Source organism: Procambarus clarkii, unplaced genomic scaffold (genome assembly GCF_040958095.1).
Source record: "Procambarus clarkii isolate CNS0578487 unplaced genomic scaffold, FALCON_Pclarkii_2.0 HiC_scaffold_95, whole genome shotgun sequence".
Lineage (NCBI taxonomy): Eukaryota > Metazoa > Arthropoda > Malacostraca > Decapoda > Cambaridae > Procambarus > Procambarus clarkii.
The window spans coordinates 1,403,977-1,469,223 of record NW_027189128.1 but is presented as its reverse complement, the minus strand read 5'-3'; the positions used below and the strand labels follow the sequence as shown (position 1 = coordinate 1,469,223).

The 65,247-nt window shown below is 41.7% G+C and overlaps 1 long non-coding RNA gene and 1 other non-coding gene across 2 annotated transcripts; both read right to left on the bottom strand.

The window, feature by feature from the left end:
* Positions 1–46,639: 46,639 nt before the first annotated feature.
* On the bottom strand, positions 46,640–46,758 carry LOC123750655 (5S ribosomal RNA). Its single transcript, XR_006772028.1, has one exon. It is a non-coding gene; the product is annotated as a 5S ribosomal RNA (ribosomal RNA).
* Positions 46,759–48,849: 2,091 nt separating this feature from the next.
* LOC138360080 (uncharacterized) lies at positions 48,850–50,369 on the bottom strand. The gene is made up of 3 exons (XR_011226195.1): positions 49,604–50,369; positions 49,334–49,462; positions 48,850–48,954 (listed from the first exon to the last, which is right to left on the bottom strand). It is a non-coding gene; the product is annotated as an uncharacterized lncRNA (long non-coding RNA).
* Between the last annotated feature and the right edge of the window lie 14,878 nt (positions 50,370–65,247).

Below are 65,247 nucleotides of genomic sequence, written 5' to 3'. Positions count from 1 at the left end.
CTCTAAAGCGTCCCAGTATTAATGACGTATCTGATTGCAGAGTCGACCTGGGACTGCTGTGTTGGACGATGGATCAGTCTACCCAAGGCAGCCAAGGTCTCTTCACCAGTCTGCTGAAGAAGCTGTGAGCCACCCCTGGACGAACTCTGTCGAGAGTAATACCCTGCCTGAGGAGTGGCAGTGTTGGGAATCGCCTTATCCGGGGCTGGCTGGTGTAAGAGACTAGCCACTGTGGTGATTAGTGAGGAGAGTGATCAACGGGTCACACGAGGCTCCTGCCTAGGGCTCGCAACCCTAGTATCGATCGTGGAGTGGCCGGTACCTGCTGATCGGTACCTGCCAGCTACAGGCTGGATTGTGGTTGAAGGCCTCCACAACGAAGCACCCAGTGGAACTGTGATTTGAGTAGCCTGTGGCCAGGGTAGATTCGTCATAGTCATAGTGGATTCATCGTGGGCCACGGAAGAAGGAACCAGGGCTACCCAGAGTGAGCATCGTTGAGCATCAAGTGTCTTCGGAGGAAGACACAACTGTACATAAGTGTAGTAATAATCCCCGCGTGCGACTGTTATTTATTTATATATAGTGGTGGTAAATATATCAGGGAAACTGGAACATTTGTATCCCTCCCCCTTTAATTTAACTTGCGTTACGGAACACACCCCTTGAAAGCCTCTAACTTGGGGCCGGATTCCCAAACTCTACTACCATTAGAGAAGAACCCGGTTGCGTTCTAGTAGGGCCGTAACACTAACGAAAACGATAACAAATGCAATGTTCCCACAGAACTATTATGTTATGAGAAAAGAGAGAGAAGGGAGAGGCGGTGGTGGTGGAGCAGCTCTGTTGGTAAGAAAAGGCTGGGATTTTGAGGAGATGGTTATTCAGGGCTGCGAAGGTTTCAGTGACTACATAACAGGTACCATAACAACTGGAGGACAAAAATTTATAGTCATAGTCATATATAATCCACCGCCAAATGACAGAAGACCCAGACAAGAATATGATAAAAACAACATGGCCACCATTAACATAATAAAGAGAGCAGTTTCTGTTGCTAGCAGGAATGGATCTGGACTACTAATCATGAGTAACTTCAACCACGGAAAGATTGATTGGGAGAACAGAGATCCGCATGGAGGACCAGAAACATGGAGAGCTAAGCTGCTGGATGTGGCAACAAGACACTTTCTAAGCCAGCACATCACGGAATCAACAAGAATGAGAGGAGAACATGAATCAGCTATGTTCGATCTGATATTTACCCTAAATGAGTGGGATATAATGGAAGTTAAGATGGAAGCACCCTTGGGAATGAGTGACCATACTGTGTTGAACTTTGAGTACCTGGTAGAGCTAGGAATTATCTCCCCCAAAAAAGAAATAGGAAACAAAAGGCTGGCATACCGAAATGGGAACTATGAGGAAATGAGAAGTTTTCTGAGGGAAATACTATGAGACACAGATCTCAGAGCTAAGTCTGTACAACATATGATGTACTATGTCACCCAAAAGTGTCAGGAGGCAGTAAATAGGTTCATCCCAGCCCAAAGGGAAAAATCCGAGAAGCAAAAGAAGAATCCATTGAATAATAGGGCATGAATGGAAGCAAAGGGACTGAACAAAAGGGCGTGGAGGAACATCCAGAATAACAGAACACCAAAAAAGCCGAGAGAGATACCAGAGAACCAGTAATGAGCATGTTAGTGTGAGAAGAGAAACAGAAAAATTATGAAAATGATATAGCAACAAACCCACGACCAAACCAAAGATACTCCACAGTCACATCAGGAGGAAAACGACAGTGAAAGAACAGGTAATGAAACTTAGAACAGGCGAGGACAGGTATACAGAGAATAACAAAGAGGTGAGTGAAGAACTCAACAAGAGGCTCCAGGAGGGCTTCACAATAGAACAAGGTGAGGTCACTGTGCTAGGAGAAAGGGAAATAAACAAAGGCGGCCTTGGAAGGGTTCGACATTACGATATAGGAGGTCAAGAGACACCTGTTGGATCTGGATGTTAGAAAGGCTGTTGGTCCAGCTGGGATCTCACCATGGGTACTGAAAGAGTGTGCAGAGGCACTTTGCTTGCCACTCTCTATAGTGTATAGTAGGTCACTGGAGACGGGAGACCTACCTGAAACATGGAAGACAGCGAATGTGGTCGCAATATACAAAAAGGGTGACAGGCAAGAGGCACTGAACTACAGGCCAGTGTCCTTGACTTATATACCATGCAAGGTGATAGAGAAGATCATGAGAAAAAACCTAGTAACATAACTGGAGAGCAGAGACTTTGTGACAAATCACCAACATGGGGTCAGGGAAGGTAAATCTTGCTTGTCAGGCTTGATAGAATTCTACGACCAAGTGACAAACGTTAAGCAAGAAAGAGAAGGCTGGGCAGACTGCATTTTCTTGGATTGTCAGAAAGCCTTTGACACAGTATCAAGGGGAGTGAGGGTTGAGTGAGCATTTGAGTGGGGTTGGGTGAAGTGAGGGGTTATCTTGAGGTTATCTTGAGATGATTTCGGGGCTTTAGTGTCCCCGCGGCCCGGTCCTCGACCAGGCCTCCACCCCCAGGAAGCAGCCCGTGACAGCTGACTAACACCCAGGTACCTAATTTACTGCTAGGTAACAGGGGCATAGGGTGAAAGAAACTCTGCCCATTGTTTCTCGCCGGCGCCTGGGATCGAACCCAGGACCACAAGATCACAAGTCCTGCGTGCTGTCCGCTCGGCCGACCGGCTCCCCAAGGGAGGGTTTCTATGCAAAGGAAGGTGGTGGTGTTGCCCTCCCCTCTGGTGTTTCTGGGATGCTTGTTGTAGGTTCCCCTCTTGTTTCTGGGACTGTTGTGTTTGGAGCTGTGAATTCTTTGCACTTCTTCCTTGCTTCTGTCACCATGGCTCTCTCCTCCTTCATTCTGTCCCTCTGGAGAAATACAGAGGGAAATACTTTTTGGTATTCCTCCAGAGGAATTCTTCCAGAGGAATTTTGTATTGCACGCATTGTATTGAGTGTGTGTATGTATGTGTGTGTGTGCATACTCACCTAGTTGTGCTTGCAGGGATTGAGCTCTGGCTCTTTGGTCCTGCCTCTGAACCGTCAATCAACTATGTACAGATTCCTGAGCCTACTGGGCTCTATCATATCTACATTTGAATCTGTGTATGGAGTCAGCCTCCACCACATCACTGCCTAAATGTGTGTATTCACCTAGTTGTATTTGCAGGGGTTGAACACTACTCTTTCGGCCCGCCTCTCAATTGTCAATCAACCATTACAAACTACAATTCCCCCCCCCCCCCACACACACAGGAAGCAGCCCGTGACAGCTGACTAACTCCCAGGTACCTATTTACTGCTAGGTAACAGGGGCAACAGGGTGAAAGAAACTTTGCCCATTGTTTTCCTGCCGGCTGCCGGGATCGAACCCTGGTGCCTAGGTCCACAAGTCAAGAGCGCTCTCCACTGAGCCAGCCAGCCCCCCTGGCTGGCTTTGTAGTCGCTGTGTAGTAGTCACTGTGTAGTTGCTTTGTAGTTGTTGTAGTAACAAAGTTGTGTGTGTGTGTGTGTACTCACCTAATTTTGCTTGCGGGGGTTGAGCTTTGGCTCTTTGGGCCCGCCTCTCTACTGTCAATCAACTGATGTACAGATTCCTGAGCCTACTGGGCTCTATCATATCTACATTTAAAACTGTGTATGGAGTCAGCCTCCACCACATCACTGCCTAATGCATTCCACCTGTTAACTACTCTGACACTGAAGAAGTTCTTTCTAACGTCCCTGTTGCTCATTTGGGTACTCAGTTTCCACCTGTGTCCCCTTGTTTACGTACCGCCAGTGTTGAATAGTTTACCTTTGTTTACCCTATCAATTCCCCTGAGGATTTTGTAGGTAGTGATCATGTCTCCCCTCACTCTTCTGTCTCCCAGTGTCGTAAGGGGCATTTCCCGCAGTTGTTCCTCATGTCTCATGCCTCTTAGTTCAGGGACCAGTCTAATGGCATACCTCTGAAGTTTTTCCAGCTTCGTCTTGTGCTTGGCAAGGTACGGGCTCCATGCTGGGACCGCATACTCCAGGATTGGTCATATGTATGGGGTGTAAAAGATTCTAAACGATTCCTTACACAGGTTCCTGAAGGCTGTTCTGATGTTAGCCAGCCTTGAATATGCTGCAGACGTAATTATTTTTATGTGGGCTTCAGGAGACAGGTTTGGTGTGATATCAGTTCATACATCTGTCTCTTTCTCCATTTTATTAAGTACTTCATCTAATATTCTGTATCTTGTGTCTGGCCTCCTGTTTCCACCGCCTAGTTTCATTACTTTGCATTTACTCGGGTTAAACTTTAACAGCCATTTGTTTGACCATTCATTCAGTCTGTCTAGTTCGTCCTGTAGCCTCATACTATCATCCTCTGTTTCAATCCTCTTCATAATTGGTTTCAGGAAGATTGCACACGCACACAGGAGGATACACACAGCACAGGAGGACACACACACACATATTGTGTTTGAGTGTGTGTGTGTGTGTGTGTGTGTGTGTGTCTGTGTGTGTGTGTGTGTGTGTGTACTCACCTAGTTGTACTCACCTAGTTGTGCTTGCTGGGGTTGAGCTCTGGCTCTTTGGTCCCGCCTCTCAACCGTCAATCAACAGGTGTACAGATTCCTGAGCCTATTGGGCTCTATCATATCTACACTTGACACTGTGTATGGAGTCAGCCTCCACCACATCACTTCCTAATGCATTCCATTTGTCAATCACTCTGACACCAAAAAAGTTCTTTCTAATATCTCTGTGACTCATTTGGGCACTCAGTTTCCACCTGTGTCCCCTTGTGCATGTTCCCCTTGTGTTAAATAGACTGTCTTTATCTACCCTATCAATTCCCTTCAGAATCTTGAATGTGGTGATCATGTCCCCCCTTACTCTTCTGTCTTCCAGCGAAGTGAGGTTTAATTCTCGTAGTCTCTCCTCGTAGCTCATACCTCTCAGCTCGGGTACTAGTCTGGTGGCAAACCTTTGAACCTTTTCCAGTTTAGTCTTATCCTTGACTAGATTTGGACTCCATGCTGGGGCTGCATACTCCAGGATTGGCCTGACATATGTGGTATACAAAGTTCTGAATGATTCTTTACACAAGTTTCTGAATGCCGTTCGTATGTTGCCCAGCCTGGCATATGCCGCTGATGTTATCCGCTTGATATGTGCTGCAGGAGACAGGTCTGGCGTGATATCAACCCCAAGTCTTTTTCCTTCTCTGACTCCTGAAGAATTTCCTCTCCCAGATGATACCTTGTATCTGGCCTCCTGCTCCTTACACCTATCTTCATTACATTACATTTGCTTGGGTTAAACTCTAACAACCATTTGTTCGACCATTCCTGCAGCTTGTCCAGGTCTTCTTGAAGCCTCAAGCTGTCCTCCTCTGTCTTAATCATTCTCATAATTTTGGCGTCGTCAGCAAACATTGAGAGGAATGAGTGTATACCCTTTGGGAGATCATTTACGTATATCAGAAACAGGATAAGTCCGAGTACAGAGACCTGTGGGACTCCACTGGTGACTTCACGCCATTCTGAGGTCCCACCCCTCACTATAACTCTGTGCTTACTATTGCTTAGGTACTCCCTTATCCACTGGAGCGCCCTACCAGTTACTCCTACCTGTTTCTCCAGCTTATACATCAATCCTTTATGGGGTACTGTGTCAAAAGCTTTCCAACAGTCCAAAAAAATGCAGTCCGCCCATCCTTCTCTTTCTTGCTTAATCTTTGTCACTTGATTATAGAAGTCTATCAAGCCTGTAAGGCAAGATTTACCTTCCCTGAACCCTTGTTGCTGGGTTGTCACGACGTCTCTTCTCTCCTGATGTATTACTAGTTTTTTTCTCACAATCTTCTCCATCACTTTGCATGGAATACAAGTTAAAAACACTGGCCTGTAGTTCAGTGCCTCTTGTCTGTCATCCTTTTTGTTTATTGGTACTACGTTAGCAGTCTTCAATATTTCTGGTAGGTCTCCCGTTTCCAGTGACCTACTATACACTATGGAGAGTGGCAAGCAAAGTGCTCCTGCACACTCTTTCAATACCCATGGTGGGATTCCTTCCAGCCCTACAGCTTTTCTCACGTCCAGCTCCATTAGGCACTTCTTGACCTCATCTCTTGTAATTTCGAACCTTTCCAAGGTCACCTGGTTTGCTGCCACCTCTCCTAGCGCCGTGAATTCTCCCTGTTCTATTGTAAAGACCTCGTGGAACCTTTTGTTGAGTTCTTCACACACCTCTTTGTCATTCTCTGTTTACCTGTCCTCGCCAATCCTATGTTTCATCACCTGTTCCTTCACTGTTTTCTTCCTCCTGATGTGACTGTGTAGTAACTTTGGATCGGTCTTGACTTTATTAGCTATATCATTTTTATATCTTTTCTCAGCTGCTCTTCTCACACTAACATGCTCGTTCCTGGTTCTCTGGTATCTCTCTCTACTTTCTGGTGTTCTGTTATTATGGAAGTTCCTCCATGCCCTTTTGTTCAGCTCCTTTGCTTTCATACATTCTCTATTAAACCACGGATTCTTCTTTTGCTTCTCTGTTTATTCCTGTCAGGCTTTGACAAACCTGCTTACAGCCTCCTAACACTTTTAGGTGACATAGTCCATCATGACTTGTACGGACTTGGTTCTGAGTTCTGTGTCCCAATGTATTTCCCTTAGAAATATATTCATCTCCTCATAGTTTCCCTTTCGGTACGCCAGCCTTTTGTTTCCCAGTTCTTTTTTAGGGGTGATAATTCCTAGCTCAACCAGGTACTCAAAGCTCAATACACTATGATCACTCATTCCCAAGGGGGCTTGCAACTTAACTTCCCTTATACCCGACTCATTTAGGGTAAATATCAGATCGATCAAGGCTGGTTCATCCCCTCCTTTCGTTCTTGTCGGTCTCTTGACGTGTTGACTTAGAAAGTTTCTTGTTGCCACATCCAGCAGCTTTGCTCTCCATGTGTCTTGTCCTCCATGTGGGTCTCTGTTCCCCCAATCTATCTTTCCATGGTTGAAGTCTCCCATGATTAGTAGTCTGGATCCGTTCCTGCTAGCCACGGAAGCTGCTCTCTCTATTATATTGATGGTGGCCAAGTTGTTTCTATCGTATTCCTGTCTGGGTCTTCTGTCATTCGGTGGGGGATTATATATGACTACTACTATAATTTTCTGTCCTCCAGTTGCTATGGTGCCTGATATGTATTCACAGAAACCTTCACAATTCTGACTTACCATCTCATGAAAACTCCAACCTTCTCTTATTAGCAAAGCCACACCACCTCCTCCTCCTCTCCCTTCTCTCTCTTTCCTCACTACATAGTAGCCCTGTGGAAACACTGCAATTGTTATGGTTTTCGTTAGCTTTGTTTCTGTGAGTGCTATTATGTCTGGGTTTCCTTCTAGTGTCCATTCTCCGAGTTCACTTGTTTTATTTGTAATCCCATCTATGTTAGTGTACATTGCCTTGAAGCTCATTTTCTTCTGATCATTTTCTTGTCCCCTTCTTGGCGAGCATTCTGCTGATGTGAAAAGCTGTTCCGTGGGTGAGAAGATCTGTGAGGTGGTTTGCAGGGTCTCAGAGGATTTTGGGGTTGAGGGTGGTGGTATAAGGGAAGGGGGGGACAGGTAGGGTGTGGGTTAAGGAGATAGAGGGGACATGGAGGATATGGGGTGAGGGGGAGGAGGGATAGGGAGGGTATGGGATGAAGGGGGAGGGGAGACAGGGGGGAAAAGGTGGGAGGGGGGACATGACGGGAATGGGAGAGGGGTGACAGGGTCAGAATGGGGTTGGGGGGAGGGAGGGTTGGATGGGGGCAGGTACGGTGAGGGAAAGGGAGGGTTTCTATGCAGAGGGGGGGTGGTGTTTCCCTCCCCTCTGGTGTTGCTGGATGCTGGTCTTCGGTTTGCCTCTTGTCTCTGGGACTGTTGTGTTGGGGGCGGTGATTTCCTGGTTTGCTCCTCTCTCCCTGCACTTCCTCCTTGCCTCTGCTGCCCTGGCTCTCTCCTCCTTTGTCCTGTCCCTCTGCACGAATACTTGTTTGTATCCCTCCAAACTTCTCTTCCCTTCAAACTCTCTCACTTCTCTCCCAACTGAGAGAGAGGCCATGAGGTCAAACACATGATATCTGGCCGTAGGCTAGAAGGGACTACCAGCTTGTCGACGTTAGCCCAATCGTGATCTTCCTTTAACTTTCTGGGTCTGAATCTACGATAGAAGATATGATTATCTAAGAAAAGCCCAGGGATAGAATCAGATTGAGTCTGGGCCTGAAAGAATACAGGTGTTAGGGATAGATCTTTTCTCTGCAACTTACGGAACTTCACCAAGTTGAGATTCGGTGGGAGCCCCTAAGAATCTTGAGGGAAAGCTGGAGCTTCTGGCTGCGGTCGAGTGGCTTTGGCACGAGTCGTCAACATGACTGGCTGGGAATTGTCCTCTGAATCATTGGTCGATTGAACCTCCTTTGCAACGTATTTTATAACAGGGTTTTCCATGGAAGAGTCAAATACCTGTGGTTTGACACTGATGATGAGGGTCGTGGGATGTTGATCTTCTGCCAAGTCGTTGCCCAGGAGTAGTTGAATTTCTATCCTGGAGAAAGTATTCTCCCTGATGGTGACTTGGATTTCACCACGAATGAACGAGCAATCCAGGTGGACTCTAGCGAGAGGGTATGGAATGGTTGCAGTGAGGTGAGTGATGAGGACGGTTTCTCCGGTGTAGGGGACGTTGGGTGCAGCTGTTTTGAGGAGTATCGATTGTAGAGCAGCTGTGTCCCTCAAGATGTTCACTTGGATCCTTCCCTCCAAATCTCCACCGCTGGCGGAGACAGTTCCGGGGTTAGGTGTCTGTGGAAGAGAGAAAAATCAGAAGGGGCACATGAATATTCATAACTGGTTTATGAGGTTGAGGAGGAGGTGGTTGGGCTTGTGGGCCTCACTGCTGGACTTACAGTGAGGATTGGTACACATTTTTATGGAATGCCCATACACGTTGCAGTGTCCACAGTATAAGGAGTAGTCCACATCAGCAGAACTCACTATAGCAGGACTGGATCAAGATGACGTACTGGGAGATGTGTCTGATGACGATCGGTGAATTAGTCTATAGGTGTCATCCAGCTGTGCACACTTAGTAAGGTCGGTCTCTCCTTTGTCTGAAAGGTAGCGACGTATAGGAGTAGGAACACGACGAAGGAATTCTTCCATCAAGATGAGGTTGAGGAGATCTGCAAAGGTGTTGATTTGGGCTGATTCCAGCCACTTCATGAGATATCTTTTTTTATTTTAAGCAAATTCTAAATACGTAGTAGCACTAGACTTGATGTTGTTCCTAAGTCGACGTATGTAACTCTCTTGTGATAGAAGGTAGGCATCAAGCACTACCTGTTTCAACACAAGATAGTCAGTCTCTGTAGCTAGAGAGCTGAGGGTCAAGGTAGCTCTACCTGTCAAATGAGATTTGAGAAGTACAGGCCACTGATCCTGAGGTCAGCTGAGTTGATTAGCTAGAGCCTCAAATGAGGTAAATAATGCATCCACCTCAGTTTCTACAAAAGGCGGCATTAACTTAATGGCGTGAGAAACATTGAAATATACCGGGGGTTTAGCTTCGGTTTCCTGGCGCTGAGTGACGTGGGAGGTTTCAAAGACAAGCTCTTGACGTCGGAGCTCTAGTCTCTGTTGGTCACGTTCACGTTCCAATGCAACTCGTTGTTCAGCGATTTGGAGTTTAAGTTCAAGTTGTTCTTTTTGGAGAGCTGCTTCTGCTTCCCGTTCTCCTACCTGAAGAGCTTCCTTCTGTCGTTCACGTTCTATGTTGGCTAACTACATCTTCAACTTTATGGCTGTCAGGACGGCCTTATCTGCAATTAAATATTGTTCGTGCACCGTCGATGTAAATCGGTCGTTGTCTACCAGGAAATCTAGAATCATATTATGGAGGTCAGTTTTAGTGGCTCCATGAGGAGGAAAAAGGTGTTATTCAATAGTGAGAGTCAGCAGTTCCGCCTTAGTAGCACGGATCAGGGTTCCTACTTCATCTTCTGGGTTATGACGGAATGCTGCGAGTTTAAATTTTGTGAATGAATTAAAGACAAGCAAAATATAGAGAATCTCCTTCTGCAAGTGAACCAATGTACGAGTTGGTAGATTGACAAAATAACGTGGCAAGACTGTCAACTTTAACTATCCTGTGTGGAATTACAATTATAATAAGGTAAGATAAGATTATAAGAATTAAATGGAGTAATTAAATCATGAACAGTGAAACAAAATGTTTCGAGGCAGTACAAAAAGATGTAAGAATTTCTATGCCCGGTACTTTACAAATGACGAAGATAAGGGCAAGAGGTGTCCTATTAAGACTTGATAATACTTAGAGTTACAAATCTTTGTTCTTTGGAAAAGAATGGTAAACTCCCTACCTGGGTAGGTATTACGATCTCTGACCTTAAGGGAGTTAAGCGTAGGGGGTGCAGAGTGTCAGTACTGACAAGAACTACTGTACGGGACCCAAACGTACAGTGAAGTTCTAGATGCGAAAGGAACTAAACTCCGGTACATCTTCCTACATTCAGAATGTAAAGATTTGAGCGTAATAGCTCGGAGACAGACCAAATTACCAAAGTACCCGAGGGGTGATCTGTCTGAGTGAGAAACTCTTCTGTAGGGACGAGAATAAGGTGGAAAACACAGGATATAGCAAAGATTATTAGACAACAAACCATTACGAGTATGAATTTGCGCATAAAACACCTATGTAATCTAAAGTCAACCTAACAGTCATAAATTGCTACACCTGAAATGTATAAAGTATTAGGTACACAGATAGATATATTAGACGAAGAGGGGGAGTAGCCATATATGTTAGGGACAAATTGAAATGTAGTCTCAAAGAGGGAATCAAAACTGAGCCACACACAGAAACTATTTGGATAGAATTAAACGAAAAAGCAAATAATATTATAATAGGAGTTATATATAGGCCACCAAATTTAGACAGAATGGAAGCTAAGCATCTATGGGATGAAATATCTAGAGCATCTAGATCTAACAGTATTTATGTCATGGGTGACTTTAACTTTAGTGGAAGAAACTGGTTGAACAAAACAGGGAATAGTAAAGCAGAAGATTTTCTAGAATTAATTGACGATTGCTTTCTTACGCAACACATTGAGGAACCAACACGGGAAAATAATATTTTAGATTTAGTGTTAACAAACAGGGAAACACAAATTAATTACATCGAAATAGGGAATGAACTAGGGAACAGTGATCACAAAGAAATCAGATTTAGCATAGAATGGAATAGACCTGTAGGAGAAAATTCTGTTAAAGTGCCAGATTTTCGAAAAGCTGATTTTAATAGCCTAAGAAATTTTTTGGGTCAAATAGATTGGAAAGTCTTGGGTATGGGATGTGGGCCGGTCTTGGAGCGAGATATGAACCCAGCGACAGGTGACGTAAAAGGGGATTTCGATGTGGATTTAATATATAACTTATTTAAGAATATTCTAAACAAAGCATAGGAACGTAGCATACCATACAAATTGAATAGATCGAATACTAATGACCCAAAGTAGATAACAAATAATTTAAAGAACCTTATAGGTAAAAAGAGAGCTTGGTACAAAAGAATTAAGAATGGGGAAATCAGTTTAGAACAGGAATTCATACAACTGGTTAGAAATGTTAAAAAAGAGATTAGGAAAGCAAAAAGAAACTATGAAGTTCGCATAGCAGAGCAAGCAAAGTCAAATCCTAAAGGTTTTTTTCAGTTATATCGAACTAAGACTAGGGAAAGGACAGATGCATTAAAATCTGTGACAGGTCAAATAACGGATAATGACAAGGAGATGAGTAGTATTTTTAACAAATATTTTATATCTGTATTTACTAAAGAAGAACTTAACAATATGCCTTCAGCCGAACAAGTCTACGTGGGTAAGGATGAGGACAGGTTGACTAGTTTAGCAGTTACCAGGGAGGATGTAATTAAACAATTTGTAAAACTAAAACCAAACAAATCCCCAGGGCCGGAAGAAGTGTTTGCCAGGGTGCTTAAAGAATGCAAAGAGGAGCTTTCCGAGCCACTGTCTACCATATTTAATAAATCAATAGAGTTAGGCAGAGTGCCAGAGTCATGGAAGGTAGCTAATGTGGTACCAATTTTTAAGAAAGGAGATAGATCACTTGCGTCAAACTATCGCCCAATTAGCCTAACGTCTATTGTGGGAAAGTTAGTTGAATCAATAATTGCAAATACAATTCGTCTCCATCTTGAAAAACATAAATTAATAAATGAGTCGCAAGATAGTTTTACAAATGGCCGTTCATGTTTAACAAATTTGCTAACTTTTTATTCCTGCATACTTGAGGCAGTTGATAGTGGTAAGGATTGTGATGTTGTGTACCTTGACTTTAGCAAAGCTTTTGATACAGTGCCACATGAAAGACTAATTAAAAAAATAGAAGCTCATGGTATTGGGGGTCCTATATGTGGGATATCTGAGGCTTGACTCATATATTCTATTATTTACTTATTTGATTTAATAAATCGAAGGACCACCCACTTTTGAGAAAAGAGGGAAAACTAATAAAAGTGATCATTAGAATAACACTAGAGAACCAGTGTCTATGGATAATTATTAAAAGGATAATCACTTGAAAAAATGAATGGACTGTAATTAAAGTCAGAGCCTCAAAGACCTACATTGGGGGGGGGTATTTCTAGAAATTCATATACATCTAGGAACTAGTGTGGTTCGCCACCAGTTTATTGTAGAGTAAATGATATTATAAATCTAAACTATTATAGATTCAAATATGAGAACTCAAATTGTGAATATTTAAGATCATGAATTACTGAGCAACAGTCAGAGCAAACACATTAATTACCAGTCCTCATTTCTGGTAACAATCTATTCAATGCAAAGATTCTACAGGAATTATATAAGAATCAAATCATATTAAATAAATTTTTACGAAAAATGTCTTAGCTTTAAGACGATTTCTGTAACATCATTTCGTCATTTGTCCTCGTGTTCACAGGATCTCCACAAAGAAAGAACTCGAGGTGAATATCACGAATGAAGAGAAACAACTTGATGACTCCTCGCATACACGCTGAAATCAGAGAAATTTAAGTAACATTTGAATAGGCTACATTTTATTTTCAATATTCATGAAAACGGAGGAAATTGTCGAACTTTTACTAACGTTGTATATTGGATATCCTCGCTATATGACGACAAACTACTCACAAATATATAATCTAGGATGATGCATCAAACGAGAAACATATACTTATCGTGACCGTATTGAATACTGAGGTCTGCCGGAACCGCGTCAGCCAGTCCCTGACGTCCACTGCTGTGTATATGTAATTACGGGTCTTGGCTTCAATTGTTGACGCGTTATTAACTGGCTTGGCACTATAGAACACTTGGATAAGTAATTATTAACTGTTGACCGAGTATCAGCGTAATTCTTGCCGATAAATACCTCAGTCACTACCACGTGTCTTGCCACTCTTCACGCCAGGGATGCCTTCTCTCGCACAACGGCCTCGCCACCTCCCTCAAACCCGTCCCTCGCATTCACCACAGAAATTATTAATTAATCACGAATAATTCTTTTCCTCGCAATTATGGATGTAATACGTTAAAGAGAACTGGGTTGCAATTATAGGGATTTAAATATTATCATATTCTCGTTTTATGGTGTCAAACGAGAAATGGAGAAGATATTATTTTTCTCCATGACATTCGTACGTAACAGAAAGGACTGCTACTTCATAACAATTTTAGTTAATAACTCTCGGTTTGAGATTATTGGGAGTTATATTATCCGTAAGTAATTATTACACGGAATACTGATGATTTTAGAGAACCACATTCAATTCTCTAACCCAATGGTAATAAATGTGTCTAACTGGACATTATCTGACGCAATGTTGCTACTCGATTTCATGAGAATTCTAGCATTAATATGCAGATGCAATGGTTAATTTATGTTGACACTACCGTTAGTGAAATTAGTAACTACTGTAGTTAGTATATAATGATAATGATTTATTATAATACAATAGTAGTTTATTAGTGTTGGAAATTTCCAACACTATATTAAGTTGAATTAGGGCATGGCTATTCCAAAGGAAACAGAGAGCAAGTATAAATGGGGTTAAGTCAGAGTGGGATTATGTTGTTAGTGGAGTTCCTCAGGGTTCTGTCCTGGGACCTCTGTTGTTTATAATATATATAAATGATTTAGATTCAGGTTTGAGTAGCAACATCTGCAAATTTGCAGATGATACAAAAATCGGTAAAGGAAATCAACACGAAAGAAGACTCGCTATCACTTCAAGTTGATCAAAATAGGGTTTTAGAATGGTCAAAAGATTGGCAGATGCAGTTTATTGCTGATAAATGTTGAGTTTTCAGGCTGGGTAATGATGATAGTGTTACAAGATACGAGCTAGATGGTGTTGAAATTGCGAAGTCGGATTGCGAAAGGGATCTGGGAGTTATGATTAGTAAGAATTTAAAACAAAAGGATCAATGCATGAATGTTCGTAATAGAGCGAATAGGACACTGGGATTTATTAATCGAAGCATTAGTAACAAGACACCTGGTGTGGTTCTTCAGCTATATCTTGCTCTGGTTAGGCCCCATTTAGATTATGCAGTTTAGTTTTGGTCGCCGTACTATAGAATGGATATAAATTCACTTGAACGTGTCCAGCGTAGGATGACAAAGTTAATTCCCCAAATTAGAAGTCTTTCATATGAAGAAAGATTAATAAAGCTTAAATTGCATTCACTGGAAAGACGAAGAGTTAGGGGTGACATGATAGAAGTTTACAAGTGGATGAATGGACATAACAAAGGGGATATTAATAGGGTATTAAAAGTATCAACTCAAGACAGAACACGAAACAATGGGTATAAATTGGATAAGTTTAGATTTAGGAAAGACTTGGGTAAATACTGGTTCGTTAACAGAGTTGTTGATTTGTGGAACCAATTACCGCGTAACGTGGTGGAGGTGGGGTCCCTCGATTGTTTCAAGTGCGGGTTGGACATGTATATGAGTGGGATTGGGTGGTTATAGAAAGGAGCTGCCTCGTATGGACCAATAGGCCTTCTGCAGTTACCTTTGTTCTTATGTTCTTATGTACCAAAAACACTAAAAAAAAAAAAAAGAGTTCTGAAAACAAACATGTGTTAAAGTCAAGTAACACAACTTTATATAAAGGATCTAGGATCTAGGAGTCAGTCAGGTGCTGTCACCAGTCAGTCAGGTGCTGTCACCAGTCAGTCAGGTGCTGTCACAGTGAGAGGTTGTGTTAGCTGGAGCTCTGGAGTAACAATATTATTGCAATTTTGGAAGGATTAGTTAATGATTTGGTGAGTTTAGTTGGAGCTCTGAGAGCAGAGATGGATTCCCTGCGGGAGGAGGTATGAAGGCTGAGACTTCGAGAGGAAACGAAGGAGGAGACCAGTGTTGACGAGACCTCATCGTGGAGAGTAGTGAAAGACAGGGGTCTTAAGAAGACCTTGACAAGGCCGCCTACAGACGCCCTAAGGACGGCAAATTCATTTGCCGTGTTGGAGGACGAGTGCTGTAGTGCGCCTGCAGCGAGGCAATCAGCGAGGAACGGCGGAGCGCAGGCCCCTCAGGCTGCTCAGAAAGTTAGGGTGGTACCGAAGCGAACTTTGGTTGTGGGAGATTCCCAGGTGAGGAATTTAGACAGAACGTTTTGTGCCAGAGATAGGGGGAACAGATTAAGGGTTTGCTATCCGGGAGCTGGAATTGGTGATATTGTTGAAAACATAAATGATATTATGACGGGAAATGGGAACAAACCCATTATTTGTATTAGTGCAGGGGGTAATGATGTTGGGCGAGTTAGGAGTGAAGAACTAATACAGAGATTTAGGACAGCCATTGAATTAGTTAGGAACAAGGGAGGAATCTCGATCATATGTGGCATTCTTCCAAGAAAGGGGGTGGGAAATGAATGGATGTCGAGGGCACTTGGTGTCAATTGCCGGCTGGAAAGATATTGCAAATCAAATGCAATATCTTTCATAGACAACTGGGAATGCTTCTATGGAAGAAATGAAATGTATGCTCGTGATGGGGTGCATCTATCGAGGGCTGGGGTTGTTGCTGTTGCGAACTCGTTGGAACCAGTGGTTAGAGGTGTTTGTTTGGGTTTAAACCGTTAGTAGATAGTGGTATGGGAATAATTGATTTGGAGGAAGGAGGTAATCAAAGTATGTGTTCGTGGGAGAAAAGAATTGGCAAAATGATCAGGGAAAGAAAAGGGCCTCAAAATAACAATTCACTTAGGATATATTACACTAACAGTAGAAGTCTAAGAAATAAAATTAATGAATTAAATGCTCTTGTCTGCACAGAAAAAATAGATATTATTGCACTTACCGAAACGTGGATGAACGTAGAAAATAGAGAACTACTGGCTGAATATCAGATAAATGGATTTAAGCTATTTCACACAGATAGATATATTAGACGAGGAGGGGGATTAGCCATATATGTTAGGGACAATTTGAAATGTAGTCTCAAAGAGGGAATCAAAACTGAGCCACACACAGAAACTATTTGGATAGAATTAAACGAAAAAGCAAAAAATATTATAATAGGAGTTATATATACGCCACCAAATTTAGACAGAATGCAAGCAAAGCATCTATGGAATGAAATATCTAGAGCATCTAGATCTAACAGTATTTATGTCATGGGTGACTTTAATTTTAGTGGAATAAACTGGGTGAACAAAACAGGGAATAGTGTAGCAGAAGATTTTCTTGAATTAATTGACAATTGCTTTCTTACGCAACACATTAAAGAACCAACGCGGGAAAATAATATTTTAGATTTAGTGTTAACAAACAGGGAAGCACAAATTAATGCCATCGAAATAGGGAGTGAGCTAGGGAACAGTGATCACAAAGTAATCAGATTTAGCATAGAATGGAATAGACCTGTCGGAGAAAATTCTGTTAAAGTGCCAGATTTTCGAAAAGCTGATTTTAATAGCCTAAGAAATTTTTTGGGTCAAATAGATTGGAAACTCTTGGGTATGGGGTGTGGGCCGGACTTAGAGCGAGACATGAACCCAGCGATAGGTGACGTAAAAGGGGATTTCGATGTGGGTTTAATATATAACTTATTTAAGAATATTCTAAACAAAGCACAGGAACGTAGTATACCATACAAATTGAACAGATCGAATACTAATGACCCAAAGTGGATAACAAATAATTTAAAGAACCTTATAGGTAAAAAGAGAGCTTGGTACAAAATGATTAAGAATGGGGAAGTCAGGTTAGAACAGGAATTCATACAACTGGTTAGAAATGTTAAAAAAGAGATTAATAAAGCAAAAAGAAACTATGAAGTTCGCATAGCAGAGCAAGCAAAGTCAAATCCTAAAGGGTTTTTTCAGTTATATCGAACTAAGACTAGAGAAAGGATAGGTCCATTAAAATCTGAGACAGGTCAAATAACGGATAATGACAAGGAGATGAGTAGTATTTTTAAGAAATATTTTATATATGTATTTACTAAAGAAGAACTTAACAATATGCCTTCAGCCGAACAAGTCTATGTGGGTGGGGATGAGGACAGGTTGACTAGTTTAGCAGTTACCAGGGAGGATGTAATTAAACGATTAGATAAACTAGTGTAGTAGGCATCCTTCAGTCTCGGGAGACTATGGAGTTGCGCCCTAGTTGTCAATCCTGGTGCAGCGTCTGGTGTGACTGATGAGGCCAATCCGAGAGTGGCAGTCCATCCCACACCGAGCACAAACGAAGTCCGATTCTGGTCTGTCTTCCTGGTTACCGGCTTTCCTTCTCTGTCTCTTTGCCTCCGATTCCTTGGCAAGTGACTCCTCGAACTTGGAGAGACCTCGTTGAACAGACTGCCTCCAGGCTGAACGGTCTGTAGCCAGTGTCTCCCATATAGCAAGATCGACGTCCATGGCTTTCAGGTCCCTTTTGCATACGTCTTTGTACCGTAGCTGGGGCTTGCCTACTGGACGCTTTCCCTGCCTCAGCTCTCCTTGGGTCTCAGGATCCTTGGGGATCCTGCCGTCGCCCATTCGCACAACGTGCCCGAGCCAGCGCATTCGTCTCTGTTTCAGCATTGTGTACATGCTGGTGATTCTTGCTCTCCCCAAGACGTTGTTGTTTGTCACCTTGTCCTGCCAGGTGATGTCCAAGATGTGTCGAAGGCAGCGCATGTGGTAGGCATTCAGCCGTCTTTCCTGACGGGCGCGGAGTGTCCAAGACTCACTGCCATAAAGGAGAGTGCTCAGGACACAGGATCTGTAAACCTGAATCTTAGTATACTCAGTTAGCCTATTGTTGGCCCACACTCTCTTTGTCAGTTTGGACATGGTAGTAGATGCCTTACCGATGCGTTTGTTTAGCTCCGTATCAAGAGAGAGGGAGTCAGAGATTGTGGAGCCCAGGTACACGAAGTCGTGAACAACTTCCAGTTTGGAATCAGAGATGCCGATGTCAGGTGGGGAGTCCACTCCTTGTCCCATGACTTGTGTTTTCTTCAGACTGATGGTGAGTCCGAAAGCCTGAGAGGCCTCGCTGAAGCGGGTTATGAGCCGTTGGAGGTCTTCAGCTGAGTGGGCAGTGACTGCTGCGTCGTCGGCAAAGAGGAAGTCGCGCAGACACCTCAGCCGAACCTTTGTCTTGGCTCTCAGCCTGGCGAGGTTAAAGAGCTTCCCATCCGACCTGGTCCGGAGGTAAATGCCTTCCGTGACAGATCCGAAGGCGTGCCGCAGCATAACTGCGAAGAAAATCCCGAATAGGGTTGGAGCCAGTACGCAGCCCTGCTTTACTCCACTTCGGATGTCAAAGGCGCCTGATGTTAGGCCATCAAAGACCACGGTGCCCCTCATGTTCTCATGGAAAGATCTGATGATGCTGAGGAGCCTGGGTGGGCATCCGATCTTGGGGAGGATCTTGAACAGGCCATCCCTGCTGACGAGGTCGAAGGCCTTCGTCAGGTCTATGAAGGCTACAAAGAGTGGCTGCTTCTGTTCCCTGCATTTCTCCTGCAGTTGTCTGAGGGAAAAGACCATGTCGATGGTGGACCTGCCAGCTCTGAATCCACATTGTGATTCTGGATAAACTCTCTCTGCAAGTACTTGGAGCCTCTTCAATGCGACTCGAGCAAACAGCTTTCCGACAATACTGAGGAGGGAGATTCCACGGTAGTTGTTGCAGTCGCCCCTGTCACCTTTATTCTTATACAGTGTGACGATGTTGGCATCCCTCATGTCCTGTGGCACCTCTCCTTCTTCCCAGCAGAGGCAGAGAATTTCGTGCAGCTCCATGAGCAGGCTACCTCTGCAGCACTTCAAGGTCTCAGCAGGAATGCCATCTTTGCCAGGAGCTTTACCAGAAGCAAGGGAGTCTAGGGCATCGCTGAGTTCTTCCAGGGTCGGTTCACTGTCGAGCTCCATTAACACAGGCAGACACTCAATGGCGCTCAGGGCATCTTCGGTGACCACATTGTCCCTGGCGTATAGCTCAGAGTAGTGCTCGACCCAGCGCTTCAGCTGCAGTGTCTGGTCCTGAATCACCTCGCCAGTGGCAGATTTCAGAGGAGCGGTCTTCTTCTGGATTGGGCCGAGGGCCTGCTTGATGCCGTCATACATTCCCCTTACATTGCCTGTATCCGCTGCAGTCTGTATCTGGGAGCAGAGCTGGAGCCAATAGTTGTTGGCACATCGCCTGGCGCTCTGCTGCACTTTGCAGCGGACGGCCCGAAGGATCTGTAAGTTGCGCCGACTTGGGCAGGCTTTGTAGGCTGCCAAGGCGTTTCTCTTCTCTTCGATTACAGGTGTCATCTCTTCCGAGTGAGCCTCGAACCAGTCTGCCGACCTGCTGGTCTTCTTGCCAAAGGTGGAAATGGCAGCGTTGAACACAGCGTCTCTGAAGTGCTCCCATCTTTTACAGGCAGTGACCCCAGCTGGGCCAGGAAGAGCTTCCTCGAGCACGTGTGCAAAATCTTCCACCTTGTCCTGGTTGCGGGTCTTGGTGGTGTCGATGCGAGGTCTGCCCGCCTTTTTCGAGTGATGAATCTTCTTTGGTTGCATCTTGACCCTGCTACATACCAGGGAGTGGTCGGTGTCACAGACAGCACTCTGGTAGCTACGCGTAATCTTGACGCTGGGTAGACTTGCACGCCTGGTAAGAATCAGGTCAAGCTGGTGCCAGTGCTTGGATCTGGGGTGTCTCCAAGATACTCGGTGTTGAGGCTTTGTGCCGAAGAACGTGTTGGTGACACAAAGACCATGAAGGCAGCAGAGTTCTAGCAGACGTTGCCCGTTCTCATTCATCCTTCCTATGCCGAATTGACCCAGGCAAGTGGGCCAAATGTTGTGCTCGGCACCCACTCTGGCGTTGAAGTCGCCGAGGATGAACAGTGGCTCCTTTACAGGGATTCTCGCTATGACTCTGTTGAGGTCATCGTAGAATTTTTCCTTTGCCTCTGCTGGAGAAGTCAGGGTTGGTGCATATGCACTAATTACATTGACTGGTCCTGTTTGGGAGTACAGTTGCAGAGACAGAATTCGTTCGGTTTCCCCCATCGGTGGCATAATGTGTCCCAACAGTGCATTCCTGACGGCAAATCCCACACCATGTTCTCTGGTCTCATCTGGAGGTTTTCCTTGCCAGAAGAAAGAGAAGGTCCTCTCTCTCACAGATCCTGATCCTGGGAGCCTGGTCTCTTGGAGAGCAACAATATCCATCTGCAGCTTGCTCAGCTCCCTATCGATGATTGCTGTTTTTCGGGCGTCATTGATTTCTTGCAGGTCGTCAGAGAAACCTGGTGTCAGTGTCCTGACGTTCCATGTGCCCAGCTTTAGGGCAGTTGATATTTTCTTCTTTGGTTTGGTATTGCTTGGTGCAAAGTTGTCGGGCCGCTTGTCAGTTTTCACCCTAAACCCCACGCACCCAGTGAGGTTAACGGACCGTGGCGAGGCAACACCTTATTGGCTGGGGTTTGCCCAGCTTGAGGCGGGCGGTAGCTGCCCAGTGGGGCGCGATGACCCCTCCCACCCTCGGAAGCAACCCCTGGCGTCACACTCTTCGCCAATCGAGCAGAAGACTTAAAACCGGTAGACTGTCGCTTCCCGTGTTGGTTCGACGCTGTGAGGCGAAGCTGGAGTGTCCTCTCCAGGGCGCAAAGCCTGGGTAGGTAGATATGGAGGAGAAGCTGTTACCCATGCAGCAGGTCCCCCCTCTCCACGTTGCTGAAATTATCCAATAGAGAGGCAAATGCCAATACGCATGGTTCCAGCAACGTCGCAGGAGCTGCCAGAACGAGGTCGACGTCAACAACGAACTGCCTTAGGGGCTCCAACTCCGGATTTTTCCTCGAGGTTGACTCCTGAAGCCTTCCCAAAAACAAGGGTATGGCCGCAAGGCAGCGGAGGTTTAAAATCAGGGTTTTCCTTCCCCTAGATGGGCTGCCTTCCCAGGCTATCGAGTCCCATCTACCCGGAGCAGCTGGTTTTAAGGCGCCAGAGGCACGCCCTCGCCCCTTCTCCTGTCGGTAAAAGCAGTTCCGCCGGACTTAGACTAAGCCACCCGTGCAGGCCAGGAATTGGACTTGGTTGTCAGAGGCTATTTGAGACGCATGCCGTATAGGAGCATTTTATAGGTCATGGGAGCTCGTCCCCCATTACCACCCCCTGGCTATGACAACCCCTTGGAACCTTAGAAGAACCTTAGAACCTTAGAAAAACTAAAACCAAACAAATCCCCAGGGCCGGATGATGTGTTTGCCAGGGTGCTTAAAGAATGCAAAGAGGAGCTTTCCGAGCCACTGTCTACCATATTTAATAAATCAATAGAGTCAGGCAGAGTGCCAGAGTCATGGAAGGTAGCTAATGTGGTACCAATTTTTAAGAAAGGAGATAGATCACTTGCGTCAAACTATCGGCCAATTAGCCTAACGTCTATTGTGGGAAAGTTACTTGAATCAATAATTGCAAATACAATTCGTCTCCATCTTGAAAAACATAAATTAATAAATGAGTCGCAACATGGTTTTACAAACGGCCGTTCATGTTTAACAAATTTGCTAACTTTTTATTCCAGCATAGTTGAGGCAGTTGATAGTGGTAAGGTTTGTGATGTTGTGTACCTTGACTTTAGCAAAGCTTTTGATTCACTGCCACATGAAAGACTAATTAAAAAAATAGAAGCTCATGGTATTGGGGGTGCTATATTAACTTGGATTAGGGCATGGCTATTCCAAAGGAAACAGAGAGTTAGTATAAATGGGGTTAAGTCAGAGTGGGATAATGTTGTTAGTGGAGTACCTCAGGGCTCTGTCCTGGGACCTCTGTTGTTTATAATATATATAAATAATTTAGATTCAGGTTTGAGTAGCAATATTTGCAATTTTGCCGATGATACAAAAATCGGTAGGGAAATTAATTCGGAGGAGGACTCACTATCACTTCAAGTTGATCTAGATAGGGTTTTGAAATGGTCAAAGGATTGGCAAATGCAGTTTAATGCGGATAAATGTAAAGTTCTGAGGCTAGGTAATGATGATAGAGTTACAAGATACGAGCTAGATGGTGTTGAGATTGCGAAGTCGGATTGCGAAAGCGATCTGGGAGTTATGATTAGTAAGAATTTAAAACAAAAGGATCAATGCATAAATGTTCGTAATAAGGCAAATCGGACACTTGGATTTATTAATCGCAGCGTTAGTAACAAGACACCTGGTGTGGTTCTCAAGCTATATCTTGCTCTAGTTAGGCCCCATTTAGATTTTGCAGTTCAGTTTTGGTCGCCATATTATAGAATGGATATAAATTTACTTGAACGTGTCCAGCGTAGGATGAATAAGTTAATTCCCCAAATTAGAAATCTTTCAGATGAAGAAAGATTAACAAAGCTTAAGTTGCATTCACTGGAAAGGCGAAGAGTTAGGGGTGACATGATAGAGGTTTACAAGTGGGTGAATGGACATAACAAAGGGGATATTAATAGGGTATTAAAAGTATCAACACAAGACAGAACACGAAACAATGGGTATAAATTGGATAAGTTTAGATTTAGGAAAGACTTGGGTAAATACTGGTTCAGTAACAGGGTTGTTGATTTGTGGAACCAATTGCCGCGTAACATTGTGGAGGTGGGGTCCCTCGATTGTTTCAAGCATGGGTTGGACATGTATATGAGTGGGATTGGGTGGTTATAAATAGGAGCTGCCTCGTATGGGCCAACAGGCCTTCTGCAGTTGCCTTTGTTCTTATGTTCTTATGTTCTTACCAGCTCCAGTGCGCCCAGCTGCACATGTGCTCAACCACAACTGAAAAGTTTATACACTCTTCATGTTTGTGACCCTCATTTTCGATGTACGTGTTTTATTTTGGTATAACTGTGTAGCTAATGAAATGTTCTATAGGGGCATATGTATAACATTTCACCAAAGCTAACATTACGCCACCACCATAAGATTACGGAGACACCATTACGGAGGTGTCCAAAAAGAACTGCGTCCTTTGTTACGCGTTCACGCTAAACTTGGCCACCTCCGCCCATATGTTTCTACTCTGTGTTTATCAAGTCAAAACTTGTTGCATATGGTTTTGTTTTGTATCACTGTGATCGCAATCCGAAATCCGAATCCGAAAATACAGGAGAAGATGCCCTGATCGCAATAAAATTGCCTACACAGACATATCCATAAAAGTTATACTACATGGGCGCGCCACACCCCCAAACACGTCGAGGCCTCACCCGCCCGAACACCCGTTTCCACACCCGCTACACCTAATACACCCGACAAACAAAAATATTTTTCCAATAGAAGTTTTTGTGCTACATTGTTCATTTTGGTATCAAAATACTCGCAATAAGATGCACTATGTAGACATACCAATCTAAGCAATAAGAACCGGAATATATATAGAGGTACCAACAGCAAAGTAGGAAGAAGTAATAACTTCACAATGATGAATACGAAGTGTGTGAACTTACCCACGATGTGATGAAGGAAGGCCAATAAGTTGAGCATTTGGTTATCCACTCCACCTGCTTCAGGAAAATGTCCCTGAAGTTGCTCAACAGATGTTACGTTAGGTGGAGTGGATGGTTGCAGAGGCGCTATTTTCTCGCCACCCAAAATACCCTCTTGCGGTGGTATTTTGTGTAGCATGGTGTGGCACATAGAGCAACTCCACATGTCCTGCACTTATACATAGAGTCTCTCCTTATTCCTGACTTGATGCAAACACGACACCGTTTACGTTTTGCAATTTTCACTATAGCATGGGTCAACTTCTTGTTCAGCCTATCCTCTGGATCAACAATACGTGGGTTTTTCACTGATGGAGGACGAGGTTCAGGTTCAGGCGTTTCCGTTTCAGGTTCTGTGTCAGAGGAGGATGTGTCTTGTGCTTGGGGTGGAGGAGGAAATAAAGGAAGCCTCACTCCAGATGGTCCCGGTGATGCCAAATCATTTATTTATTTATTTATATATATACAAGAAGGTACATTGGGTTTGTGAGAATACATTGGATAGTACAGTATTTACATTCTTGTAAAGCCACTAGTACGCGCAGCGTTTCGGGCAGGTCCTTAATCTAGCAGATAATTTTAAGTAGGTAATTTCTATCAGAATTGATAAATGATAAAGATACATTGCAAGAGAAAAATGAGATGAGAGAGCTTAGTAAGTATATTAAAGCACATTGTTATATTAAAGCTCTGATTGATTACATTGACAGCTAAGAACATAAGAACATAAGAACAAAGGTAACTGCAGAAGGCCTATTGGCCCATACGAGGCAGCTCCTATTCTATAACCACCCAATCCCACTCATATACTTGTCCAACCCGTGCTTGAAACAATCGAGGGACCCCACCTCCACAATGTTACGCGGCAATTGGTTCCACAAATCAACAACCCTGTTACTGAACCAGTATTTACCCAAGTCTTTCCTAAATCTAAACTTATCCAATTTATATCCATTGTTTCGTGTTCTGTCCTGTGTTGATACTTTTAATACCCTATTAATATCCCCCCGGTTATGTCCATTCATCCACTTGTAAACCTCTATCATGTCACCCCTAACTCTTCGCCTTTCCAGTGAATGCAACTTAAGCTTTGTTAATCTTTCTTCATATGAAAGATTTCTAATTTGGGGAATTAACTTAGTCATCCTACGCTGGACACGTTCAAGTGAATTTATATCCATTCTATAATATGGCGACCAAAACTGAACTGCATAATCTAAATGGGGCCTAACTAGAGCAAGATATAGCTTGAGAACCACACCAGGTGTCTTGTTACTAACGCTGCGATTAATAAATCCAAGTGTCCGATTTGCCTTATTACGAACATTTATGCATTGATCCTTTTGTTTTAAATTCTTACTAATCATAACTCCCAGATCCCTTTCGCAATCCGACTTCGCAATCACAACACCATCTAGCTCGTATCTTGTAACTCTATCATCATTACCTAACCTCAGAACTTTACATTTATCAGCATTAAACTGCATTTGCCAATCCTTTGACCATTTCAAAACCCTATCTAGATCAACTTGAAGTGATAGTGAGTCCTCCTCCGAATTAATTTCCCTACCGATTTTCGTATCATCGGCAAATTTGCAAATGTTGCTACTCAAACCTGAATCTAAATCATTTATATATATTATAAACAACAGAGGTCCCAGGACAGAGCCTTGAGGCACTCCACTTACAACATTTTCCCACTCTGACTTGATTCCATTTATACTAACTCTCTGTTTCCTTTGGTATAGCCATGCCCTAATCCAGCTTAATATAGCACCCCCAATACCATGAGACTCTATTTTTTTAATCAGTCTTTCATGTGGCACTGTATCAAAAGCTTTGCTAAAGTCAAGGTATACAACATCGCAATCCTTACCACTATCAACTGCCTCAACAATGCTAGAATAAAAAGATATCAAATTTGTTAAACATGAACGGCCATTTATAAAACCATGTTGCGACTCAATTATTAATTTATGTTTTTCAAGATGAAGACGAATTTTATTTGCTATTATAGATTCGAGTAACTTTCCCACAATAGACGTTAGGCTAATTGGTCGATAGTTAGACGCAAGTGATCTATCTCCTTTCTTAAAAACTGGTATCACATTAGCAACTTTCCAAAACTCTGGCACTCTGCCTGACTCTATTGATTTATTAAATATGGTTGACAGTGGGTCACAAAGCTCCTCTTTGCATTCTTTAAGCACCCTAGCAAACACTTCATCCGGCCCTGGGGATTTGTTTGGTTTGAGTTTTACTATTTGTTTAAGAACATCCTCCCTGGTAACTGCTAAACTCGTCAACCTGTCCTCGTCCCCACCCACATAGACTTGTTCGGCTGAAGGCATATTGTTAAGTTCCTCTTTAGTAAATACAGATACAAAATATTTATTAAAAATACTACTCATCTCTTCATCACTATCTGTTATTTGACCTGTCTCAGTTTTTAATGGACCTATCCTTTCCCTAGTCTTAGTACGATATAACTGAAAAAACCCTTTAGGATTTGTCTTTGCTTGCCCTGCTATGCGAACTTCATAGTTTCTTTTTGCTTTCCTTATCTCTTTTTTAACATTTCTAACCAGTTGTACGAATTCCTGTTCTAAAGTGACCTCCCCATTTTTAATCCTTTTGTACCAAGCTCTCTTTTTACCTATAAGGTTCTTCAAATTCTTTGTTATCCACTTTGGGTCATTAGTATACGATCTATTCAATTTGTATGGTATACTACGTTCCTGTGCTTTGTTTAGAATATTCTTAAATAAGTTATATATTGAATCCACATCGAAATCCCCATTTAAGTCACCTATCGCTGGGTTCATGTCTCGCTCCAAGACCGGCCCACACCCCATACCCAAGCCTTTCCAATCAATTTGACCCAAAAAATTTCTTAGGCTATTAAAATCAGCTTTTCGAAAATCTGGCACTTTAACAGAATTTTCTCCTACTGGTCTATTCCATTCTATGCTAAATCTGATTTCTTTGTGATCACTGCTCCCTAGCTCACTCCCTATTTCGATGTCATTAATTTGCGTTTCCCTGTTAGTTAACACTAAATCTAAAATATTATTTTCCCGTGTTGGTTCCTTAATGTGTTGCGTAAGAAAGCAATCGTCAATTAATTCTAGAAAATCTTCTGCTTCACTATTCCCTGTTTTGTTCAACCAGTTTATTCCGCTAAAATTAAAGTCACCCATGACATAAATACTGTTAGATCTAGATGCTCTAGATATTTCATCCCATAGATGCTTTGCTTCCATTCTGTCTAAATTTGGTGGCCTATATATTACTCCTATTATAATATTATTAGCTTTTTCGTTTAATTCAATCCAAATAGTTTCTGTGTGTGGCTCTGTTTTGATTCCCTCTTTGAGACTACATTTCAAATTGTCCCTAACATATATGGCTACTCCACCTCCTCGTCTAATATATCTATCTGTGTGAAATAGTTTAAATCCATATATTTGATATTCAGCTAATAGTTCTCTATTTTCTACATTCATCCACGTTTCGGTAAGTGCAATAATATCTATTTTTTCTGTGCAGACAAGAGCATTTAATTCGTTAATTTTATTTCTTAGACTTCTACTGTTAGTGTAATATACCCTAAGTGAATTGTTATTTTGCGGACCTTCTCTTTCCCTGATCGTTTTGCCAATTCCTTTCTCCCACAAACACATACTTTTATTACCTCCTTCCTCCAAATCAATTCCCATACCTCTATCTACTAACAGTTTAAACCCAAACAAACACCTCTAACCACTTCTTCTAGCGAGTTCGCAACAGCAACAACCCCAGCTCTCGATAGATGCACCCCATCACGAGCATACATTTCATTTCTTCCATAGAAGTGTTCCCAGTTGTCTATGAAAGATATTGCATTTGATTTGCAATATCTTTCCAGCCGGCAATTGACACAAAGTGCCCTCGATATCCATTCATTTCCCACTCCCTTTCTTGGAAGAATGCCACATATGATCGGGATTCCTCCCTTGCTCCTAACTAACTCTATGGCTGTTTTATACCTCTGAATCAGTTCCTCACTCCTGACTCGACCAACATCATTTCCTCCCACGCTAATGCAAATAATGGGATTGTTCCCATTACCAGCCATAATATCATTCATGTTGTTTATAATATCACCAATGCCAGCTCCGGGATAGCAAACCCTTAACCTGTTCCCCCTATCTCTAGCACAAAACGTTCTATCCAAATACCTTATCTGGGAATCTCCCACAACTAATGTTTGCTTAGGTACTTCCTTTACTTTCTGAGGGGCCTGCGCTTCCTTTCTCTTCGTTGCTTTCCCTTTTGCGCGATCCACAGTCTCTCCACAGCACTCGTCCTCCAAAACGTCAAATGAATTTGAAGTTGCTATGGCGTTTGAAGGCGGCTTTATCAAAGTCTTCTTAAGGCCCCTGTCTTTCGCAACTCTCCAAGACGAGGTCCCTTTACTGCTGGTCTCCTCCTTCGTTACTTCTCGTTGTTTTTTAAGCTGACGCACCTCCTCCCGCAGAGAGTCCAACTCTGTCCTCAGGGCTCCCACTAGAGTCACCAGGTCCTTCACTACAACTTCCATATTGCTATGATAATATAACAACACTCAGGAGCTCCGGTTAACACAACCTCTCACTGTGACTTCACCTGACCGAGAAAGCTTGGGCTTGTGAAAGGGGATTAGTAATTTAGCTTGGGCTAAATGAAAGCTTGGGCTTGTGAAAGCTTGATTAGTAATTTAAACAAGATTAATAGACACCATACAGCAGATTGACAGCACATATAAGACAGCAATGATCACAATGGTAAAGATGTTCAGATTGGGTACATAAAGATTGGGAGACTGGGTAGCAAAAGATACAGAGAACAAGATTTATAAACACCATACAGCAGATTGGCAGCACATATAAGAAGACAGCAATGATCACAATGGTAAAGATGTTCAAATTGGGAACATAAAGGTTGGGAGATTGGGTAGCAATAGATACAGTGCAATTTTAAGGCAAAAAGTGAAAAACTATGAAGATGAAATTAGGTACTTTTTAGTATTGATTTTGAATGATGTAAAAGTTGGACAGCTTTTCAATTCAGTAGGGAGTGAGTTCCATAAACTGGGTCTCTTTATTTGCATAGAGTGTTTACATAGATTAAGTTTAACTCTGGGGATATCAAAGAGATATTTATTTCTGGTGTGGTGATAATGGGTCCTATTACATCTGTCCAGGAAGAGTTTCAGACAAGGATTTGCATTTAAGAACAGGGTTTTGTAAACGTAGTTGACACAAGAGAATTTGTGGAGTGAGATTATGTTTAGCATGTTTAGGGAGTTAAACAAGGGGGCTGTGTGTTGTCTGAAAGCAGAATTTGATATTATTCTGATAGCAGATTTTTGCTGGGTGATGATGGACTTGAGGTGGTTTGCAGTGGTTGAACCCCATGCACAGATACCATAGTTGAGATAGGGATAGATTAGTGCATAATATAGAGAGATGAGAGCAGAGTTAGGTACATAATATCTGATTTTGGAGAGTATACCAACTGTTTTAGAGACTTTCTTAGTTATGTGTTGTATGTGGGTACTGAAGTTGAGTCTCTTGTCTAGGAATATGCCAAGAAACTTTCCATCATTTTTATTGCTAATGTTTACATTGTCAATCTGAAGCTGAATTGCATTTGTAGATTTGCTTCCAAATAGGATGTAGTAGGTCTTTTCTATGTTAAGTGTTAATTTGTTGGTTGACATCCATAAGTGGCCTTTTTTTAGTTCATTATTAACAACATCATTTAGTGTATGTGGGTTGGGGTTGGAGTAGATGAGGGTAGTATCATCAGCAAACAAAATAGGTTTCAGAATGTTAGAGACATTAGGCAGATCATTAATGTATATAAGAAATAGAAGAGGTCCCAAGATGCTGCCCTGTGGAACTCCAACGATTATTGGTAGAATGGGAAAGATTATATTATTGATGGCTACACATTGGTGTCTATGACTAAGATAGGATTGTATATAGTCCAGTGCATGGCCTCGGATTCCATATTGATGGAGTTTACATAAGAGGTAATCGTGATTAACAGTATCAAAGGCCTTTCTCAGGTCAATGAAGAGTCCAATTGGAAACTCATTTTTGTCAAGGGCTGAGTAAATTATATCAAGGAGACTAATAATTGCATCGTTGGTACTCTTTTGAGAGCGGAAGCCAAACTGACAGGGGCTAAGAATGTCGAATTTTACGAGATAGGAGTAGAGCTGTTTGTAGATAATTTTTTCAAATATTTTTGATAGTATGGGTAGGTTCGATATTGGTCTATAGTTGTTTATGTCTGCCGGATTACCTCCTTTATGAACTGGCGTTACTCTTGCTTTTTTAAGCATATCAGGGAAGGTATGACACTCAAGGGATTTGTTGAACAGCAGAGCTATAGGTGGCGCAAGGGCATGGGAGGCGCTCTTGTATACAATGGATGGGATTTCACTGATGTTCCCAGCTTTGGTTTTTAGTGAGTGTATGATGGACACAACATCTGACGGGCTGACTGGTGAGAGGAGAAGAGAGTTTGGATAGCTGGCTGAGAGATATGTGTTGATATGTGTCTGAGTCTGTGGGATTTTACTTGCAACGTTTGCACCAATCGATGAAAAGAAGCTATTAAATTAATTCGCTATTTCTAAGTCAGATGACGGTGCAAGGCCATCCTTAGAGAGTGTTATCTGGTTGTGGGAGTGTTGTTTAGTTCCCAGGGTATTAGAGATGGTATTCCATGTGCTTTTCATATTGCCTTTTGCTCCTTTGAATCTAGTCTCATAATATGAAAGTTTTGCTTTTCTTATGATACTGGTAAGCACTGATGAGTACCTTTTAACTACTTCCTTTGAAACTAGGCCACTCCTAAATTTCTTTTCGTATTCATGTTTTTTGTTGATTGATTTAATTATGCCACTTGTGAGCCACGGGTTATTTTTTCTTTTATCAGTTACTTGTTTGGTAAGGAGGGGACAGTGAGTGTTGTTGAGGCTTAGAGTTTTGGAGAGAAAGAGGTTAGTAGATGAGTTTATATCCTGTGAATTATTAAATTCAGATTCCCAGTTAATATTGTGAAGTGCATTAGAAAGATTGCCTAAAGCTGATTCACTATGTAGCCTGAATGAAAGTTTCTTGGTTTCTGGTGGTGATGTGTCAATGTTTGATATGAGGAAAGTAGGATAGTGGTCAGTTGTTCTGTCATAAATTACCCCAGATGTAAGGGGAGCTGTTATATTAGTCCATAGGTGATCAAGGGTAGTGGCAGATGTTTGAGTGACTCCGGTGGGCTTGGTGATTGTGGGGATTAGCATACAGGAGTGCATGCTGTTACGGAAATAGTCAACTTGAGGGTTGTTTTGAAGACACAGGTCAATATTGAAATCACCTCCCAGAATGATGTGATTTTTGTTGAGATTGTTATTTATGATAAGATTCCTTACATTGTCAGAGAATAAAGCTATGTTGGTATTAGGAAATCTATAGATGGCACCGATAGTCAGGGAGGATTTAAGGGATTTACTGGAGAACTTGGCAAAGGTATATTCACAATAGTCATCTCGATCACTAATAACACTATTGCAAATGAAGGTATCTTTGTAATATATTGCTGTACCACCACCTTTTTTATTAGGCCTGCAGTTATGAATGGCTTTATAACCTGCTAAATTGTAGAATTGGGTATAGTCATTACTTAGCCAAGTTTCTGTTAAAATGATGAATGATAATTTTGTACCTAGTGCTGTAAGTAGTGCATTTATATCGTCAAAATGTTTACCAAGTGACCTAACATTTTGGTTGTAAACTGGTAAGCAGGTGCTATTTATGAGTTTGTTTTTTGCAAGATTTGCTGTGTAATACCTGCAATAATGATGATCAATGTGCTGATTTGTGTGGATATGGGATAGAAGATTTCGATCAGGATCAATATCAGTAAGCATATAGATAAGATAATGTCACGATACAAAAAGATAAGCAATTACAGGAACAGATAAATACTAAATCTGCTGTAAAATAGAAAGTAATTTTAGCAAAACACAACAATACAATAATATAACAATACAATAAGAGCTTACAAAGTATTAAGTCTGCTAAAATTAGAGAATAATTATGGCAAAACACAACAATAAATGCAAGTAAACAAAAGAATTGAAACAATTAGAGGTAGAATAAAGGTCAGTAGATAGCCATGGAGGATACACAAGTTTGGTGGAGAGAACAAAAAATCGGTAGAGACTGTCAAGATGAATATATACAAAATTTGACAAATGATAATTGTAAAGTAAAATAATCTTAAAGATAATAAATTTATTTAGCTTAGTTTTTAATCTATAATTAGTATGAACTTAATTAAAAGAACAAAATGAGATCAATAATTGATTTCAATAAATGACAAATCAGTACAATTAAATTTAAAATTTAAATGGAATAGGGTAAGATTAGATTTAAGTGTAAAATTTTACAATGAAACTGAGGTAGATGCTTGCATAAGTGCATGGAGACTTGACGGATTATTTAGGAAATTATATGAATGAGAGAACATTAGGTAAATGGTAAGGCAGAGACAGCACCTTAGACAAAGTTAGATTAAGTTAGGTTAGGCTCAGGCACTGAAAGAGTTATTTTAAGTACTGGCATTGGTCGGGTTCAGGTTTTCAGATATACCACAATCTCTAAAGAAGGCCAGTAGTTGTTGGTCACATTTTATTTCATATCTTTTTCCGGCACTTTCCTTCTTCGCAATAATCGTTCCATTCCTAGTGTAGCACTGCTTGATAGGACCAGGGTTTAGTTTGCGAATTTGACGCAGCCTGAAGAGGAGGGATCCACGCTGCTTTGTAGGACACTCATTTATATAGAGGTTGATTTTATGCTTAGCAGCTGATTGTATGAGGTCAAACTTCACAGAGGGATTTGCAAGTTTGATGAGCATTCTCCTACTACTACGGGGACTGTTTTTATCTATCCTGATAGCTGATTTGATATCATCAGAAGGATCTTGGTAATCATCAGCATGTGGGATAGGGCTTTCAGTTGCAGGCCACTCATCCTGGTCCCACCTCAACAGGGACCATATTGCTACCTCGTGAAACTGGAGTAGGGTCAATTTCTTGGCATCAGTTGTGTACATCTTGTACAACACATATGCATTGCGTATAGCCATCTGAAGGAAATAAAATGTGATCTTCTTCGTCCACTTATGTGATTTCCTGATGAACCTGTAATATTTGACCATTTGGTCGAAGTGATCAACACCTTTCATGTTGGTGTTGTAGTCGCAAATGGCAGTGGGTTTGTTCACAGTTACAATCTTTACTGATGCTGCTCCGTCACGTTTCCTCACTCTCTTCCTTCGTTGTACTTCTTGTGTGTCAGCATTATGGCAGTTTGTGATCAATGACACCACTCTCTTGTCTTTCCATAGGATAATAAAAGTGTTGTCCTTGCGCCTGAAAATGGTTTGATCAACAGCGAATTTGCCTTTTGCAAGTTGTTGCAGATCTTTGGGGGCGCCACGCTGCAATCTCAGTGTTCCACAAGTGTACACGCCATGTTCCCGTAGCAATTCTGTGAGATGGACAGAGTTATAGTAATTGTCCATATAGAGATGATAACCCTTGTGCAATAATGGCCGCATCAAGGCCATCATTGTCTCCACTGTTGTCTTACCAACTCAGGCATACACCTCAAAGTCAATAATGTAGCCAGTCCCTGCCTCAGTAAGCATGTACAACTTTACCCCATACTTATCTGGTTTATTTGGATTGTAAACTTTGAAGGATAACGACCACGCCACGACATTGTCCCTTCATCCAAACTGAGTGCTTTATTGGGAACGTAGTATGTGCCAAACTTGGTGGTAAAATAAGTAATGATTGTGCGCACTTTTATCATTCGGTCCTTATTGTTTGGGGAAATTGCAAGCTTGTTGTAACTATGGAAAAACTGGCTGATATGTTGGTATCGTTTTGCAGTCATGAAAATATTGAAGGTCCTCATATGCCACAACCGGCTTGTTTGCCAGTACATTCTCATCGTCGGGAGGGGTGCAATACCCATCAACATAGACAGACCCAAATACCTGGCCATTTCCTTCAACGATACCTCTTGCCACATCCTCATGGTGTGCCTGGAAGCATTCTGAATAAATTGTCTGGCATACCTGTTCGTTTCCACTGTGATATATTCAATGAGGGCCCGTGTCAGGAATAATTGTATGAATTGCACGGGAGTGGTTGGCACTGGGACAGTTAGGACTGGTGTGGCAGTGAAACTGTCTACAAATGGTGGTGTATTGTCACTAGACCAGGCATCATCAGGATTTGACTGGTGAAGCCGTCCTTCACGCCTCCTTATGGGTGGCTTGGGGGCGGCGCTCATCTGTCGCCTCATCCTCACTCCCCTCGCTACTCTCCTCACTCGATGATTCATCAAACTCATCAGACTTCGCGGTCCCCTCATTATCACTACTGAAATCGCTTTGACGTTCTTCCCCCTCAACATCTGCCTCGACATCAGATAAATTATCCAACAATTCAGGAATTTTACTAGGGGGTAAGCTTCACCCTGCTGAACTTTTGGTAGAGCATACTCAACCTATCCTCCTTGGTGGTTTTCGTATCTTTCTTGGGCGCCGAAGTGCTCTGTCCTTTACCACGATCCATGTTTTCAAGTAATACGGTGATTGCAAGACATAGGAACGAATAAGTACAATACAAGTACATAAGTACATAAGAATAAGTACATAAGATCGAATTTAGTACAGTCTCCATGGTGTAGTGGTAAGACACTCGCCTAGCGTTCCGCGAGCGCTATGTCATGGGTTCGTATCCTGGCCGGGGAGGATTTACTGGGCGCAATTCCTTAACTGTAGCCTCTGTTTAACGCAACAGTAAAATGTGTACTTGGATGAAAAAACGATTCTTCGCGGCAGGGGATCGTATTCCAGGGACCTGCCCGAAACGCTACGCGTACTAGTGGCTGTACAAGAATGTAACAACTCTTGTATATATCTCAAAAAAAAAAAATAAAATAAAAAAAAAAAATAAACACGCCTAAACAGGGCAGAAAGGTGCACAAGTTATGAACGCGGGCGGGCGGCATTCCGGTCACGACAGAGGTAAACAAAGGCCTAGGCCGACCGCATGGCGTGACCCAGAATCCCATGCGGCCTATGGAGGATTGTGGGAAAACAATGGCTCTCATTTTAAAAAAAATGAAGATCGGATAGTAATTTTTTTTAGCAATACCTATTAATAATCCCTAATAATCCCTATTAACCCTATTAATATCCCCTTTGTTATGTCCATTCATCCACTTGTAAACTTCTATCATGTCACCCCTAACTCTTCGCCTTTCCAGTTAATGCAACTTAAGCTTTGTTAATCTTTCTTCATATGAAAGATTTCTAATTTGGGGAATTAACTTAGTCATCCTACGCTGGACACGTTCAAGTGAATTTATATCCATTCTATAGTACGGCGACCAAAACTGAACTGCATAATCTAAATAGGGCCTAACCAGAGCTAGATAGAGCTGAAGAACCACATCAGGTGTCTTGTTACTAACGCTTCGATTAATAAATCCCAGTGTCCTATTTGCCTTATTACGAACATTCATGCATTGATCCTTTTGTTTTAAGTTCTTACTAATCATAACTCCCAGATCCCTTTCGCAATCCGACTTCGCAATCTCAACACCATCTAGCTCGTATCTTGTAACTCTATGATTATTACTTAGCCTCAGAACTCTACATTTATCAGCATTAAACTGCATCTGCTAATCCTTTGACCATTTCAAAACCCTATTTAGATCAACTTGAAGTGATAGTGAGTCTTCTTCCATATTAATTTCCCTGCCGATTTTTGTATCATCGGCAAATTTGCAAATGTTGCTACTCAAACCTGAATCTAAATCATTTATATATATTATAAACAACAAAGGGCCCAGGACAGAGCCTCGAGGCACTCCACTTACAACATTTTCCCACTCTGACTTGACTCCATTTATACTAACTCTCTGTTTCCTTTGGGATAGCCATGCCGTAATCCAGCTTAATATAGCACCCCCAATACCATGAGCCTCTATCATTTTAATCAGTCTTTCCATGTGGCACTGTATCAAAAGCTTTGCTAAAGTCAAGGTACACAACATCACAATCCTTACCACTATCAACTGCCTCAACAACCTTACCTTACCTTGAGGTTACCTTGAGGTGCTTCCGGGGCTTAGCGTCCCCGCGGCCCGGTCGTCGACCAGGCCTCCTGGTTGCCGGACTGATCAACCAGGCTGTTGGACGCGGCTGCTCGCAGCCTGACGTACGAGTCACAGCCTGGTTGATCAGGTATCCTTTGGAGGTGCTTATCCAGTTCTCTCTTGAACACTGTGAGGGGTCGGCCAGTTATGCCCCTTATGTGTAGTGGAAGCGTGATGAGCAGTCTCGGACCTCTGATGTTGATAGAGTTCTCTCTCAGACTACCAGTTGCACCTCTGTTTTTCAACGGGGGTATTCTGCACATCCTGCCATGTCTTCTGGTCTCATGTGATGGTATTTCTGTGTGCAGGTTTGGGACCAGCCCCTCTAATATTTTCCACGTGTAAATTATTATGTACCTCTCCCGCCTGCGCTCAAGGGAGTACAGTTTTAGGCTCTTTAGTCGGTCCCAATAGTTTAGATGTTTTACTGAGTGGATTCTAGCAGTAAAGGATCTCTGCACGCTCTCCAGGTCAGTAATTTCTCCAGCTTTGAAAGGTGCTGTCATTGTGCAGCAGTACTCCACTCTAGAGAGCACAAGCGTTTTGAAAAGTATCATCATCGGTATAGCATCTCTAGTGTGAAAAGTTCTTGTTATCCAACCTGTCATTTTTCTTGCAGTTGTGACGGCTACTTTATTGTGTTCTTTAAAGGTAAGGTCTTCCGACATGAATACACCCAGATTCTTTACATTGCCTTTTCGTTCTATGTTATCATTTGCCTGAGTTTTGTACGTGGTTTCCGTTTTTATATTTTCATTTTTTCCATAGCGCATGAGCTGGAACTTATCTTCGTTAAACACCATATTATTTTCTGTAGCCCATAGAAAGACCTTATCTACATCTGACTGGAGGTTCGCTGTGTCCTCTATGTTGCCTACTCTCATGAAGATCCTAGTGTCATCTGCAAAGGATGATACAGTGCTATAGGTTGTGTTCTTGTCTTTGTCCGAAATGAGGATGAGAAAAAGTACTGGAGCAAGCACAGTATCCTGGGGGACTGAGCTCTTCACGGTTGATGGGTTGGATTTTATTTTGTTGACTATTACACATTGGGTTCTGTTGGTCAGGAAATTGTAGATCCATCTGCCTATTTTTCCGGTAATTCCTTTGGAACGCATTTTATGTGCAATAACACCATGGTCACATTTATCAAAAGCTTTTGCGAAATCTGTGTAAATTACATCCGCGTTATGTTTGTCTTCCATAGCATCTAATGCCATATCATAGTGGTCCAGCAACTGCGACAGGCAAGAGCGCCCTGTTCTGAAACCATGTTGTCCGGGGTTATGGAGTTGCTGTGATTCCATGTATTTTGTGATTTTACTTCTTAGCACTCTCTCAAAAATTTTTATGATGTGCGATGTTAGCGCTATCGATCTGTAATTTTTTGCCTCTGCCTTATTTCCTCCTTTATGAAGTGGTGCTATCTCTGCTGTTTTTAGTATATCAGGAATAACGCCAGTATCTAGGCTTTGTCTCCACAGAATGTGGAGGGCCTGCGATAGTGTTTTTTTACAGTTCTTTATGAATATGGAGTTCCAAGAATCCGGGCCTGGTGCAGAGTTCATAGGCATACTGTTTATGGCTTCTTCAAAATCCAGTGGGGATAGGGTGACGTCTGATATATGACTTGATGTTAGTATCGTATCCATGAAAAATTCATTTGGGTTATCAATCTTTAGTGTGTTTAATGGCTCGCTGAAAACAGAGTCGTACTGCGTCCTCAGTAGCTCGCTCATTTCTTTGTTGTCATCGGTGAAAGTTCCATCTCCCTTTCGCAGGGGCCCGATACTAGATGTGGTTTTTGATCTTGATTTTGCATAGGAGAAAAAATATTTCGGATTTCTTTCTATTTCACTGATGGCCTTTTGCTCTCTTTGCCTCTCCTGGGCTTTGTATGATTCTTGTAGCTTGCGTTCAATTGTTTCTATTTCTCTACCTAACTTGAGATAGGGTGCTACTCTCAAGTTGTTCCGCGATTCGTTTTCTTCGCCTATATAGGGAACGACGTTCCCGTTCCAATCTGCATCTCTTCCTCTTTTTTCTTAGAGGTATGCGGTTTGAACATATTTCTAGTGCTACTGAGCTTATTTTTTCCAGGCACTGGTTCAGGTTTGCATTTTCTAGCTGTTCTTCCCAGTTTATTTCTGTGAAGTCCTGGTTTATTTGCTCCCAGTTTATCTGTTTATTATTGAAGTTGAATTTGCTGAAATCTCCTCCACCGGGAATCTGGACTGGTTTTGAAGGTCTACTCCCCATGGTTGTCATAACTTCAATTAAGTTGTGATCTGAGTAACAGGTATTTGTAATCATTATGTTCCTGATCAATTCATCATTATTAGTGAAAATGATGTCCAGCGTGTTCTCCTTCCTAGTTGGTTCTACTATTTGCTGGTTTAAGGCAAACCTGTCGCACATCCGTAGCAGGTCATTTGCATGTGCCTGTTCATTTAGGCTACTTCCTGGTATTCTTTCTGATATTACTGTATTAGCCAGGTGCTTCCATTTCAGGTGCCGTAGGTTGAAGTCCCCAAGCAGGATGATGTTCGGAGCTAGATTTGTGAGGTTTTCCAAGCAGTGTTCTATTTTCATTAGTTGGTCTTTAAACTGCTGAGGGTTTGCCTCCGGTGACTTATATACAAGGACAATAACTACATTTAAAATCTCTATTTTGATTATCAGCACTTCCACCATATCATGAAGTGTTTAGCAGCTCAGTACAGATGAGTGTGTCTTTGATGTAGAGGCTGACCCCACCCTGAAGCCGGTGTTTCCTATCACATCTGAAAAGATTGTACTCTGAGATCCATATTTCACCATCATGGTAGTCCTTTGTGTGGGTTTCTGTTAGGGCTGCAAACACTGCATTTGCCTCACGAAGGAGACCATCTATAAATTGAACTTTGTTGGTTTTGCGTGTTTTTATACCCTGGATGTTGGCAAATATAAATGATGTTATCGTGTTAGTGGAAGTGCTGGAAGCCTTACTTGGTGTTAATATCTGAGGCTCTGGTAAGGAGGCCACTGTGTTTGCGTCCAGGGTGTGTCGTTTTGGAAGTGATTCGTCCGGTTTTGGTAGTAGGACGGGTGTTGTCTGGTGTAGTACCTGTGTGCTTGTTGGTAATTTGAATTCCAGTCTTGTGGGTATCTCCGTTCCCCTCTGTAATCCTGTAGTGGTTCCATCTGACTGTTCCTCTCTCTTATATTTACTACTCTGTTTCTGCCTTCCTCTAAAAAATTTCCAGTAGTGTCATATTGATCTTCCCGTCTATAACGCTCTGTACCTCTCACATGGAATTCCGGACACTGAAGATTGTAGCATTTTTTGTCCCTAATTGAAAATTGACATAATTTAGGGTGGAAGTATCTACACCCTGTTCCAAAACGGCATGTACACCTCTCCAACATGTTCCTGCATTTTCGAGGATGCAGAAAATGGCATTTTGCTCCTAATTTTCCATATTTGCATATTCCTTTAGCGTAGAATTTGCAAATGTGTTCCGGTTTTGCGTTTTTCAAGGTATTTATATCTGTGACTGTCTTGTCTACCTCTTTATTGGAGCCATCTCCGTTTTTCGTCCCAATTCCTTCATCTATGCACTCTCTTTCACTGTTGCTCTCATCGTTTATATTATCTGGCTCTGCAATATTGCTGTTATTTTGTACCACAATAGTCTCCTCCTCCACACTACTGCTGCGGTTCTCCAAAATATCTGTTCCTGAGTTTTGGTCGTTATCCAATGTTGACTTTTCCCAGTCCGCATATATCACTGGTAGCCTGTCTGTGAATGGTAATCTCTGTGACTCGGGAATGTTTTTCATCAGTTTAGTTATGTTCTCTAACATTAATCTGTCATCTTTGCAAACCCAGTAAATTCCTTGCCTTTTTATGCATCCTGGAGCTAATTCTCCAATGCTAGAATAAAAAGATAACAAATTTGATAAACATGAACGGCCATTTATAAAACCATTTTGCGACTCCATTGTTATTAATTTATGTTTTTCAAGATGGAGACGAATTTTATTTGCAATTATCGATTCGAGTAACTTTCCCACAATGTACGTTAGGCTAATTCGCCGATAGTTTGACGCAAGTGATCTATCTCCTTTCTTATAAACTGGTATCACATAAGCAACTTTCCATAATTCTGGCACTCTGCCTGACTCTATTGAATTATTAAATATGGTAGACAGTGGCTCGGAAAGCTCCTCTTTGCATTCTTTAAGCACCCTGGCAAACACTTCATCCGGCCCTGGGGATTTGTTTGGTTTGAGTTTTACTATTTGTTTAATAACATCCTCCCTGCTAACTGCTAAACTCGTCAACCTGTCCTCGTCCCCACCCACATAGACTTGTTCGGCTGAAGGCATATTGTTAAGTTCCTCTTTAGTAAATACAGATATAAAATACTTATTACAAATACTACTCATCACTTCATCACTATCTGTTATTTGACCTGTCTCAGTTTTTAATGGACCTATCCTTTCCCTAATCTTTGTCCGGTATAACTGGAAAAACCCTTTAGGATTTGTCTTTGCTTGCTCTGCTATGAGAACTTCATAGTTTCTTTTTGCTTTCCTTATCTCTTTTTTAGTATTTCTAACCAGTTGTACGAATTCCTGTTCTAAACTGACTTCCCCATTCTTAATCTTTTTGTACCGCGCTCTCTTTTTACCTATAAGGTTCTTCAGATCCTTTGTTATCCACTTTGGATCATTAGTATTCGATCTATTCAATTTATATGGTTACTACATTCCTGGGCTTTGCTTAGAATATTTTTAAATAGGTTATATTTTGAATCCACATCGAAAACCCCTTTTACGTCACCTATCGCTGGGTTCACATCTAGCTCCAATACCGGCCCACACCCCATACCCAAGACTTTCCAATCGATTTGACCCAAAAAAATTCTTAAGCTATTGAAATCAGCTTTTCGAAAATCAGGCACTTTAACATAATTTTCTCCTACAGATCTATTCCACTCAATGCTAAATCTGATTTCTTTATAATCACTTTTCCCTAGCTCACTCCCTATTTTGATGTCCTTAATTTGTGTTTCCCTGTTAGTTAACACTAAATCTAAAATATTGATGATGATGAGATATATACAAGAGTTGTTACATTTTTGTACAGCCACTAGTACGCGTAGCGTTTCGGGCAAGTCCTTAATCCTATGGTCCCTGGAATACGATCCCCTGCCGCGAAGAATCGTTTTTTCATCCAAGTACACATTTTACTGTTGCGTTAAACAGAGGCTACAGTTAAGGAATTGCGCCCAGTAAATCCTCCCCGGCCAGGATACGAACCCATGACATAGCGCTCGCGGAACGCCAGGCGAGTGTCTTACCACTGCACCACGGAGACTGTTATACTATCTTAGGCCCTATCTCGGGCCTATACTATGTTATACTATACTCGGGCCTATACTACTGTTATACTATGTTAGGCCCTATCTCGGAGACTGAGATATTATTTCCTTGCGTTGGTTCCTTAATGTGTTGCGTAAGAAAGCAATCATCAATTACTTCTAGAAAATCTTCTGCTTCATTATTCCCTGTTTTGTTTGACCAGTTTATTCCATTAAAATTAATGTCACCCATGACATGAATACTGTTAGATCTAGATGCTCTAGATATTTCATCCCATAGATGCTTTGTATCCATTCTGTCTAAATTTGGTGGCCTATATATAACTCCTATTATAATATTATTTGCTTTTTCTTTTAATTCTCTCCAAATAGTTTCTGTGTGTGGCTCAGTTTTGATTCCCTCTTTTAGACTTCATTTCAAATTGTCCCTAACATATGTGGCTACTCCCCCTCCTCGTCTAATATATCTAGCTGTGTGAAATAGTTTAAATCCATTTATTTGATATTTAGCTAATAGCTCTCTATTTTCTACATTCATCCACGTTTCGGTAAGTGCAATAATATCTATGTTTTTTCTGTGCAGACAAGAGCATTTAAATCGTTTATTTTATTTCTTAGACTTTTAGTGTTAGTGTAATATACCCTAAGTGAATTGTTATTTTGAGGCCCTTCTCTTTCCCTGATCATTTTGCCAATTCTTTTCTCCCACAAACACATACTTTTATTACCTCCTTCCTCCAAATCAATTCCCATACCACTATCTACTAACAGTTTAAACCCAAACAAATGCCTCTAATTACTGGTTCCAACGAGTTCGCAACAACAACAACCCCAGCTCTCGATAGATGCACCCCATCACGAGCATACATTTAATTTTATCCATAGAAGTGTTCCCAGTTGTCTATGAAAGATATTGCATTTGATTTGCAATATCTTTCCAGCCGGCAATTGACACCAGGTGCCCTCGACATCCATTCATTTGCCACTCCCTTTCTTGGAAGAATGCCACATATGATCAGGATTCCTCCCTTGCTTCTAACTAATTCTATGGCTGTTTTATACCTCTGAATCAGTTCTTCACTCCTAACTCGACCAACATCATTTCCTCCCGCGCTAATGCCAGTAACGGGATTGTTCCCATTTCCAGCCATAATATCATTCATGTTGTTTATAATATCTCCATTACCAGCTCCGGGATAGCAAACCCTTAACCTGTACTTCCTATCTCTAGCACAGAACGTTTTATCCAGATACCTTATCTGGGAATCTCCCACAACTAAAGTTCTCTTAGGTACTTCCTTTACTCTCTGAGGGGCCTGCGCGTCGTTGCTCTTTGTTGCTTTCCCTTTCGCGTGACCCACAGTCTCACCACAGCACTCGTCTTTCAATATGGCAAATGAATTAGAAGTTCTTAGGGCGTCTGTTGGCGGATTTATCAAAGTCTTCTTAAGGCCCCTGTCCTTCACTACTTTCCAAGACGAGGTCTTTTTACTACTGTTCTCCTCCTTCGTTTCTTCTCGATGTTGTTTCAGCTGTCGTACCTCCTCCTGTAGAGAGTCCAACTCCGTCCTCAGGGCTCCAATTAGAGTCATCAGGTCCTTCATTACAACTTCCATATTGCTATGATAATATGACGCAGTAATAGAGCAGTAACTATTCTGGCAGGTGTTGTGCCAATTGCACATTAATACAAAAAAGGAGAAAACTAAGTAAAAAAAACTGCTGGATATTTTTACTGTGTGAGAGCTGCGGGTAAAAAAAGAAAATGAAAATTTCAAACATGTAATACAATCAAAAATTATTTTAATTTTACACAAAATGACAAATAACAATTAATGAAAACTTACCTTATTTGCTTGGCTTGAACACAATCAAAAGAGAAATATATATACATGTGAATTTTACATTCATAACATAGGTGAAAGTAAAACATTATACTAAATTCTATGTGCGTCTACCGTCACCCATAAGCAAGGATAGATGCTGAAGCAATGAACACCAGAAGGGTACTCTGACGCTCTGAACGCTGGCAGGGCTTCTTATATGGGCTGTGACGTTTGGGAACCCTTTGGGAAAGCATGCAAACACTAAACTGTCTGGTAAAGCTGGAAACAACATTAAACTCTTGGAGAGCTGGTAACTACATTAAACTTTCTGGGAAAGCTCATAGCAACATTGAATTCTATTAGGAAAGCTCATAGCAACATTGAATTCAATTGTGAAAGCTGGTAACTACATTAAACTCAGAGGGAAAGCTGGTAACAACAGTAAAATTCTTAAGGAAAACTAGTAACAACAGTAAACACTCTGGGAAAGTTGGTAACAACATTAAACTCTCAGGGGAAAGCTGGTAATGTTACGATGCCCTCTTCTATATCTTCCCTTATCAAGTGAGAAGATCCATATCACTACACCCGGCAGGTTTCCTGAGATGCAGGTTTTCGTTTACCATAGGTGTCAGCTAGCAAGAGTACTTATTCGGGTGTTAAATGGTTATTTTAGTTTTGGCTTGCATGGCGGCTTACATGTATATAAGATGTGTATACAATCTTAGTGTACCCTTACCCTTAAGGGTAATGAACCCGATTCTTACCCTTAGGGTATGCAGTAGACGAGTACACAGTGGAAGTGTATTACCCGACTCTTACCCTTAGTGAATAAGGGTACATTTTACCCTTAGTGTATAAGGATGCACCTTACCTTAGTGTATAAGGGTACACCTTACCTTAGTGTATAAGGGTACACCTTACCTTAGTGTATAAGGGTACACCTTACCCTTAGTGTATAAGGGTACACCTTACCCTTAGTGTATAAGGGTACACCTTACCCTTAGTGTATAAGGATGCACCTTACCCTTAGTGTATAAGGGTACACCTTACCCTTAGTGTATACAAAATGGAGACGGACCGACAAAAGTGCGCCAAAACCGTGAAGGCGCCAGCAGGCTGGCGATTGGCGGGCTGTGGTCACGTAACGAGATTAACCAATGAGACCCCGTCCCTGGGGGACTATGACGTGACCGGGAGGCTGGGCTGGGGGCTTGTAGACTGCTGGGCTCTCAGAGATTCACGGCACTTGGTTGAGAACGGACTTGTGCTGGTTGTGCTCTCGTCTTAGGTCCAGGAGCCTCATCCAGGGGAATATCGCAGCCTGACATATTGGCAGTGACTACGGAAGACTAACACACTTTAGGGAAGTGCGAGGAAGCCGAGTTCCAGCGGTGTGAGGGCGCCGAGGACTGTGAGTTGATAGTCTTGGAGGAGTTGAGAACGGCGACGACAGGAGTAGCAAGTGGCTTCCCGCCAGCGGAACTCCGAGGTGCTCAGAGCTGTGATTGGATCACGTCCACTGGAAACTCAGAAAGGAGAAGTCGCAACCGGATCTATGAGTATTTGGTCTCAGTGAAGGAGAGATCGAGGGAGACAACGTGAGCAGGGACAACTGGCCAAGCCAGTGATCAGGAACTGCATATTTGGGAGTGAGCACGGAGACGACTCGTATCTTCATGACGCCTAGGGACCTGTAACTCGACCGGAACGCTGAGGAATGATGTGAGGACCACGACTACCATCGGAGTCCAGGCGTCTGAGGGCAGGATATGTTACAGGTAGATCATTATTCCCTCCCATTGTCCCTTGATAATTAGGCATGATAGGCATAGAAGTATATATAGGTTGTTACTAGAATGTCTATTGATTCTTAGGAGTAGATTAGGCTGTAGGCAACCCGTTCTCGTAAATTCGTAAAGTCAATATTGACTTATTAACTACGTGCATAGGTGATATACTAAACATAATAGATACCCTTAAAAAGATTCATAGAAAACACCGACCTTACACAACCTTGTTAGTATCTTAAGATAAGCATCTTATTGCTTCGTAATTACAATTATTACTTAACCTATACCTATTATAGGTTAGGTAATAATTGTAATTACGAAGCAATAAGATGCTTATCTTAAGATACTAACAAGGTTAGCTAAGGTCGGTGTTTTCTATGAATCTTTTTAAGGGTATCTATTATGTTAAGTGTCACCTATGCACATACTTAATAAGTCAATATTGACTTATTAAATTTGCGAGAACAGGTTGCTGTAGGGCAGCTTGCATGTCATCTTCTACCTGGTGAAAACAGCGAGTGGCGGAGCCGAGAGGATTATGGGTCTTCGCTGACGGAGCCGGCCCCCATAAGGGCAAATATCCCCTTAAATTCGTTCAGTTGACTCGGGTTGCCGGAAGCCACCAAAGAAGCGCCACTGTCATCTGATTTATATATTATTACATGTATACTTCTATCATGTTTATGTAGTTTTCTCTTCAGTAAACTTTATTTACTTTTATTATCGCTTTTATATGACTCCTCATCTCACTGAACATTGTGAACAAGTGATATTATATTGCACCACACTAGCACTGATATTAAACAGAAAAGTGACACTAGGTGGCAACACTGTATCAAATCTGAAATGAAAGCGTTGCCGGGACGCAGAGAAGATTACCCAGCTGGCGACCGAAATAAATGTTGAGAACTGAGGTAACGACCGGAGGTCCGGCAAAACTTTGCACGTGTAGGTGGGCAAACCCGGTGGGGGTTATCTTGAGATGATTTCGGGGCTTTAGTGTCCCCGCGGCCCGGTCCTCGACCAGGCCTCCACCCCCAGGAAGCAGCCTGTGACAGCTGACTAACACCCAGGTACCCATTTTACTGTTAGGTAACAGGGGCATAGGGTGACAGAAACTCTGCCCATTGTTTCTCGCCGGCGCCTGGGATCGAACCCAGGACCACAGGATCACAAGTCCAGTGACTTGTGTCCGCTCGGCCGACCGGCTCCCCCCTTAATATTATTGCCAACAGCATTTGGTGTTCCCAGGCAGTCACCCATCCAAGTACTAACCAAACCCAACGTTGCTTAACTTCGCTGATCGGACGAGAAGCGGTGTTCTCAACGTGGTATGGCCGTTGGCGCTCTCTCTCTTTGGGGGTGTTGCACATTGCAGGATCGAGCTCAAGCAGTTTTTTTTCTACCACAGATGTGGCCACACGTTTACAATGCTAACCAGCATTGTATCTTTTACAGTGTCATTAATGTACATTCACAAAGGTGAAATGTAATTCTGATCAGCTTCCGTATATACTTTATACCCATACATATACATACACACACACACATATATATATATATACACTTGCATTCACATACATTTGTCTCATTTACTCTGACAGGGTGAGATAGCTGATAAAGAAACTAGTGTGCAATTAAGCACATAATCACTGAAGGTGCTTTTACAAGCTCAGGTTATATAGTTACATCATATATATACATTGTATAATTGGTATATTAAATGGTCAATCTTGGATACAAGTCCAATATATCATCAAGTGTTCCAGTACTCATATAGTAATTACAGAGTTCAGCATACCTTAGCCCAGGAGGGCGAAAGTCAGTCAATATGGGACATTCTACAATATAATGTTCAAGAGAGTGCATGTTTTCTCTTTCACAAAGTTGACACATTGTGTACTCGACATTTGGGTTTTGAGAAAGCTGCCAGATACGTCTATATCCCAGGCGTATTCCGGCCACTATAACATCACATTGCCGGGTTCTTGTTCTATTAGTCCTATATGTGAATGTCTCCTCACGATATCTATCATAATATTTAATGCTACAACTTTCAGGTCTTTGTGAATTTGTTAGGTCGGTGAGATCTTCACTAATATTTGTTTAAGTATTCTCTTTGTCACTGCTAATGAAACACCCATATCAATTTCTACCACAGGTTTTCTGCAGGCTGTCTTTGCAAGCATATCAACAGTGTCATGCCTTGAGATGCCAACATGTGATGGTATCCATAGGAATTTAACCTCAAATCTGCTTTCTTTAGCAGCTGAAACATTCATTCGAATATCACTGACTATTTTCTGGGTGTCACTACTATGTGCGTTCAATGCCAGGAGTGCACTCTGCGAGTCACAGTATATCAGTCCACTGCCTTTGTCTTTTAAAAATTCAGTGGCAAGGTATATGCCTGAAAGTTCGGTTTGAGTTGTACTTGCCCAGTCATTGACGCACTTCATTGCTGTATGTACGAGGGAAGATTGTTCAAATATGTTACATGCACATCCGGTACATAGTCCACTTTTTTCTACAGAGCCTTCGGTATAGCACTGATACACATCGTTACCCATACTCTGAGTACTTTCAGTGATGCTTTTCAGTGTTAACTGTTTTAATAATGTAGTGTGCACACTATCTTTCTTGGGCGCATTTACAAAATCAACTGATAGATCCCAGTTATCCCATGGAGTAGTTGGCTCATTAATCATTAGTTGAGTTGGGTACATATTAATATTTTGATGGAGTTAGCTACCTTGTAGAACCAATATACATAATCAGATTTCGTTCTTCTTCTATAGACCTCAGGTGAGTGCAGCATATTAGAAAGTTTAGCTTGAAACTTCATGTGTTGTCTGGAACTACTCAATGCCTTCACGCCGAAAACTGTGCTAATAGACAAAATTCTCTCACTTATGGTAGGTAATTTTAACTCTGCTCTCATATTAACTATTCTCGTGGACTTTGGAGCCCCAAGGATGAGACGCATAGCTTCATTTTGCAAGGTTTCAAGAGATTTCAGCTCTTTGTCAGTATCAAGCAGTGTGTGCTGGGCTTTCTCCTCTCTCCCTTAGCTCCATAGTCAAGTAGTGGCGGGGACCGGGCTTCAGGCATGACTTGGAGAGCTCCCTGGGTGTGGTCAACGGTGCCCCAGTAGAGGTGGTGAAGACCCGCAGCGTGGGGGTTATAGGATCATAAACAACGGTGCCCCAGTAGAGGGGGTGAAGACCCACAGCGTGGGGGGTTATAGGATCATTAACAACGGTACCCCAGTAGAGGGGGTGAAGACCCGCTGCGTGGGGGGTTATAGGATCATTAACAACGGTGCCCCAGTAGAGGGGGTGAAGACCCGCAGCGTGGGGGGTTATAGGATCATTAACAACGGTACCCCAGTAGAGGGGGTGAAGACCCACAGCGTGGGGGGTTATAGGATCATTAAGGGGCGTTAGTTAGGGTTCATAAAAGTTGTTCTAGTGCAATGAAAATTTATTGACGTGTTACACCTGAAGAGGGCTGCAAGTGGTCCAAGTTTCAGCATCGCAGCCTAAATAGAGAGGGAGAAAAAAAAAAAAACTTTTTTTAACCATTTTTTTACATGTTTTAAAGTTGATATAACAAATACAAATATCAACTGATATTATTTCTATGATACTCAGCTATCACAATACTATATAATAAAGGTTGTCTAGTGGCATTATTATCCCAAACCTATTTAGTGCAATAATACAAATTTTCAAAGTTCACCCAAAAAATTATGCAACAAAATGATGTTTATAAATATATATAAAATCAATAAATGATCTTAGGAGAAATATATAACTTGGGTTTTTAGAGGCACAGACTCTACATATAATGTGCAAGTTCCATGTAAATTGAATAATAAATAAAAAAGTTATTCAACCATATAGTTGCAAATTAGTTACCTGTAAAAAATGAAGGTCAAAGTTCAACCACCTTTGGCTGAGGTTGATGAACTACCAATTTCAATCAAAATTACCACCCTTGTAGATTGGCATTCCTTCAGTAAGGTGTGTAAGTTCCATGAAGATCGCCTGATAAAAAAAAAAAAAAAAAAATTATTAAAAAAAAAATAAAAAAAAAAAAATAAAAAAAAATAAAAAAAAAGACAGCAGCTTTATATTTACAATTATTTATGATATAGTATCAAGATATAAAACATAATACATACTAACCTAATATAATTGGTCTGAAATATGCAACATCTTGCAACATCAAGAGGGAGAACGTCTTGAGTTGCAGGTCTAAGATCTTGAGTGGCAGGTGCCGCAGGTGGTGTGGCAGGTGCCGCAGGTGGTGTGGCATGTGCAGCAGGAGGTGTGGCAGGTGCCACAGAGGTGTGGCAGGTGCCACAGGAGGTGTGGGTGCCTGGGTGTGAGGCGAGGTAGTGTGTTGTGGGGGCGGGAGGCTGCCCTCTCTCTTCACTCAAGGGAACTCTTGTTTTGCCTCAGTGTGGCTTTACGCTCCTTCTTTACTTGGCTAACGCGTAGAGCTCTTGCCTTTAGAGCTTTCTTCTTGTCCGATACTATATCCATTGTGCAGTATATGCAAGAAAATACGATCTGTGCGAGCGCGTCAGGCATGCGACCGCCGGCACAGACACTGAGAGGGTGACTAAGCCAGTAAATCGGATTATAGCCCCTCCCTCTCACAGAAGACAGTTGCCAGCGAGTGTGTTTATAATTTGTATATGCATAACAAGATATTCTCCACTCTATTGCGAAATACTAGACGCTTACAACGTATGACGCATCACCCTACGGCGCACCCGAGCCGCGAGGACCAGATTTCGGGCAATTGCGGCTGGAAAATTTGCTCTAATTACGTTATTTATTATCATAACATTAAACGGTTTGCACCACGGTGTTGCCAGAACGTTGTAGTATTTTTATAAATTTTTCGTGTTTGGCCGAATTTTTTCGGCCAAACAATGATAACGCCCCCTTAACAACGGTACCCCAGTAGAGGGGGTGAAGACCCACAGCGTGGGGGGTTATAGGATCATTAACAACGGTACCCCAGTAGAGGGGGTGAAGACCCGCAGCGGGGGGGGGGGGGTTATAGGATCATTAACATACACCTCCGTTGTTTAAGTGTAACTCCCATCACACAAGGCTAAAGTGAGCGACGCGTGACAGTAACAACATTAAACTCTCTGGGATTGCTGGTAACATCAGTAAATTCTCTGGAAAAGCTTGAAAAAACAGAAAACTCTCTGGGAAAGCTTGTGACAACACTAAACTGTCTGGTAAAATTGGAAACAACATAAAAATTCTCTTGGAAAGCTGCTATCAACATTCAACTTTCTGGTAAAGCTGGTAACAACATTAAACTCTCTACGAAACCTAGTAACAACTGTACACACTTGGATAGCTGGTAACAACATTAAAATCTCTGAAAAAGCTAGTAACAAAATCAAATTATCTGGGAAAGTTGTTAACAACAACTCTGTGAAAACTGGTAACAATATTAAGCTCTCGGGGAAAGATAGAACACACATTAATCTGTCTGGTAAATCTGGTAAAAACACTAAACTCTCTGGGAGAGCTTATTACAGCAATAAACTTCCTTGGGATTGCTGATAACATCAGTAAACTCTGTGGGAAATCTGGTAACAACATTAAACATTCCGAAAAAAGCTGGAAACAAAAGAAGACTCCCTGGGTATTTTTGTAACAACATTAAACTGTTTGGTAAAAATGGTATCCACATTAAACTTTCTTGGAGAGCTGATAACCACATTAAACTTTCTTGGAAAGCTGGTAACTGTAATATACTCTCTGGGAAAGCCGGTAACAAGGTTAAACTCGCTTGTATAGCTGGAAACAACATTAAACTCTCTGAGAAAGCTGGAGACAACAGTAAACTCTCTGGGATGGCATTTAATATAACTAAACTCTCTGCAAAAGCTGGTAACAACAGTAATCTATCTGGAAATGCTTGCAGCAATATTAAACTCTCTGGGAAAGTTGGTACGAACATTGAACTCTCTGGAAAAGCCTGGTAACCACAGTAAATTTTATTGAAAAGTTGGAAACATCAGTAAACTCTCTGGGAATGCTAGTAAAAATATTAAACTCTATAAGAAAGTTGGGAACAACAGTAAATGGTCTGGGAAAGCTAGTAATAACCGCTGGTTGGAAGCTGGTGTTTTGGATATCTCCTGCTTAGGCAGTAGATCCTGCTTCTTTCCAGTACCGCCTATTCACCAATGTATCTGCATGCTCCAACATAAGGAATCAGCATCAACAACCACAACAATACATTCTCAGACGCCTCAGTGTCTAGATAGAAACCACCCCCCCTCCACCCTCTAGTACCCGAGACACCTGGACACCTGCTGTCTGGGCAGAGGCCAAGACACTGTCGACACTGGTCGACAAGACGCTAATTGCTTGTCTTACTGCCGGCTGATGGTTTCCCACAAGATTCGCGCTATCTATGCCTTCCTGGCCCATATATATATATATATATATATATATATATATATATATATATATATATATATATATATATATATATATATATATATATATATATATATATATATATATATATATATATCCTCTTGACATACCAGAAAATATTCTGAGGAAACTACTCCAAGCTTGTACTAAAGAGGCACCCTTCTTGAGCCCGGATGGGCACATGTATAAGCAAGTAGATGGGGTCGCCATGGGTTCTCCCCTAGGTGTCCTGTTTGCAAACTTCTACATGGGTACCATCGAGCAAAAAGTCTTAGTCGACATGAACTTGAAACCGGCCATATACTGCAGGTATGTTGACGACATTTTTACACAGGTACCTGATGTCAGACATCTGCAGGAGCTGAAGGAGGCATTTGAGCAGAGTTCCGTGCTGCGTTTCACTTACGAGATGGAAAAGGATGGGAAGCTGCCCTTTCTAGATGTAACAGTCATGGAAAAGGGCGGAGGTTTCCACACTGCAGTCTACACTAAGGAAACAAACATAGGAATGTGCCTAAATGCCAACAGCGACTGCCCAGACAGGTACAAGAGGAGTGTTGTTAATGCATATGTCGACCGTGCTCTCAGCCACAGCTCAGAATAGAAGCAAGTCGACGAAGAACTCTGTAGGGTAAGGCAGGTCCTAGTCAATAACGGCTTCTCCAATGGTTTCGTCGAAGACATCATAAGAAGGAAAGTGAAAAGCCATGCAACCTCTGAAGAGACAACTAACACAACACCTATACCCCCTATTAGACTATTTTACAGGAACTTCTTTTCCACAGCTCATAAAACGGAGGAAAGGGTCCTGAAAGATATTGTTAATAGAAACGTTACCCCTACAGACAAAAATCAGAGGATACAACTGACGATTTACTATAAAACCAGAAAAACGGCCAGCCTACTCATGAGAAACTCTCCAGACACAAAACAGAACGCTTTAAAAGAGACTAACGTCGTCTATGCCTTCAAATGCCCACTTGGGGACTGTAAGCTCCAAAAAACCCAGTATATAGGCAAGACAACAACATCTCTTTCTAGGCGTTTAACGATGCATAAGCAACAGGGCTCCATTAAGGAACATATAATCTCTTCCCACAACCAAACCATCGCCAGAGAAATCCTAGTAAACAACACAGAAATCATCGATAGATACAGCGATAGCAGGCGGCTTGACGTTTGCGAGGCACTACACATCAAGAAGTCAACACCAGCAATCAACAGCCAATTATTGCACAACTATATTCTACCCACCTCAAGACTCCGCTCCAATATAGAAGCATCAAGAAATATGGACCAATAGGCTTTCTACAAACACTTCTATTCAATATCCATTGCTTCGTGTTCTGTCTTGTGTTGATGAAATTAATACCCTATTAATACTCTTGTTCTGTCTTGTGTTGATGAAATTAATACCCTATTAATACCACACTTTGTTCTGTCTTGTGTTAATGCCACATCACCCCATCCACCTCACTCAAATGTAGATATAAAATCGGAGATACGTATGTTCTATTCAGTTGTGTATTTGTGAACTAAAGTCTTTGAAAATGTAATAAGTTTTACGAAACGCGCCCGTGTCGCGTCCGACTAGAAATAAAAATGAATTTTGGAGAATTGATTTTTGATTTACCTCCAACAGTGAAGCGTAATGTACGAAAGATTGAGAAAATTCGTGTTAGAATTATTAATCTTACTTTTTCGGTCATATTTAATAATATATGTCTACAGGAAAGACTGCTACCAAAATATACTAATATATATATATATATTTATATATATATATATATATATATATATATATATATATATATATATATATATATATTATTAAATATGACCGAAAAAGTAAGATTAATAATTCTAACACGAATTTTCTCAATCTTTCGTACATTACGCTTCACTGTTGGAGGTAAATCGAAAATCACTTCTCCAAAATTCATTTTTATTTCTAGTCTGACGCGACACGGGCGCGTTTCGTAAAACTTATTACATTTTCAAAGACTTCACAAATACGCAACTAATTAGAACTTGCGTTTCTCTGATTTTATATCTACATTTGAGTGAGGTGGGAAGGGTAATGTGGCATTAACACAAGACAGAACAATAGGGGATATTAATAGGGTATTAAAAGTATCAACACAAGACAGAACAGAAACAATGGGTATTGAATAGAAGTGTTTGTAGAAAGCCTATATGTCCATATTTCTTGATGCTTCTATATTGGAGCGGAGTCTTGAGGTGGGTAGAATATAGTTGTGCAATAATTGGCTGTTGATTGCTGGTGTTGACTTCTTGATGTGTAGTGCCTCGCAAACGTCATGCCGCCTGCTATCGCTGTATCTATCGATGATTTCTGTGTTGTTTACTAGGATTTCTCTGGCGATGGTTTGGTTATGGGAAGAGATTATATGTTCCTTAATGGAGCCCTGTTGCTTATGCATCGTTAAACGCCTAGAAAGAGATGTTGTTGTCTTGCCTATATACTGGTTTTTTTGGAGCTTACAGTCCCCAAGTGGGCATTTGAAGGCATAGACGACGTTAGTCTCTTTTAAAGCGTTCTGTTTTGTGTCTGGAGAGTTTCTCATGAGTAGGCTGGCCGTTTTTCTGGTTTTATAGTAAATCGTCAGTTGTATCCTCTGATTTTTGTCTGTAGGGATAACGTTTCTATTAACAATATCTTTCAGGACCCTTTCCTCCGTTTTATGAGCTGTGGAAAAGAAGTTCCTGTAAAATAGTCTAATAGGGGGTATAGGTGTTGTGTTAGTTGTCTCTTCGGAGGTTGCATGGCTTTTCACTTTCCTTCTTATGATGTCTTCGATGAAACCATTGGAGAAGCCGTTATTGACTAGGACCTGCCTTACCCTACAGAGTTCTTCGTCGACTTGCTTCCATTCTGAGCTGTGGCTGAGAGCACGGTCGACGTATGCGTTAACAACACTCCTCTTGTACCTGTCAGGGCAGTCGCTGTTGGCATTTAGGCACATTCCTATGTTTGTTTCCTTAGTGTAGACTGCAGTGTGGAAACCTCCGCCCTTTTCCATGACTGTTACATCTAGAAAAGGCAGCTTCCCATCCTTTTCCGTCTCGTAAGTGAAACGCAGCACGGAACTCTGCTCAAATGCCTCCTTCAGCTCCTGCAGATGTCTGACATCAGGTACCTGTGTAAAAATGTCGTCAACATACCTGCAGTATATGGCCGGTTTCAAGTTCATGTCGACTAAGACTTTTTGCTCGATGGTACCCATGAAGAAGTTTGCAAACAGGACACCTAGGGGAGAACCCATGGCGACCCCATCTACTTGCTTATACATGTGCCCATCCGGGCTCAAGAAGGGTGCCTCTTTAGTACAAGCTTGGAGTAGTTTCCTCAGAATACTTTCTGGCATGTCAAGAGGAGTACAGGCTGGATCACGATACACTCTGTCGGCTATCATTCCGATTGTCTCGTCCACAGGTACGTTGGTAAACAGCGATTCTACGTCCAACGAGGCTCTTATCCCTGTGGCCCGTGCGCCCCGCAGTAAGTCCACAAATTCCTTTGAAGACTTCAGGCTGAAGGCGCAAGGAACATAAGGAGTCAGCAGGCCGTTGAGTCGCTTCGCCAGTCTGTACGTGGGTGTGGGTATCTGGCTAATGATTGGCCGAAGTGGGTTTCCAGGCTTGTGCGTCTTGACATTTCCATACGCATATCCAGGTTTATATTCCCCAATGATCTTTGGCAGGTGGAGTCCGGATTTCTTGGCGTTCACAGTTTCGATCAGTTTGTTGACCTTTGCTTTTAATTCGGCTGTAGTGTCCTTCGTTACCCTTTGGAACTTAGTTTGGTCAGAGAGTTTGAGCAGAGTTCCGTGCTGCGTTTCACTTACGAGACGGAAAAGGATGGGAAGCTGCCTTTTCTAGATGTAACAGTCATGGAAAAGGGCGGAGGTTTCCACACTGCAGTCTACACTAAGGAAACAAACATAGGAATGTGCCTAAATGCCAACAGCGACTGCCCTGACAGGTACAAGAGGAGTGTTGTTAACGCATACGTCGACCGTGCTCTCAGCCACAGCTCAGAATGGAAGCAAGTCGACGAAGAACTCTGTAGGGTAAGGCAGGTCCTAGTCAATAACGGCTTCTCCAATGGTTTCATCGAAGACATCATAAGAAGGAAAGTGAAAAGCCATGCAACCTCCGAAGAGACAACTAACACAACACCTATACCCCCTATTAGACTATTTTACAGGAACTTCTTTTCCACAGCTCATAAAACGGAGGAAAGGGTCCTGAAAGATATTGTTAATAGAAACGTTATCCCTACAGACAAAAATCAGAGGATACAACTGACGATTTACTATAAAACCAGAAAAACGGCCAGCCTACTCATGAGAAACTCTCCAGACACAAAACAGAACGCTTTAAAAGAGACTAACGTCGTCTATGCCTTCAAATGCCCACTTGGGGACTGTAAGCTCCAAAAAAACCAGTATATAGGCAAGACAACAACATCTCTTTCTAGGCGTTTAACGATGCATAAGCAACAGGGCTCCATTAAGGAACATATAATCTCTTCCCATAACCAAACCATCGCCAGAGAAATCCTAGGAAACAACACAGAAATCATCGATAGATACAGCGATAGCAGGCGGCTTGACGTTTGCGAGGCACTACACATCAAGAAGTCAACACCAGCAATCAACAGCCAATTATTGCACAACTATATTCTACCCACCTCAAGACTCCGCTCCAATATAGAAGCATCAAGAAATATGGACCTATAGGCTTTCTACAAACACTTCTATTCAATACCCATTGTTTCTGTTCTGTCTTGTGTTGATACTTTTAATACCCTATTAATATCCCCTATTGTTCTGTCTTGTGTTAATGCCACATTACCCTTCCCACCTCACTCAAATGTAGATATAAAATCAGAGAAACGCAAGTTCTAATTAGTTGCGTATTTGTGAAGTCTTTGAAAATGTAATAAGTTTTACGAAACGCGCCCGTGTCGCGTCAGACTAGAAATAAAAATGAATTTTGGAGAAGTGATTTTCGATTTACCTCCAACAGTGAAGCGTAATGTACGAAAGATTGAGAAAATTCGTGTTAGAATTATTAATCTTACTTTTTCGGTCATATTTAATAATATATGTCTACAGGAAAGACTGCTACCAAAATATACTAATATATATATATATATATATATATATATATATATATATATATATATATATATATATATATATATATATATATATATATATATATATATATATATATATATATATATATATATATATATATATATATATATATATATATATATATATATATATATATATAAAGAGCTCGCCTGCGTCCAGTCATCAGAATGCACTTCCTGCTCTCAGCTGGAACATCTACTCACCCTCCCCTGGGTGTCAGTAGACTTCTGCAGCTTTTGTAGCACGTATTAATTGCCCCTTTGCCATTAACGTTACTATCACATGTGTCTATTTCTCTTGTAAATTGCGTTTAAGCCAAGTGGATAAGGGGCTTTGTTTTGTATGTTATTCAAATTATTTTGATATATTAAATCTCAGAAATTTTTATTTCATTAGTTTTCATCTGCAGTTCTCACAGTGTAGAGCAAACAAGCAGTCTTATTTATTTTATTTTACTTTTTGTATTAATGTGCGATTACCACAACACCAGCCAGAACAGCCACTGCTCTATTACAGATTATCGTCACACTGATAACAACATTAAACTCTCAGGGATAGCTGGTAACAATATTAACCTCTCAGGGAAAGCTGGTAACAACATTAAAATTTGTTGTAAAACTGGTAACAACTTTAAACTCTCTTGGATAGTTGAAAACAATATTAAACTCTGTGATAAAGCTGGTAACGACAAAAAACTATTTAGGTAAGATGGAAACAACAGTAAACTCTCTGGGTAAGCTGGTAACAACTGTAAACTGTCTGGTAAAGCTGTGAACCTCACGGAGAGTGCAACACAACTGTTGCAGTAACCCGTGTCTCACTGATGGTCTGCAACACACCTGCAGCAGCCACATGTACCTCACTAATGGTCTGCAACACACCTGCAGCAGCCACATGTGTCTCACTGATGGTCTGCAACACACCTGCAGCAGCCACATGTACCTCACTAATGGTCTGCAACACACCTGCAGCAGCCACATGTGCCTCACTGATGGACTGCAACACACCTGCAGCAGCCACATGTGTCTCACTGATGGTCTGCAACACACCTGCAGCAGCCACATTGTAACCCGGGTTCGGGTTCCTCTCTCTACTTCCTTCTTTCTTTGCCCTCTACCCGTATTCTTACTTTTTATTCTCTACCAAGGGACTCCAAAACTATTACCAAAGCCAACTCCACGCCACGTGGTCCTAAGACGATTGACCGACTTAGGATTCTACACCCAGTATGACGTGACCTAAGCTCTGAGCAAAACCCTAGAGTCACCTCTGCTGCCACCACCAGACCAGTAAAAAGAAGAGCAATGATCGAGGCCTGGATCGATCACGCTAATTAATCAACCTTGGGGCTTGATCCCCACTATATACGATGACCTTGAGTGTGGAATAAATTACGCGGTAATGATAATTCCGATTCGATGTTAGAATCGGCGCCCAATACAACTCTGCCTCGTGTGGACCACGTGACCAGGACAAGTATACACATAACCAAATGGAGACAATAAAAATGCAAATTATTAACAAATTTAATTTATTAAAAGAAAACTAAAACAAAATCTAAAAATGTTCACTCCCTATCACTTTAACACTCCCTACTTGACCTGAGTGGCAAATGAGACTATTTCTATACATAACCATAGCAACTATACCTCTATGTTTTCCAGCTCTAGGTGTTGGGCTGGTCTTGGGGAGAGGTAAGATGTTTGACCTCTCCCAGCTGCTCAGCAGATCACACTGATCTGTCCTCGTCTGATCTCGCCCAGACTAGAACATTGTATTGTTCCGCATCGCTTACCCAGTTACTTTAGCAAGGTTAGGTTATAACAATTATCCTCTGTTTATACTGAATTGATCCAGACTGGTTGAATTATTTTACTTTAATTAGATTACACAAACATCTAACGGCAAAGCTGTTCCCGATCACAAAAATGGTTATTAAAACTTTGAGAAATATTAGACATGTCAACCCTGCTGACCTATGACCGCCGGTCACTCCGCCTTAAAAGTTAGATCTGATTCGTGACGTCACTGATGGTGACTTAAACTCAATAATTAGAATACTCTTGATATTGTATCCAGTACTATTATACAATACAATTTTAATGCAAAATGAATAAAGGCTAATTTTATCTAAATTACTGAATACTATAGGATGATTCATTATACGCAGCTATGAACAAAGCGTCGGTTATTTCCACCGCGAATTCCCCTGGGGGTCAGGTCACCATGCGGCTCAGCTTCCCATTCTCTTTTGTCGATAAACCACTCTGGATAATTCTTACAACAGCCTAGTTTGTTACAACATGTACCTCACTAATGGTCTGCAACACACCTGCAGCAGCCACATGTGCCTCACTGATGGACTGCAACACACCTGCAGCAGCCACATGTGCCTCACTGATGGTCTGCAACACACCTGCAGCAGCCACATGTGCCTCACTGATGGTCTGCAACACACCTGCAGCAGCCACATGTACCTCAGTAATGGACTGCAACACACCTGCAGCAGCCACATGTGTCTCACTGATGGACTGCAACACACCTGCAGCAGCCACATGTGCCTCACTGATGGTCTGCAACACACCTGCAGCAGCCACATGTGCCTCACTGATGGACTGCAACACACCTGCAGCAGCCACATGTGCCTCACTGATGGTCTGCAACACACCTGCAGCAGCCACATGTGCCTCACTGATGGACTACAACACACCTGCAGCAGCCACATGTGCCTCACTGATGGTCTGCAACACACCTGCAGCAGCCACATGTGCCTCACTGACAGTCTGCAACACACCTGCAGCAGCCACGTGTGCCTCACTGATGGTCTGCAACACACCTGCAGCAGCCACATGTGCCTCACTGATGGACTACAACACACCTGCAGCAGCCACATGTGCCTCACTGATGGTCTACAACACACCTGCAGCAGCCACATGTGCCTCACTGATGGTCTGCAACACACCTGCAGCAGCCACATGTGCTTCACTGATGGTCTGCAACACACCTGCAGCAGCCACATGTGCCTCACTGATGGTCTGCAACACACCTGCAGCAGCCACATGTGCCTCACTGACAGTCTGCAACACACCTGCAGCAGCCACGTGTGATCATGCTGAGACATGATGACATGTCTTCATATCCAACCCTGGCCACACCTCTCAGTCTAGAGTACTGAGTGCTCCCAAGAACACATAAGAACATTCCCTTATTCTCATATCCAATCTTCGCTACACGTAACAAATTGTTATGTCCATAATACTATGTATGATCATTTCAGAAGCATCTTGAGTCGTAATAAATCATACCAGATAACATTATATTTGTTTGACAGGTTGGACAGCTGTTCAGTTTGCAGCCTTTAGAGGTCGCAACGACGTGGTGAAGATTCTCACCTGTGGTGGTGCAGATGTCAACAAGGAGAATGAAGTGTATAACAAAGATATTTGGCAATTTGGTAAGAAATCCATGAACTTTATAACGTAACAAGGTGGGATACCCTGCGATGCCCGGGTATCCTCCCGTAAACACATCCCCACTCCTATCACCTTTTCTTTCCATCTCTCTTCTCTCTATCCAATTTTCCCTCCTCAATTCCAACTTTTCCCATTTCCCCCACCGCCTCCCTCCTCAACCCCCCCCCTTCTCTTGTCCTTAACATTCTCCTCCACTCGTTCTCCCCTCCTTACCTCTGCCCCTCTATCTCCTACCTTACCGATTTACCGCCCATCTCTTCCTTCTCATTCCCCCCCTCTCTCTCTCTCTCTCTCTCACTCCTTCTCTCTCTCTCTCTCTCACTCCTTCTCTCTCTGTCTCTCTCTCTCTCTCTCTCTCTCTCTCTCTCTCTCTCTCTCTCTCTCTCTCTCTCTCTCTCTCTCTCTCTCTCTCTCTCTCTCTCTCTCTCTCTCTCTCTCTCTCTCTCTCTCTCTCTCTCTTTCTCTCTCTCTCTCACTCCTTTTTTTTCTCTCTCTCTCTCACTCTCTCTCTCTCTCTCTCTCTCTCTCTCTCTCTCTCTCTCTCTCTCTCTCTCTCTCTCTCTCTCTCTCTCTCTCTCTCTCTCTCTCTCTCTCTCTCTCTCTCTCTCTCTCTCTCTCTCTCTCTCTCTCTCTCTCTCTCTCTCTCTCTCTCTCTCTCTCTCTCTCTCTCTCTCTCTCTCTCTCTCTCTCTCTCTCTCTCTCTCTCTCTCTCTCTCTCTCTCTCTCTCTCTCTCTCTCTCTTTCTCTCTCTCTCTCACTCCTTTTTTTTCTCTCTCTCTCTCTCTCTCTCTCTCTCTCTCTCTCTCTCTCTCTCTCTCTCTCTCTCTCTCTCTCTCTCTCTCTCTCTCTCTCTCTCTCTCTCTCTCTCTCTCTCTCTCTCTCTCTCTCTCTCTCTCTCTCTCTCTCTCTCTCTCTCTCTCTCTCTCTCTCTCTCTCTCCTTCTCTCTCTCTCTCTCTCTCACTCTGAACATGGAGCATGTGACCAACAAACACATAACATAACCATAACGTTGTTTAACTATCGTTACCTTGATACAACGTTGTAATAATATTGTGATTAATTTCTGTGTGATGAACAGCTGAAACGTTTGAAAACATTCAGGAAATGTGAACGTTAGACAAGACATCATAGGGCTGGCATCAATAGGAGGCTGGCATATTAGAGGTAAGAATGGGTCGACCATGACCTGCCTATGACAGTCAGGTTGGAGGTCACCATCTGACCTCCAACCTAGAACACACACAAACATTCTCTTTTATAAATATTAATGTCATTGTCATATGAAGCAAATTGTTGTATTACAGTTATCAATTAAATTCAGTTGGATACCAAAAGTTGAACTATAAGATAAAGTATACTGTTCCAGGGTATTATGTTTTTACTTGCCATTGTCACAATGCAGCTCAGCCTTCCTTTTAGTTAGTACTAATAGTAACGATGAGGACCATAGTACATATTTGACGTAATTAACAATTAGAAGTAGAAATTGTTACTATTATATTTGGACAAACTGGAAACGGTTTTGAATTTATGTTGTAAAGACAACCAAAACTAATCTCACCTAACCTTCCTAGGCCTAATACACGCTATCTGGGGCCCTCATATAGTACATATATGTTCTATACTAGGGCTTGGAATATTTAAGTTAGTTTTTAGCTTCGTTTTATACGACTCATTAAAGAGAATAGTATAAAATTCTACTATCTAATCGCCTTTTACATCAATGTTTCAACTATGTTGCACATAGTTACAAAAATACTATTTAAACATGAGGATGGGTCACACATTGGCAGTGACTGTCACTACACGTCCACCAGTAGTGCATGTTATCACACGCCAGAGAGAATACGGTCGACAGCAGTAACAACTTATCATTTCTAAATCACCTATTCAGAAATCATCTGCTTCTAGTTTTTAAAAAAATCATCAGTTTAGCATGAAGCATAAGGCAATGAAACTTCATGTATATATATATATATATATATATATATATATATATATATATATATATATATATATATATATATATATATATATATATATATATATATATATATATATATATATATATGTATATATATATATATATATATATATATATATATATGTATGTATATGTATATATATATATGTCGTACCTAGTAGCCAGAACGCACTTCTCGGCCTACTATGCAAGGCCCGATTTGCCTAATAAGCCAAGTTTTCCTGAATTAATATATTTTCTCTAATTTTTTTCTTATGAAATGATAAAGCTACCCATTTCATTATGTATGAGGTCATTTTTTTTATTGGAGTTAAAATTAACGTAGATACATGACCGAACCTAACCAACCCTACCTAACCTAACCTAATCTATCTTTATAGGTTAGGTTAGGTTATGTAGCAGAAAAAGTTAGGTTAGGTTAGCGGAGTCTTGAGGTGGGTATTCTACCCACCTCAAGACTCCGCTCCAATATAGAAGCATCAAGAAATATAGACCAATAGGCTTTCTACAATCACTTCTATTCAATACCCATTGTTTCGTGTTCTGTCTTGTGTTGATGAAATTAATACCCTATTAATGCCACCTCTTGTTCTGTCTTGTGTTGATGAAATTAATACCCTATTAATGCCACCTCACCCCATCCACCTCTCTCAAATGTAGATATAAACAAAGTCGGAGATGCGTAAGTTCTATTCAGTTGTGTATTTGTAAACTAAAGTCTTTGAAAATGTAATAAGTTTTACGAAACGCGCTCGTGTCGCGTCAAACTAGAAATAAAAATGAATTTTGGACAATTGATTTTTGATTTACCTCCAACAGTGAAAAGAAATGTACGAAAGATTGAGAAAATTCGTGTTAGAATTATTATTCTTACTTTTTCGGTCGTATTTAATAATATATATATATATATATATATATATATATATATATATATATATATATATATATATATATATATATATATATATATATGAACAAGCTTGAATATTCCCCAAGCCAATATGCAACTGAAAACTCCACACCCTAGAAGGATTCGAACCCAGACAGCCAGGAGCACTATGCACCATGGCGTACCTGGTTCTTTAACCACTCGACCACCGTGACTGTTCAAAAGACATTGGTAACCGAGGCTATTTCCCCAACATCCCTACAGCACTTGGTGGTAAGCTTGGGCATAGATATTTCATTGAATCACCTCACTTTGTGGGGCTACGTGAGGAACACAATTGCGAACAAGCTTGAATTTAACGTAAGAATTTAATTAAGGAGGGTTGCTGGAGTTGCCAGTAACCCCATTAGTCATTGTCATGTTACTGATAAGCTACTAGTTTGATTGCATTGCAACTGCTATTGCAGGGTGGGGGCTGCATGGAGCGTAAAGTAACTTATAGGAGGTTACAGGAGACTTGTCTCCTAACCTACCTTGTTGTTGCATTAGTGATAATATATTAGTATGTTTTGCTTGCTTGATTGCATCCTCTGTGAACTCTGGTGTCTAGCTGTCGTGGCTGGAGTCTAGCTGTCGTGGCTGGTGTCTAGCTGTCGTAAAGGTGTCACACGAAGGATTTCCAATGACGTCAGTGATATTTTTCCTTGTTGTAGTAGTTGGTACTTTCTTGAATAAATTGCGTTGTTATATTGAACGCTGTGTTTCGTTACACCCAACACTTTATTGATTTACATTTGTTCTGCTATGTGACCTGAAATTATTATTGGTATGCATTTGAGACTGTTTCACTGAGATCTGGCCAGAATTCATAGCACCACACAACTATACAAATAAGTTCTGAGAATCCATGACCTACTCGTTAGATTCGCTCCAGCGAATGACGAAGGTCGACGGCCTAGTTATAGGGATTTCATACTTGTGAGGTCTTGGTGTTTGCTTGTGTCTAGACATTTTTTCTATCTCCAGAGTGAGGAATGAGCTGCTTACTACACTTAGCATGTTAGCTAAACAGGTCCTTCTTCAAGAGGCCCATCTAGACTTTCAGTTTAAAGTTGACGGACGTAATTCTAGAATATTATGAGGAAAAATTTCACAGCATGCTATATCAATCAAAGGATCTTACCACGAAATTATGGGAGTGACGACGCTTGTTTCCTAATGTCAAAATGGCGCCTGTAGTTTAAGTCTTCCAAATCGCCTTCAAATTGTATATTCGACCGTCAGTCTCGACTTCTCTATACTGTGACCTGCGTATGGCGTCAAGACACAGGCTCCAACATCGGTTTACCTCTCAACAGATTCTTTCCTATGATAAACAGACCTCTTCTTAATTGAAATTGAAATTGAAATAAGTTTATTGAGGTAAAATACACACAAAGGGATGAGGTAGCTCAAGCTATTCTCACCCCGTTCAGTACAACGTGTTAATACATACATAGACACACATCACAAATAAACACATTACCAAACATTCTGAGAGGTAAAAATATACATTTCCTCCCTCACAAGTAGTATGTTATCAGACGTACACACAAATACTTTTATGACCTAGGTATACTGTATAGACAATTTGCAAGACACCTGCAGGTAATTCAACAAAATATTACAATCTTGGTGCAAAATTCTTATATCTCTCAAGAATATCATCAACCTTTCCGTTGTGACACATCCAGGCTATTTGTTCAGGAACAGTCCTTATCTCAGTGTTTCTATATACATTAATCAACGGACAATCAAGAATATAATGGGCAAGGGT